The sequence below is a fragment of the Coregonus lavaretus genome (assembly GCF_964263955.1).
Source record: "Coregonus lavaretus genome assembly, chromosome: 18".
Taxonomy (NCBI): Eukaryota; Metazoa; Chordata; class Actinopteri; order Salmoniformes; family Salmonidae; genus Coregonus; species Coregonus lavaretus.
In genome coordinates this window covers 10679757-10751845 of record NC_140005.1, presented here as the reverse complement: position 1 = coordinate 10751845, position 72089 = coordinate 10679757, and the positions used below count along the sequence as shown (strand labels likewise).

At 43.6% G+C, this 72089-nt stretch overlaps 1 protein-coding gene across 1 annotated transcript; it reads right to left on the bottom strand.

Annotated features, from left to right (window-relative positions):
- Positions 1-18016: 18016 nt before the first annotated feature.
- On the bottom strand, positions 18017-71579 carry LOC311145246 (SH3 and cysteine-rich domain-containing protein-like; the record flags this gene model as incomplete). The annotated part of the gene is made up of 11 exons (XM_084181480.1): positions 18017-18115; positions 19587-19724; positions 22788-22839; positions 25405-25499; positions 33203-33279; positions 34699-34780; positions 39833-39939; positions 40265-40346; positions 51572-51705; positions 66920-67370; positions 71448-71579. The coding sequence occupies 11 exons, from the start codon at positions 71577-71579 to the stop codon at positions 18017-18019; spliced, it is 1449 nt and encodes a 482-aa protein (XP_084037606.1).
- Positions 71580-72089: the final 510 nt, after the last annotated feature.

The window sequence follows — 72089 nt, the reverse complement described above, 5'->3', positions numbered from 1 at the left end:
TCCCAGTTCAATAGCACACAGCGTCTGCTCTTTTCTACCCATTGCCTCTGGCTTGATTGGTTGCCGTTGCAGAGGGGAAGGGGCGTGGTTGGCATGGCATTTGGTTGATATCCTGAATCAGGCTAGTTACAACTGGGGTTGGAGCGAAAACCTACAGGAAGGTAGCTCTCCAAGAGCAGGGTTGGAGAGCCCTTTCCTAGGCAATAGATCTCAAAGCAGGGCATCCCCACTAAACTTTTTGGAAATGGCAAGTTCACTTTATCATCCATAAATGCATCTCATAGAGTACCATAGTATGAGTTATAATACCCATTAAACCTAGCGGACAAACAGGGAAATGGTTCCAATCGTTTTTCCACCATTCATTTTTCCCATAGGGGATTTTAGAAACACTTAAAATAAGGGCTGTGTTTCGTGTAGGCTTACCCTGGCGTGATGTTTTGTTTACCTTGTAAATCTCTCTAGGACAAGGTGACTTTTATCAACATTACTACAAGACAAAACAGCTCAATCAATCAAGCCTGATGGTCTTGTAAGCAAAGCTTGCTTTCATATGATTAAAAAAAGCTTGAAAAGGTAGTGGAATGGGATAATGTCTTAGTGTGGTGTGTGAAGAATCCAATACTTTATCTTGTATCCAGTACAAATTAAATTACTGTGGGAGCACCTCCTCTAAGATTATGAATTAAGCTGTTTGAGAAGGTTTTAATCATAAGCAACCTGCATACACATTGTTTGAAGTACAATAGATCAACATAGCTACTGTAGTAGGTCAAAGCTGTGTGCTGGAAAACCTTGGTAGAGCTTGGGTGAAGTAGGCATTGTGGTGCTCGTGTGAATTTCCTTTCTTTTTTTGCTTCAGACCAATGCCTACTTCTCACTTAAAACAGAGGTTTTTAAATTGTCTTAGCGATAACAGCTACAACCCATGTGACAGACGTACCCAGACACCCCTGGGTGTCATCCGTCTATCTGCTTCTACAGAACATCGCGTGCCCTGCCTCTTGTTGATCGTCGGATTGAGGCAACGACATACAACGTCGAGCACCTTTGCTCTTCCCAAGCACTTTACAGACCTTTCCCTTCCACCGCTCTGAGATCCGAAGCTTGTTAATGTCTATCAAGGTGACAGGTGGCGGCTTACCCGACCTGCGGCCTAAAAATACTTTTGCAGGTGGGTAGTGAAGATGGTGAGGTTTGGGAGAATAATTGGCTGGGAGTAGACAAACCTTGTCCTGGCCTGGGACTGGGACATGACTAACATGTGTCTACACTGGGTTGACAAGAACTGAGTAGTCTCGGCTAATAGTGTGACTTCCTCAAATGTGCCCAGCTGTTGAATGTACCAGCCAGGAGGTCAATGCCAGTCGTCACAACTGGCACTGTCACACAGCTCATTGCCATGACAACTGGGAGGGGAGTGAGTCATTAACATCAGCCTCCAATGTTATTTCAACCACTTAAACAGCTCTCTGGGGAACCTCAATTAGGCTACAACCTCTTAAATGTCCAATGCAGCCATTTTTATCTCAATATCAAATCATTTCAGGGAGAGAGATGGCCTCAGGATGACTGGGAGGGCATATTACGCACATCTGAAGGCTGAGATTCAGTCCCGCTATCAGCTGAACCCCAGAGACCGGGCCCAAAGGTTTCATGACTGGAAGTAACGCCGAAGAGGAGTCACCGAGGGGCCAGCTCTACCAACATATCCGAATGGTAAGGGGGTGGCTATGCCCCACAAAAACCACGTCCGAAGTGTTAGAAACCCTGGTCATAGACAAGTGTTAGAGGGAATTAACTGTCACCATGCAGAGGATTGTCGGTCACTAGTCGGTCATTACTTTAAGACATGAAGGTCAGTCAATCTGGAAAATTTCAAGAACTTTGAAAGTTTCTTCAAGTACAGTCGCAAAAACCTTCAAGACCTATGATGGAACTGGCTCTCATGAGGACCGCCACAGGAATGGAAGACCCAGAGTTACCTCTGCTGCAGAGGATAAGTTCAAGTTCAGAGTTACCAGCCTCAGAAATTGCAGCCCAAATAAATGCTTCACAGAGTTCAAGTCACAGACACATCTCAATATCAACTGTTCAGAGGGGACTGTGTGAATAAGGCCTTCATGGTCGAATTGCTGCAAAGTAACCACTACTAAAGGACACCAATAAGAAGAAAATACCTGCTTGGGTCAAGAAACACGAGCAATGGACATTGGTCTGGAGTCCAAATTTGAGATTTTTGGTTCCAACCGCTGTGTCTTTGTGAGACGCGGTCTGGGTGAACGGATGATTTCCATATGTGTAGTTCCCACCGTAACGCATGGAGGAGAAGGTATTATGGTGTGGGGGTGCTTTGCTGGTGACACTGTCTGTGATTTATCTCAAATTCAAGGGACACTTAACCAGCATGGCTACCACAGCATTCTGCAGCGATATACGCCATCCCATCTGGTTTGGGCTTAGTGGGACTATCATTTGTTTTTGAACAGGACAATGACCCAACATACCTCCAGGCTGTGTAAGGGCTATTTTATGAAGAAGGAGAGTGATGGAGTGCTGCATCAGATGACCTGGCCTCCACAATCCCCCGACCTCAACCCAATTGAGATGGTTTAGGATGAGTCGGACGGCAGAGTGAAGGAAAAGCAGCCAACAAGTGCTCAGCATATGTGGGAACTGATTCAAGACTGTTGGAAAAGCATTCCAGGTGAAGCTGGTTGAGAGAATGCCAAGAGTGTGCAAAGCTGTCATCAAGGCAAAGGGTGGCTATTTGAAGAATCTCAAATATAAAATATATTTTGATTTTTTGGTTACTACATGATTCCATATGTGTTATTTCATAGTTTTGATGTCTCCGCTATTATTCTACAATGTGGAAAATAGTAAAAATAAAGAAAAACCTTGAATGAGTAGGTGTGTCCAAACTTTTGACTGGTACTGTACTTGTCTACTAAAAGCCTTGCTGCAGTTAGCAGGGGCAAGAAGACCTAGCCCCATAGTCAAGACTTTTAGTAAGGCCACGCCTCAGGTCCCTATACAGTGTTTCAAGTGCAACACACATCGTCATATGGCTAGACACTGCCCCAGCGTAGACGTCCCTATGCCCACTGAATCTGTAGCCACCCCCCGTGTCCAGGGGGAATGTCCCGTGCCACAGGTATGTTGGCATGTGGAGCAGGCCCCGTCTCGAAGTGTGCCGGTGCGCTTAAGAGGAACGGACAGGAGGCCTTCCTAGACTCGGGAAGCATGGTGTCTCTGGTACAGGAGGAGGTCCTGGCCAACGCGCCCCATCTCGAGGCAGAAACCGCTGTAGCCTGCATCCAAGGGGACACCAAACGTTACCCCACAGCCCGAGTCAGCGTCCATAGCTCTGCCGGGAAGACCACCCTGATCGTCGGGGTTGTTCACCCTGTCGGATGAGATAATGGGCCACTTCGGAACCGCCCTACACCGGGACCCCGACCTTCGCCAGGTGATGTGGAAGATGAAGAGGATAGATGGGATTGGTATCGGCTCGGAAGGTGAGTTAACCACTCCTTATTAAGCCATCAAGCGGGGTGTCTTGTACTGGGTGGCCAAACGTGGAGGGGTAGAACAGGAACTGCTAATCGTGCCCCGTTCATACAGAGATGTGGTATTACACATGGCCCATACACATGTACTAAGCGGCCACCTCGCCAGGGAGAAGACCACCGAACGGTTGCTGGGGCGTTTCTATTGGCCGAGGATTACCCAAGATGTCGCTAAGTATTGCAAGTCTTGTGACTCCTGCCAACGCACTGCTCTCAAGCGAACATACCGTAACCCTATTATCCCTCTCCCAAATATAGAGACCCCGTTTGAGCGCATAGCCACGGACCTGGTGGGACCCCTGTCGCGTTCGGCGCGCGGACATGAATACATCTTGGTGGTGGTGACTATGCAATGAACTTCCCAGAGGCTATTCCCCTGAGGTCAATAGCAACGAATGCCATAGCCAAAGAACTGTATCTCATGTTCTTCTGAGTGGGCCTCCTGGCCACCATCCTGACCGATCAGGGCACGCCGTTCATGTCCAGACTAATGAAGGACCTGTGTCAGTTATACCGGGTCAAACAAATAAGGACTAGTGTGTGCCATCCCCAGACGGATGGGCTGTGTGAACGGCTGAATAAAACCATCAAAAGCATGCTACGCCGGGTGGTGGACCGGGAGGGAAAGAATTGGGATATGTTGTTGCCCCACCTCATGTTCGCACACCGGGAGGTCCCCCAGGCGTCCATTGGCTACTCGCAATTTGACTTGGCCAAGGAGGTCTGGGAGAACCAACCCTGCCTGTACCGTTCCCTCATCAAACATGGCACATTCATGAAGGACCCTATGGCAGCGATACACATGGCCAAAGCGCAGGAAACCCAAGCCCGGCGTACAATAGAACGGCCTAGCCGTGACAGTTCCGCCCAGGAGATAAGGTACACGTCCGTCAGAAAATGTGCTTTTTGGCACCACTTTCACGGCTCAGCAGACGCGAGACCTTGAAAAGGTTGTCCACCAGAACCAACAGGTCTTTTCACCCCTTCCAGGGCAGACCTCATTGCTCTGCCATCGCATAGCCACTGATCCAGGGAAGAAGGTCCATCTCCGGCCCTACAGGGTACCAGAGGCACACTGGGAGATGGTATGGAAAGAGGGGAGGGAGATGTTGAAGATGGGGGTCATTTAGCCGTCCACCAGCAAATGGTCCAGCCCTATCATGCTGGTGCCAAAACCCGATGGGTCTATAAGCTTCTGCAACGATTTCAGAACCCTCAACGCCATCTCCAGGTTCGACGGCTACCTCGACCTCACAAAGGGGTACTGGCAGGTACCTCTGGCCCCCCTAGACCACCACAAAACCGCCTTTGCCACCCTGGATGAGCTATTTCAGTACGTTCGCCTCGCCTTCGGCTTGCACGGAGCGGCCACCACCTTCCAGAGGCTTATGGACACGCCAGGCTTTCGCCGCTGCCTATATTGATGACGTGGTAATACAAAGTGAGGACTGGGAGGACCACCTCCGCCAGATGTGCTCCGTGCTGGCCAGCCTTGAGGCGGCCGGCCTGACAGCCAACCCAAAGAAGTGCCACCTGGGACTGAACGAGGCCGAATACCTCGGCTACACCATCGGCAGCGGTCTGATCAAACCCCAGGTGTAGAAGACCAAGGCCATCCAGGAGTGGCCGCGGCCCAGGGACAAGAATGGGGTCCGCTCGTTCTTGGGCCTAACGGGTTACAACAGGCGGTTCATCCCAAGCTACTCCACCATCGCCACCCCACTGACAAACATGACAAAGAAGAGGAACCCGGTGACGGTGGTATGGACATCTGAAGCCGAGGGGGCGTTCCTCCATCTCAAAGACACGCTGTGCTCGGAGCCGGTGTTGAGAGCCCCAGATTTCCAGCAGCCCTTCACAGTCCACACCAAAGCCTCCAGCACCGGCTTGGGGGCTGTTCTGTCCCAAGGGGACGGGGTGGAGGAACGTCCCGTCCTATACATAAGCCGCAAGCTGTCCGACAGGGAGAGGAAGTACGTGACGATAGAGAGGGAGGCACTGGCAATTAAGTGGGCCCTGAAATACCTGAGGTACTATCTCCTGGGGAGGCGATTCCGGCTGGTCACGGATCATGCGCCTCTCCAGTGGATGGCGGGTAAGTGAGACACGAACAGCCGAATAACAAGATGGTTCCTGTCGCTCCAACCCTTTGATTTCCAGGTGGTTCACCGATTGGGGAGGGCACGCGGCAATGCAGACGCGCTATCCTGTCGTGAACCGGAGGTCTCGTCTGGCGCAGGCCCCTCTGGGTCGCTCTTGGGAGGGAAGGTATGTGAGAGTTCAATGACCAGCCGGAGGAAGACGACACGACAGCACCCTCCTCAGGGGATAGGTACTCGGTGTAAAGACAATTAGCACACAGCTGGGCCCACTAATTGCTTGGCGTCTTCCTCCATATAGGTGTGCCAGGAGAGGAGCTGAGGGAGGATTGGGAGTAGAGACTGGGACCTGGGAGGACGTCGTATTGTCCTACCTCAGAGAGAGCTTCTTCGTCTGGGGCACCTTGTCTCTTTGTTAACCAAGGCAGACTATAGATATAAGCGTTCCTCCTGTAACTATTATATGTAGATGATAGTCTAAAGACAGGAGTATAATGTGTAGATGATAGTCTAAAGACAGGACTATAATGTGTAGATGATAGTCTAAAGACAGGACTATTATGTGTAGACTATAGTCTAAAGACAGGACTATTATGTGTAGACGATAGTCTAAAGACAGAACTATAATGTGTAGATGATAGTCTAAAGACAGGACTATAATGTGTAGATGATAGTCTAAAGACAGGACTATTATGTGTAGACGATAGTCTAAAGACAGGACTATAATGTGTAGATGATAGTCTAAAGACAGGACTATAATGTGTAGATGATAGTCTAAAGACAGGACTATAATGTGTAGATGATAGTCTAAAGACAGGACTATTATGTGTAGATGATAGTCTAAAGACAGGACTATAATGTGTAGATGATAGTCTAAAGACAGGACTATTATGTGTAGATGATAGTCTAAAGACAGGACTATTATGTGTAGACGATAGTCTAAAGACTATAATATGTAGATGATAGTCTAAAGACAGGACTATTATTTGTAGACGATAGTCTAAAGACAGGACTATAATGTGTAGACGATAGTCTAAAGACAGGACTATAATGTGTAGATGATAGTCTAAAGACAGGACTATAATGTGTAGATGATAGTCTAAAGACAGGACTATTATGTGTAGATGATAGTCTAAAGACAGGACTATATTGTGTAGATGATAGTCTAAAGACAGGACTATAATGTGTAGATGATAGTCTAAAGGCAGGACTATAATGTGTAGATGATAGTGTAAAGACAGGACTATAATGTGTAGATGATAGTCTAAAGACAGGACTATAATGTGTAGATGATAGTCTAAAGACATGACTATAATGTGTAGATGATAGTGTAAAGACAGGACTATAATGTGTAGATGATAGTCTAAAGACAGGACTATAATGTGTAGATGATAGTCTAAAGACAGGACTATAATGTGTAGATGATAGTCTAAAGACAGGACTATTATGTGTAGATGATAGTCTAAAGACAGGACTATAATGTGTAGATGATAGTCTAAAGACAGGACTATAATGTGTAGATGATAGTCTAAAGACAGGACTATTATGTGTAGATGATAGTCTAAAGACTGGACTATAATGTGTAGATGATAGTCTAAAGACTGGACTATAATGTGTAGATGATAGTCTAAAGACAGGACTATTATGTGTAGATGATAGTCTAAAGACAGGACTATAATGTGTAGATGATAGTCTAAAGAGGAGAAGCCATTAGTTTTTTTGCTTCCCTTTTTGGGCCACGGCCTTATGGTCAACAGCTTAGTTTATGTTCATTTTTTTGTTACGCTGTTGTTTCAGCGTTGGACGTTACCCTGTGTTGGAATTGTTTTGTCGGGCGAAAGAAAGAAAACCTGTTCAGTAACAATACAAAAGAAAAGGAACCACAACCACTGTCTCTGGTCTGTTCATGTCATGCCTCCCCTTGGGTTAGGGTGCTCCGGACAAGCTGATCCGTTCACACTTGCTGTGATTGTTCTCAATTAAAATGGTAAAAAAGAAACAGAAATAGCTTCTTAGCAAGGAGCAATTACTCAAGCAAGAATATTGCTAGGACTGTCTGGGAGTGGTCTGAGTGGGGAGGGGAAAACTGAAAACTAGCTGTTATTCGCAGAGAGCTTTGGAACTCTCTTTTCTTTGGTCTATTAACTAATTTACTGCCTGGTGATGTCACCAGGCAGGCCAAAACAGGCAGGAAATTCAGGTGATCTTTTCAAACAGCTCTTACATGAAATGGGCATTATCATAATTTTCACAATTTCACAGTATCATTCCAACCTCATAGTTTGGAAATATATATAAAAACACAGGAAAATCATGTTTTTGATTGCACTGGTCCTTTAATATAATCCTCAACACACTTTTGAGAAGACCTTGTCTACCCATTACATACGTCCGTGATGTATTCACAGTTGTGTATAAATCCTGGGAAAAATGAATACAATTATTGTTTTGACAAATTGTGGTACATGGCTATAAGCCTGCTAGGATTCTTTAGTTTATAAAGTCATTGAGAGAGTCTTGCTGTAATATCGATAGAAAAGCTCTGTTGAAGCAGCATACAATGTTGGGGTTATAGTACTGACAAAACAAACAGAATGGATCCTATACTCTATGGCACTGAAGCAGCCTCTTTTCTTGTTACTTTCTCAGGCAATCTAACTGACCATCTGGATATAGTCCAGGCTTTCCTTGCCGAGGCGAAGCAATGAAGCGGCCGAGCTGCAGTTTCTCTTTTGTTATTCTGTCAATGGCTTCCTTTATTATTTTCACTGTGACTCCAAAAAGTGACAAACTGCCACTATAACCCATTTATTATGGCTTAGAGCTAGACTATTTTGTTTGGCAACTCTTTCTTTCCCACCCAACACACACACACGCACGCACACACACCCACTCACACCATTGCACCACAAAGGGTGTATCTTGTGAGATGTGTGATATATGTCAAACGAACACCAGACCAAATGCATGCAGTGTGAAATGACAGAAGCTTACTCATCTAGCTAAAACTGTTATACAGCTATTTATATTACTGATATCAACCTGTTGCAATACACCAAGCTGGGTAGCACTTTTGTTCATCCTGCAACAATCTAAATGCTAAATGTGCCAATGCAATTAAGGCTAATGTCAGGCCAATACCAACGGAGGGTGCTAGTCTGGTGTTTGTGGCCTGTGTCAGCCCTGTAGCGGTGCACTGGCCTGTGTTATGACAAAGACAGAGAACAAGGGTACGTCTTTAGAACTGTCTCTGATCGCTGCCAGGAAAATCGTCCAGCAGCCACTACACTTCTGAACAGCTGCCAAATGGAGCTACTGGACATAGGAGCTGCAGTGAAACCATCTCCTAATAATGGACCTCAGGGTTTATCCTCTGCTGCAGTCAACATCAAGGGGACTGGACATGAACAGACGTGCTTCCTAAAATGCACCGGATAGGAACGTGTATTGAACACAACATACTGTAATAAGGTTCAGCCAGAAAATAGTTAATACTGCTTCATCCTGAAGTGCCAAGGTAGTGGGTTCGATCCCCGGGACCACCCATACACAAAAATGTATGCACGCATGACTGTAAGTTGCTTTGGATAAAAGCGTCTGCTAAATGGCATATTATTATTATATTCTAAGTGACATTCTTCAGATTACTGTCAGAGTCCTTGGAATGCTGTGACAGACGTTCTGTTGAAAAGCATATTGAAAATACTTTGCCCTACTACATTGAAGCATACTGACTGATGTAGTATTTACAGCCACATCCATATATTAATTGTTTTACCTTCCAACCTAAGTTGATGTCAATTGATACATTTATTATGTATAAGTATAGAATTTTACAGTGTTCAGCAGTTCTCAAACTGTTCTCAAACTGTATACAGTGTTCGTAAACTAGGCACTATACCATTTTGGTTTAGTATTTACGCGTTTTGAGCAGTTTGATTAAGTGATAGAAAAATGTACATTATTGTTAACAAATGTCAAGAAAATGTGTTGTGACATGAGCCACTTTGACGATCTGCTTAGATTTTTGTGCTTAGAGTTGTGAAAAAACACATACAGTTATAGAAAGTCTACACCCCTTTGGATTTCTTCATATTTTACTGTGTTACAAGGTGGGATTAAAATGGATTGAATTGTCATTTTTTGTCAACAATCTACACAAAATACTCTGTAATGTCAAAGTGGAAGAAAAATAATATATATTTTTTAAAGATTATTGAAATATAAAACACTAATATACCTTGAGTAGATAAGTATTCAACCCCCTAGAGACAATACATGTTTGAAACAATTTTGGCAGTGATTACAGCTGTGAGTTTTCTTGGGTAAGTCTCATAAGAGCTTTGCACACCTGTATTGTGCAATATTTGCCCATTCTTCTTTTCAAAATTCTTCAAGCTCTGTCAAGGTGTTGGGGATCATGGCTAGACAACAATTATCAAGTCTTGCTATAGATTTTCAAGCATATTTAAGCCAAAACTGTCACTAGGCCACCCAGGAACATTAACTGTCTTCTTGGTAAGCAACTCCAGAGTAGATTTGGCCTTGTGTTTTTGGCCTTGTGTTGTGGTTTTGACTGAGGGACCTTACAGATGTTTTATGTATGGGGAACAGAGGAAGGGGTGGTCATTAAAAAATCATGTCAACCTCTATTATTTCACACAGAGTGAGTCCATATAACTTATTATGTTATTTGTTAAGCCACGTTTTACTTCTGAACTAATTAAGGCTTGCCTAAACAAAGGGGGTGAATACTTATGCAACGACTATATTTTAGTTATTTAATTTTGTTTTTACTTTGACATTATGGAGTATTTTGTGTAGATCAATGATTTTAATGTTTTAAATAATGACATCTATTTCAATTCCACTTTGTAACGCAACACAATGTGAAAAAGGGGGTGTAAACTTTCTATAGACACTGTACTTTGCACCAAAGTGATTTAAAAAACGGTAACGTTGTCAACGCAATACAGGCTAATACCAACGGAGGGTGCTAGAGTCTGGTGTTTGAGGCCTGTATCAGCCCTGGTGGACTGGCCTGTGTCTTGACAAAGACAGGGGAACAAGACAAGGACGCATCTTTAGAACTGTCTCTGCCCCCTGCCAGGAGAACCGTCCAGCATTCACAGCCACTACACTTCTGAACAGCTGCCTGTCTAATGGGGCTACTGAACTTGCACTTGTCTTTTCCTACTAGTGATGCTGATAACTGGGTCGTTTCACAAAATGAGGGACTTTTGCTTCCCTTTGATATTTTAAGTAGAAATTGTGCACCAATATTGAATTTTAATATTACGTTACAGTAAATGAAGTGTGCTTTAATATAAACCACACGGAGAATTCAAATCCATCATATTCTCAATATTAATAAAGACTTGCTAAAGTGCCAAAATCCAGCATTTTGACATGTCCCTCTGTGCACCCTCTGTAACTTCTAGGAAGATTTTAACCCACTTAAGCCTTAAAAGTTTATTAACGCACCCGTGCGCTGTCTGTCAGACCCGAACCGTTTGGGCTACAAACCTCAAGGTTTATCCTCTTCTGCAGTCAGCGACAAGGGGACTGGTAATGAACAGAGGGGCTTCCAGAAATATGCACCGGTTTGGAAAAAGGACTGATCACAATAAGGATTAGTCAAGAAAGAGTTAACACCGCTTCACCCAGATGTAACTTTATTCAGATGAACTGCCACAATCCTTGCTATGCTGTAAAAGGCATTCTATTGCCAAACACAATGAAAATACTTTATTGACTCCTGCTGCATTATTCGTGCGTGAGAGTCACAATCCAGCTGTTTTCATAAGAATATAAATCATAATAACAGCTTGAAAATAATTAAAGTGGTACAGTTGAGCAAATGATGAGCCATTTAGCAACAGCTAATTAAGTAGTAGGCAGGAGAATCAGAGGCACGGCTGTCTGTGTCGGGCTTTATGAATCGTTTGTGACAGATGTGTAAAAAGACATGGAGAAACTGTATGACTCAGTGCCTTGGTGACTATATGGCTTATTGATGCTACAGTATGTTGCAGTATAATCATGAGAACACAATGCACTATGCTGTCAGTAGAGGATGTTCTTCTTCTGCATAAAATATGTGATCAGTCTAGATGGCCACATGGCATGTAGTTGTTAACAGTTCTACCGTGTGAGATAATCAACATTTAATTACCAGAGATTTCAAAAGGGATTTAAAAGGGAAATATATTTCAACGTTTTTTTTGTGAAGGTAGAGCATCAGTATTTCCAGAAAATATCAACGTGATTCCCATATTCTTTCTATTTCTTATGAGGGAATGTGCATCCCTTTCTTATTTCTCATGTGGGATATGTGCATGGAGCTGGAGAAGGTGAAGGAGGTGAGGATGAGGGAGGAAGCAGCCTCTTCATCATGGTGGATGGCAGCAGGCCCCAGGTTAACCAAGGCTTGTTTGAGCTAGTAGTATATTGGAGGTCATGCTGGTGGAATATAAGAGTCATACCGCTGAGTTATCATCTTCCCAAATGAGAGGAAAAGTCCAAGCTTATGTTATGGCCTCCCTTTAGGGACATTGTTGGGTTATATTGCGCCATAGCAGTTCTTAAAGGGATACTTCGGGATTTTGGCAATGAGGCCATTTATCTACTTCCCCGGAGTCAGATGAACTTGTGGATACCATTTTTATATCGCTATGTCCAGTATGAAGGAAGTTAGAGGTAGTTTCGCGAGCAAATGATAACTAGCATTAGCGCAATGACTGGAAGTCTATGGGTATCTGCTAGCATGACAGTAGATACCCTTAGACTTCCAGTCATTGCACTAACGCTAGTTAGCATAGGCTCACAAAACTACCTCTAACTTCCTTCATACTTCAATGTATAGTCAGCACAGGCATACATGACCGTGATGTTTTCTGTGTTCCGAGTATGAAGACAAAGCTATCTAGCTCGAGTTAAGGTCAGTGCTTTATATATTCTGTAAATAGTTTCACAAAACGTTGATAATACATTTATAAAATGTATTAAAAAATTGTAATAAATTGATTTTTAATTCTGTGCAAACAATCTATACAATACAGTGGTCTTTGACTAGGGTTGCAAAATTCCAGGAACTTTCCAATATATTTCCTGGTTTCCCAGAAGTCCTGTTTGGAAGATTCAGAATTTCCTCCTTATTGTCTTGTTATTCCTGAAATCCTCCAACTGGGATTTCGGGAAAACCAGGGAATTTATTGAAAGTTCACAGAATTTTCCAACCCTTTCTTTGACATCCAATACAGCCAAGTTTCAGTGCAGCTTAGATGAGCTTAGAGAGAGACACATTTACTACCATACCTTTTCTTTAACAGTTCATTTGTTATAACAATATTTTATAAGAAAACAAATATACATGAGGATGAACAAGAAATCCTCAAAGAATATTGCTATTCCACCAAAAGAAAGGAATAGTACAGGAGTGTGACATAAGATTGACATTAAAGGGATAGATAGAGTTACGTTACATCTCAACAAGCATGACTTGATCTGAAGTAAAATGAGTTTACATTGGAATAAGTGAATAGCCATATCTGAGTTACCATTTAGTGCAATTGGAGCAAGCATACATGAATGTAAATCAAAGCTGAATTTCATGTAGCTCATGCATTGAAGCTTCTCTGATCAAATACCTTGACAATAACAGGTGTAAAAGCCATTTGTATAGGAAACAAATGTATATACAGTGAGGGAAAAAAGTATTTGATCCCCTGCTGATTTTGTACGTTTGCCCACTGACAAAGACATGATCAGTCTATAATTTTAATGGTAGGTTTATTTGAACAGTGAGAGACAAAATAACAAATAAAAAATACAGAAAAACGCATGTAAAAAATAAATAAATTGATTTGCATTTTAATGAGGGAAATAAGTATTTGACCCCTCTGCAAAACATGACTTAGTACTTGGTGGCAAAACCCTTGTTGGCAATCACAGAGGTCAGACGTTTCTTGTAGGTGGCCACGAGCTTTGCACACATCTCAGGAGGGATTTTGTCCCACTCCACTTTGCAGATCTTCTCCAAGTCATTAAGGTTTAGAGGCTGACGTTTGGCAACTCGAACCTTCAGCTCCCTCCACAGATTTTCTATGGGATTAAGGTCTGGAGACTGGATAGGCCACTCCAGGACCTTAATGTGCTTCTTCTTGAGCCACTCCTTTGTTGCCTTGACCGTGTGTTTTGGGTCATTGTCATGCTGGAATACCCATCCACGACTCATTTTCAATGCCCTGGCTGAGGGAAGGAGGTTCTCACCCAAGATTTGACGGTACATGGCCCCGTCCATTGTCCCTTTGATGCGGTGAAGTTGTCCTGTCCCCTTAGCAGAAAAACACCCCCAAAGCATAATGTTTCCACCTCCATGTTTGACGGTGGGGATGGGGTTCTTGGGGTCATAGGCAGCATTCCTCCTCCTCCAAACACGGCGAGTTGAGTTGATGCCAAAGAGCTCCATTTTGGTCTCATCTGACCACAACACTTTCACCCAGTTCTCCTCTGAATCATTCAGATGTTCATTGGCAAACTTCAGACAGGCCTGTATATGTGCTTTCCTGAGCAGGGGGACCTTGCGGGCGCTGCAGGATTTCAGTCCTTCACGGCGTAGTGTGTTACCAATTGTTTTCTTGGTGACTATGATCCCAGCTGCCTTGAGATCATTGACAAGATCCTCCCGTGTAGTTCTGGGCTGATTCCTCACCGTTCTCATGATCATTGCAACTCCACGAGGTGAGATCTTGCGTGGAGCCCCAGGCCGAGGGAGATTGACAGTTATTTTGTGTTTCTTTCATTTGCGAATAATCGCACCAACTGTTGTCACCTTCTCACCAAGCTGCTTGGCGATGGTCTTGTAGCCCATTCCAGCCTTGTGTAGGTCTACAATCTTGTCCCTGACATCCTTGGAGAGCTCTTTGGTCTTGGCCATGGTGGAGAGTTTGGAATCTGATTGATTGATTGCTTCTGTGGACAGGTGTCTTTTATACAGGTAACAAGCTGAGATTAGGAGCACTCCCTTTAAGAGTGTGCTCCTAATCTCAGCTCGTTACCTGTATAAAAGACACCTGGGAGCCAGAAATCTTTCTGATTGAGAGGGGGTCAAATACTTATTTCCCTCATTAAAATGCAAATCAATTTGTAAAAAAATGTACATGCGTTTTTCTGGATTTTGTTGTTGTTATTCTGTCTCTCACTGTTCAAATAAACCTACCATTAAAATTATAGACTGATCATTTCTTTGTCAGTGGGCAAACGTACATAATCAGCAGGGGATCAAATACTTTTTTCCCTCACTGTAACTTGTTTTTGTTTATTTGTTATTGTGTATAGAATCTATTGTAATTGTGTCGAAATGTATTTTAGAAACCACACCTAGCCAATACAACAGCTATGCAGATATTATTACATACATTCAAAAACAATTGATCTAACCACTTATTAGAGGTTGCCCACTTCCTAAATTCACATAATGACTTATCAAATCCATTATCCTTTATAAAACACAACGATGTCATGATGAGTTACAGTGGGGGAAAAAAGTATTTAGTCAGCCACCAATTGTGCAAGTTCTCCCACTTAAAAAGATGAGAGATGCCTGTAATTTTCATCATAGGTACACGTCAACTATGACAGCCAAACTGAGAAAAAAAATTCCAGAAAATCACATTGTAGGATTATTTATGAATTTATTTGCAAATTATGGTGGAAAATAAGTATTTGGTCACCTACAAACAAGCAAGATTTCTGGCTCTCACAGACCTGTAACTTCTTCTTTAAGAGGCTCCTCTGTCCTCCACTCGTTACCTGTATTAATGGCACCTGTTTGAACTTGTTATCAGTATAAAAGACACCTGTCCACAACCTCAAACAGTCACACTCCAAACTCCACTATGGCCAAGACCAAAGAGCTGTCAAAGGACACCAGAAACAAGATTGTAGACCAGCACCAGGCTGGGAAGACTGAATCTGCAATAGGTAAGCAGCTTGGTTTGAAGAAATCAACTGTGGGAGCAATTATTAGGAAATGGAAGACATACAAGACCACTGATAATCTCCCTCGATCTGGGGCTCCACGCAAGATCTCACCCCGTGGGGTCAAAATGATCACAAGAACGGTGAGCAAAAATCCCAGAACCACACGGGGGGTACCTAGTGAATGACCTGCAGAGAGCTGGGACCAAAGTAACAAAGCCTACCATCAGTAACACACTACGCCACCAGGGACTCAAATCCTGCAGTGCAAGACGTGTCCCCCTGCTTAAGCCAGTACTTGTCCAGGCCCATCTGAAGTTTGCTAGAGTGCATTTGGATGATCCAGAAGAGGATTGGGAGAATGTCATATGGTCAGATGAAACCAAAATATAACTTTTTGGTAAAAACTCAACTCGTCGTGTTTGGAGGACAAAGAATGCTGAGTTTCATCCAAAGAACACCATACCTACTGTGAAGCATGGGGGTGGAAACATCATGCTTTGGGGCTGTTTTTCTGCAAAGGGACCAGGACGACTGATCCGTGTAAAGGAAAGAATGAATGGGGCCATGTATCGTGAGATTTTGAGTGAAAACCTCCTTCCATCAGCAAGGGCATTGAAGATGAAACGTGGCTCGGTCTTTCAGCATGACAATGATCCCAAACACACCGCCCGGGCAACGAAGGAGTGGCTTCGTAAGAAGCATTTCAAGGTCCTGGAGTGGCCTAGCCAGTCTCCAGATCTCAACCCCATAGAAAATCTTTGGAGGGAGTTGAAAGTCTGTGTTGCCCAGCGACAGCCCCAAAACATCACTGCTCTAGAGGAGATCTGCATGGAGGAATGGGCCAAAATACCAGCAACAGTGTGTGAAAACCTTGTGAAGACTTACAGAAAACGTTTGACCTGTGTCATTGCCAACAAAGGGTATATAACAAAGTATTGAGAAACTCTTGTTATTGACCAAATACTTATTTTCCACCATAATTTGCAAATAAATTCATTAAAAATCCTACAATGTGATTTTCAGGATTTTTTTTCCTCATTTTGTCTGTCATAGTTGACGTGTACCTATGATGAAAATTACAGGCCTCTCTCATCTTTTTAAGTGGGAGAACTTGCACAATTGGTGGCTGACTAAATACTTTTTTCCCCCACTGTACCTGAAGAGAACATTATCACCAGACTTTAAGTTGCAAATTAGGTATTCATTGTTTTGAAATATTCACCAAATCTATTTGACAGGTTTTTGTAAAAATGCAAATGTGGATGGGTAAGCAGCTAGACTAGGAACATCACTAGCTAGATTTGTGCAAAATAATTATTTGAAAGAAAGAAAAAAAAACTCCTCATCTTTGATTGCGTCTGACTCCTTTGAACAATACTCCCTCAGAAATCTTGATACATTTCTGCTTCGTCTAATTATTTTTGTTGTTCCTCTCCAGTGACAAAACCAACGCGTGGAATTTGTTGTATCACAGAGGGACGGATAAAAAGACTCTGTCTTGGGAGAATGGGTCTGTAATTGTCAGCTAGAGGCTATCAAGACTCAGTAGAACCATTATACGAGCATAGAAGAAAAGGGACTTATCTTCTATGCTTTTGATAAATATGCTGTTTGTAACCTCAACTGCTTGCATCAAAGTTAGCGTAAGTTAATAAAATATAATTTTATTATTTCAGAACAGAATCTAGGCCTATAGGCAGCTATTTGACATAGAGAACAAGTGCTTGATCATTTGGGCTTTAGGCTAAACAGGCGGTTCAAACATACTGCAGCTGATGCTAAATAAGCAAGAATGTATGCATAAAGAAAGTTGCCGAAAGTTGCTTTCCTTGCTCTCTCTGTCTCAGCAGTAGACACAGGAGTACATTCAGTATATTCATGCATGATGCGTCACCTGTATTCTCCACTGGGAAATCCCACAAAGAACAAACAATGCACAAGTTGTATTTGAAATCAAACAAAATCAGAATAAAAATCAAACCAAATCCAGAGATACAATCACCCCACTCTCCCTCCCTGTGAGCACAAAGTCAGGTTATCTGATCCGTCGCAACATTTTCCCCTTCAGGCTAAAAGGGAATGAGGAAGCTTGGCTCTGACTCTGACAAAGCCATTCCCTTAATGGCAACAGCAATATTTCGGAGTTTGGATCCACAGCTAAACAGAGCATTTCCTCCATGGTCTCAGGCGGCCATTTCGTGGGAACAATCGTCCTCCCCCTCGCGCCTGAGGTTGGCATCTGATCAGAGCTACTGTCAGAGCCATCCCTGTGCATCATGGGAGTGTGACACTGTGCCTCTCCTTCCCTCCTTCCCTCCCTCTCGTTATCTCTCTCCAGCGCTCTCTATTTCTCTCTCTCTCTCAGATGTTCTCCAGGACATCGCAGGGCACGTAGCCTCTCTTCTTTCCACTGGCCACTCGGATGAAGCCACTGTGTTCATCCTCACCGCTTACACAAATCTGATGAAACAGTGAAGAATGCTCTCGTGATTTGGTTGCTTGTTGTACAAACAAAACACATTTTAACACATTAAATTAACAATGCACGGTGGCCCTAAGGGGCTGTAAGAAATATATAATTATCCCACCAAACAACAATGACACCTGTCTGTATTGGCCTGATAGTCTTTGATATAGCTACAGAGGGGTAGTTTGAATAGTCTTTGATACAGCTGCATAGGGGTAGTTTGAATCATCTTTGATAGAGCTGCAGAGGGGTAGTTTGAATAGTCTTTGATACAGCTGCAGAGGGGTAGTTTGAATAGTCTTTGATACAGCTGCATAGGGGTAGTTTGAATAATCTTTGATAGAGCTGCAGAGGGGTAGTTTGAATAGTCTTTGATACAGCTGCATAGGGGTAGTTTGAATAATCTTTGATAGAGCTGCAGAGGAGTAGTTTGAATAGTCTTTGATACAGCTGCAGAGGGGTAGTTTGAATAGTCTTTGATACAGCTGCTGAGGGGTAGTGTGAATGGCTGTGTGACTGGAAACAGCGGATGTTGCTACTCATTGGGGATGGAGGCAGAGCTATGAGGTCACTGACTCATCTTCAAAGTGTTAGGAATGGATGCATCTCCATTGGGGGTTACTAGCATGAACTCTCCTCTGAATCCTAAAATGCCCATGCAAAGCATTGTGGGAAAAGGATTTGAGGCGGCAAAGCCATTTGCCATGCCAAAATGGTAATGCCATGGAAACTGCTGAGAGCGGGGGACTACCAATTGGCCAGCTCAGGTCCATCCTTTGAAGTGAATGTTCCGGGAGAGAGTCTTTGGACTGAGTGCCCAGGACTCCCATTGCCTATGGGAATTGGTGAGAGGATGAACTGTGTCTGATGTCCACTTGTATCTGGGGCTTAAACATGAACTGCAGCAAGTAAAGTAATACATGGAAACATTTAAGGGACTAACTATACAATTCTTTAACAATAGATAACAATCATGTTTGCTTGTATATTAGTTCAATTGGGGATAATTGGGTACTTTTTAGTCACAAATAGTTTGACATAATTATCGTATGGTTTAAAAAGCTTTTAAGGTATTTTCTGATTTTATTGGAGAGATGCAGATAGAGGATGACAGGAAAGATAGAGAGATAGAGAGGGAAAATAGAGATAGAAAGATAGAGATAGCAAGATAGAGAGATAGAAAGATAGAGATAGCAAGATAGAGAGATAGAAAGATAGAGATAGCAAGATAGAGATAGCAAGATAGAGAGTTAGGAAGATAGAGATAGCAAGATAGAGAGATAGGAAGATAGACATAGCAAGATAGAAAGATAGCAAGATAGAGAGAGGTTGTCTCAAAGGGCAGTAGGCCAGATTCAAACCTATGCCGACACTGTAAACATGCGTGCCGGATGCCTCGGCATTACCACTCAACCAGCCAGGCCACAATAATCACGTATTGTGCGTAACAGTGAGATCACATACCTGACCCTCCTTCAGAGTGATCTGGCCTTGCCCCTTACAGCCGATGAACGTCCGGTGACACCTGAACACTCTGTCCCCGGTCTTCACCTGGTGAGCAAAGGCTGCTGGGAAGAAACCGATCCTGTCCTCGATCATGCCCTAGATCCATCATCCAGAGGAAACATTATACACTATCACATCTACAGGTCACACTAACATGGCAGCAGACAGGTGCAGACCCGGCGCCAGAACGAATCAGTTGGAGAGGCATTTGATTTCCATAGGTGGGCACATTTTTCCACGGGACCTCCTATGTGTGCACCCGCTTGAGCGTTCACAAATGTTTTAATGGGTGTAATAGTAAAGACCATAGGCAGCTCGTGAGTTTCAAGTTTGGGGAAGCTGACAATTTATCCTACCATTTCTACCGATCTGCGTGCCAGTTATGATTATTTTTTGTGGAACAGTTTCATTTCAATAATAAAGTTTTTGTTTTTCAAAATCATTGTCATGTGGTTAATCATAAAGTTCTGAAGTAAAATTAAACTATGGCGAGAGCACAAGCCTCTGCCATATGGACACACTGATCCACTGGCGGCTAAGAAATGACAGCATAGAGATAGAGTAGTAGTAGGCCTATAACTTCCATCGTCAACTAAGTAAAATACATACAGTGAGGGAAAAAAGTATTTGATCCCCTGCTGATTTTGTACGTTTGCCCACTGACAAAGAAATGATCAGTCTATAATTTTTATGGAAGGTTTATTTGAACAGTGAGAGACAGAATAACAACAAAAAAATCAAGAAAAACGCATGTCAAAAATTTTATGAATTGATTTGCATTTTAATGAGGGAAATAAGTATTTGACCCCCTCTCAATCAGAAAGATTTCTGGCTCCCAGGTGTCTTTTATACAGGTAACGAGCTGAGATTAGGAGCACACTCTTAAAGGGAGTGCTCCTAATCTCAGTTTGTTACCTGTATAAAAGACACCTGTCCACAGAAGCAATCAATCAATCAGATTCCAAACTCTCCACTATGGCCAAGACCAAAGAGCTCTCCAAGGATGTCAGGGACAAGATTGTAGACCTACACAAGGCTGGAATGGGCTACAAGACCATCGCCAAGCAGCTTGGTGAGAAGGTTACAACAGTTGGTGCGATTATTCGCAAATGGAAGAAACACAAAATAACTGTCAATCTCCCTCGGCCTGGGGCTCCATGCAAGATCTCACCTCGTGGAGTTGCAATGATCATGAGAACGGTGAGGAATCAGCCCAGAACTACATGGGAGGATCTTGTCAATGATCTCAAGGCAGCTAGGACCATAGTCACCAAGAAAACAATTGGTAACACACTACGCCGTGAAGGACTGAAATCCTGCAGCGCCCGCAAGGTCCCCCTGCTCAAGAACGCACATATACATGTCCGTCTGAAGTTTGCCAATGAACATCTGAATGATTCAGAGGAGAACTGGGTGAAAGTGTTGTGGTCAGATGAGACCAAAATGGAGCTCTTTGGCATCAACTCAACTCGCCGTGTTTGGAGGAGGAGGAATGCTGCCTATGACCCCAAGAACACCATCCCCACCGTCAAACATGGAGGTGGAAACATTATGCTTTGGGGGTGTTTTTCTGCTAAGGGGACAGGACAACTTCACTGCATCAAAGGAACGATGGACGGGGCCATATACCGTCAAATCTTGGGTGAGAACCTTCCCTCAGCCAGGGCATTGAAAATGGGTCGTGGATGGGTATCCCAGCATGACAATGACCCAAAACACACGGCCAAGGCAACAAAGGAGTGCCTCAAGAAGAAGCACATTAAGGTCCTGGAGTGGCCTAGCCAGTCTCCAGACCTTAATCCCATAGAAAATCGGTGGAGGGAGCTGAAGGTTCGAGTTGCCAAACGTCAGCCTCGAAACCTTAATGACTTGGAGAAGATCTGCAAAGAGGAGTGGGACAAAATCCCTCCTGAGATGTGTGCAAACCTGGTGGCCAACTACAAGAAACGTCTGACCTCTGTGATTGCCACCAAGTACTAAGTCATGTTTTGCAGAGGGGTCAAATACTTATTTCCCTCATTAAAATGCAAATCAATTCATAACATTTTTGACATACGTTTTTCTGGATTTTTTTGTTGTTATTCTGTCTCTCACTGTTCAAATAAACCTACCATTAAAATTATAGACTGATCATTTCTTTGTCAGTGGGCAAACGTACAAAATCAGCAGGGGATCAAATACTTTTTTCCCTCACTGTAGGCCTAAAGCAAACAAATACAAACAGTAGAAAATATCCTGATGAAAATTCTGGTTCTTTCAATCTCTCTATTCCGCATGTCTGCCTCCCTTTCTATCTGTCTTGACTTGAGCTATTACTAGTGAAGTGCAACATTATATAAAATTATCACTTGGTCTGGCTAGAAGCTGTAGCTAGCGAACTTGCAACATTGTATCAACTATCCCATTCTGGGCCCTCAGAGTTTCCTGCGCCAGTGAGCTCAGGACAGAAATATGTTTTTTTTTTAATGACGTTTCCACTGGATATATGGGATCATCAGATCATGATATTTTGCTCTTTCACACCGAGGCTTGGTGATTATCGAGGCAGGGAGTGTTGGAAAGATTTTTCAAATACTGAGGAACTATCATTCGCAATGGATGTAAAAAAAAAACAGACTTTGTTGACTTGTGTGAGGCGAAGAAAAGTGGTGTACATAGTGAATTAAGACAATCAGACAAATCAGTCATTGCCAAATGGGCTCTTTCCTAATAATAATAATATGCCATTTAGCAGACGCTTTTATCCAAAGTGACTTACAGTCATGCGTGCATACATTTTTGTGTATGGGTGGTCCCGGGGATCGAACCCACTACCTTGGCGTTACAAGCGCCGTGCTCTACCAGCTGAGCTGGTCCTACATACTGTATGCATGTATTCCGGAGAGAGACGCACCATAACATGGTCTACACATGGTCTACACATACTGAGACAGAGGGGTGCTGTTTCGCTCGCTCTGATGTTTTAAATGAGATTGATGAGTCTGTCTGTTGGCGCGCATCTCGGTCAAATAACTGATCAATATTTCAACATTTTATTTGGATGGGTAAGGATGTACGGTAGGCCGGGCCCCCAAAGGTCCGCCCATAACGCCGGCCCTGGACTGGTGTAGTGTAGTGGTTTAAATGTCAGTACTAGCTGTCTTCCACTTAAATACATACCTTCCACCAGTCATCATTGGAGTCGTCCGCCAGTACGATTCTGTCTCCGGGTCTAAATTAGAAATAAATTGCATATTAAAAATCAATGTCTCTGGTGCTGTAAATTAGATTTAATCTGTTAATAAGAAAGACAAACCTGAAATAATGTTGTTTCCATTATGACTCGCCTCCTACAGTCATAATGCCTCTTTAAAATATCCTGTCTATTGAATCAGGTCTGTGAGAGGAAAAGCGCTGTCCTTTTAGTTTGAACATGTTAAAAATGGTTGTCTATTGAGATCTTTCTATTATTAAAAAATATGGAAAATGTTGGTTTATTAAATATATTGCCAATCGAAATATGTTTGGAATCGTGCTTTTATAGTATCATCACCATCATCGTCATGTAGCAGTAGACTAATAACAAATTACGCAGAAGAAAGTTATCACAAGCCAGGTGTCACAACATGTAATGTAAAAAGAGATTGACATTTCCCCGCCTTTTGATGAGGGTGCCTTTAAAGTCTACAGTACAATGTGATTTGGTGTGTCTGTCTGAAGTGTTGATTATGGTCTGTAATGGGATCCTGAGACCTTGAGCCCGTCTAGCTTGGCTTTCATAGGAGATGATTTAAAACAACACTTGCAGCATCACCCAACTGCACAGCAGCTATTTGTGGGCTGGGAGTCATGCTGTGATGTGGGTGTGAATGAATTTCAAATTAAGTGTGGGATGATTGAAGTCTTTCTGGGGAGCAAGGAGGAGAATCTCAGACGATTGGAGCGTCTGAGAGACTGGATTACTAAGGGAACGATGGAGTAAAATGGATACTTAGGGCCAAGGGCTGTTGAGAGAGAAACTCTTATTTCTTAAGGGCCAATTGCAAAGTGACAATAAAAAAAAGGGTGCCCTATATGTTAACATTTACGTAGTCCAGACGATTCCCACACGGACGTCAATTAAACGTCTATTCCACGTTGGTTCAACGTAATTTAATTGAAATGACATGGAAACAACATTGATTCAACGTGCCCAGTGTGTTGGCAGCTTTCCACAGGTTCCAGAAAATATCACAGAGACATTGATATTTGTCTCATTAAGCAATAAGGCCCGAGTGGGTGTGGAATATGGCCATTATACCACGGCTAAGGGCTGGTCTTATGCACGACGCAACGCTGAGTGCCTGGATATAGCCCTTAGCCGTGGTACAGTATATTGGCGATATACCACAAACCCCCGAGGTGCCTTATTGTATTATAAACTGGTTACCAACGTAATTAGAGCAGTAAAAATACTTTTTTTGTCATACCCGTCGTATATGGTCTGATATACCACGGCTGTCAACCCAAATCAGCATTCAGGGCTCGAACCACAGTTTATAATAAGCAATAAACCATCAGGTATTGTCTTTTTATCACATCATATTGTAATTCGGTGAAATCATAACCATATTTTTGTAACAATATCTTTATAATCTAATGAATCGGGTCAAATCGCAGGTCAAATCGCAACCATATTTATGTAACAATATCTTTAGAATCCAATGAATTGGGTCAAATCGCAACCATATTTATGTAACAATATCTTTAGAATCCAATGAATTGGGTCAAATCGCAACCATATTTATGTAACAATATCTTAATAATCTAATGAATCGGGTCAAATCATAACCATATTTATGTAACGATATCTTTATAATCTAATGAATCGGGTCAAATCATAACCATATTCATGTACCGATAATCTAATGAATTCATGTGGGTTTATGCCTGGTTTATGATTAAGAGATAGTCTTATAAATAAATTGGTAATTTAGCAGACGCTCTTATCCAGAGCGACTTACAGGAGCAGTTAGGGTTAAGTGCCTTGCTCAAGGGCACATCGACAGATTTTTCACCTAGTCGGCTCGGGGATTAGAATCAGCAACCTTTCGGTTACTGGCACAGCGCTCTTAACCACTAAGCTACCTGCCTTATGGTCGTTAAACTGAGCAAAGTACAAGCAGGAGACCACACACAAAACACAGACAATTTAATTGTCATGCATAACAAAACAGACAATGTTTGTTCATGTTGTATTAGAGAATAACACTGGCAAAGACCTGATATCTATTGAGCAGTGATTACAGCGTGCATTCAGTGATGTCTGCCTGCTTATCGGGGTAAACACAGCGTGTGTGTTCTATATTCAAGAGAAGGTAATTGTTAACGCCATGGTTTTATAAAGAAAATGCAGGAAACGTCCAGGCAAGGCCAAGGCCCTTCAGAAACCAATCAAACAACCCATTCTGACAGTGAGCTAGTAGGAGCTTTTGGCCCTTGCAGATAAGAGAGTTTAAACTAAGCAGTCCCATAAATCAGTCAGACTATTTATGACACTGTTTTTGCAAGTATTACAAAAGCGAGACAGCGGCAATGTGTGACTGACTGGCCATTGATGCCTGCTACCAGGTTAACGGACAGCTTAAGTGTGTGTAGATGTGTGGGTCTACTGAAGCTTATGTCCATCACAATTTGCCACCAAAATTAGGGGCCAGTCACAAAAATAATATCACCTTGGCGAGAGAAAGAGGGAGTGAGTGTGTTTGTGTCTGTGTGTGTGTGTGTGTGTGTTTGTCTGTGTGTATATACCACTGACCTCATCTCCAGGTCTTCACTCTCCTGGGGAGTGAATGTAAACAAAGCAACGTAGGTGTTGAGCTGCAGTGTGTCCTTCTGCAGCCATCTCCTCTCCTGCAAGGCAACACACACACACACACACACACACACACACACACACACACACACACACACACACACAGCTGCTGTCAGCTGATCCAACAAACAGTGTAGACTACAGCTTTTTGTTATTCCCTAATCAAATCAAAGAGGAAATTCTTTACTTCTTTAATTCCTTTTGATTATTCTTAGATTAGAATGAGCTCTTGTTCTGATAGAAAGAGGGAGAATTGCTCAAGTCGTTCTGCCACCTGCTACTGTAAAGTTTACACAACATTATATATATGAGTGGGAGGAAGCATCCTCTTGTTTAGTTGATCTGTTTTCATACGCTCCCAGGAAATTAAAAGACAATAAAAGCGGGGGTGGAGAGGATGTTGTTAGAGAAGTGCTAACACAATTATCGCAGGCACATTCAGTAACCGTATTTGCACACACTCACACCTTAAGGCACTTTCTACTTTTGTCACAAATAGTCGCACTCTAGCAATAATAATATAATAATAATATGCCATTTAGCAGACGCTTTTATCCAAAGCAACTTACAGTCATGCGTGCATACATTTTTGTGTATGGGTGGTCCCGGGGATCGAACCCACTACCCTGGCGTTACAAGCGCCGTGCTCTACCAGCTGAGCTACAGAGGACCACAATGACCTAGAATGACCTAGAATGCCAGTGTCTGAGAAAGGCCCATAAAATTGCCAAAGACTCCAGCCACCTGAGACATGGACTGTTCTCCAGGCTCAGACCAAGACTACTAAACAGCTTCTATCCCCTGACCATAAGACTGTTAAATGGCTAATAATGCTCCCCCTCACACCTAAGCTGCTGCTAAAATGATTATTGATTCGATGTATTACTACCACAACGCTGCTGTTCATTGATTATTGATTGCCATTACCATTAGTACCTATCTATTTTATCCTGCTACTTGTCACTGTTACTCTTGTGTACATGTACACTGAGTTTACAAAACATTAGGAACACCTGCTCTTTCCATGACATAGACTGACCAGGTGAACCCAGGTGAAAGCTATGATCCTTTATTGATGTCACCGTAAATCCACTTCAGTCAGTGTAGATGAAGGGGAGGAGACGGGTTAAATAGGTTTTTAAGCCTTGAGACAATTGAGACATGGATTGTGTTTGTGTGCCATTCAGAGGGTGAATGGGCAAGACAGAATATTTAACTAACTTTGAACGGGGTATGGCAGTAAGTGCCAGACAAACCGGTTTGAGTGTATCAAGAACTGCAACGCTGCTGGGTTTTTCCACGCTTAACAGTGTCCTGTGTGTATCAAGAATGGCCCACCACCCAAAGGACATCCAGCCAACTTGACACAACTGTGGGAAGCATTGGAGTCAAGCATTGGCCAGCATCCCCGTGGAACGCTTTCGACACCATTTAGAGTCCATGACCTGATGAATTGAGGCTGTTTTGATGGCAAAAGGGGGTGCAACTGAATATTAGGAAGGTGATCCTAATGTTTTGTACACAGTGTATATATTACCACTAGTATATTACCATCAGTATTTATATATTCCAGCTACCAGTCACTTGTCAGCCCTGTTTACATGTATATTGTTGTAGAAAATTGTCCTGATCCTCAGTAAAACACAAAGTACTTCCAGAGTTTTTGTAGAATTAAGATAGACTTTATTTCACAAGCAATAGAGCCGAGATGGTCTGCAGAGCAACTAACTCTCCACCTCTAAGCTCTCAGTTTATAATTTATACAGTTTCATCCTCGCTCATATTACACACCTTTTTACCTTAATCCCTCCCTGTTTAGATCCTCCACCATTGTTTCCAAGTTTTCACATCTTGACCGCTCCGCCGACTTCCTTATTTTATAATAGTGGCGCAATCTGACTTATTTTCCTTCTATTCAACCTGTTTTATGAAACAATGGGGGCGGGACCAAGCCCTGTTATGTGAAAAATAACAGAGCCATTTCCTGTCTCTGTTCTAACCCTTGAATTGATTCTTAAACATAGCAGGTCCATTTTCTGAGCCTCAATTAATCCTAAAAAATTGTAGGTCCATTTCCTGAGCCATTTCCTGGCTCTGTTTCAGACCTCTATCTTTTGCACCGTGCTTAGCTATGTCATGTTGTGATTAACTATGCATTGTTAGCTTGTCATGTTGTGAATAACTGTGCTTAACTGAAAAATCTCCAACACACACACACACACCACTTATGCTCCTGCCATACTGTCTCCTGAGTGTCTCCTGAGTGGCGCAGTGGTCTAAGGCACTGCATCGCAGTGCTAGCTGTGCCACTAGAGATCCTGGTTCGAATCCAGGCTGTGTCGCAGCCGGCCGCGACTGGGAGACTCATGGGCAGCGCACAGTTGTCCAGGGTAGGGGAGGGAATGGCCGGCAGGGATGTAGTTCAGTTGATAGAGCATTGCGCCAGGGTTGTGGGTTCGATTCCCACGGGGGACCAGTATGAAAAAATAATGTATTCACTAACTGTAAGTCGCTCTGGATAAGAGCGTCTGCTAAATGACTAAAATGTAATACTGTTTACTATTATTAATTGTATTATTATTATTATTATTTATCCTGCTACCAGTCACTTTATCCTAATTCCTGCCTAAATGTACATATATACCTCAATACTCCAGTATCACTTCACATTGTACATTTGGTACTGGCACTGACCCTGTATGTAGCTTCCTCTCTTATTTCTTATTTATCGTGTTTTCTTTATAATATACAGTGAGGGAAAAAAGTATTTGATCCCCTGCTGATTTTGTACGTTTTCCCACTGACAAAGACATGATCAGTCTATAATTTTAATGGTAGGTTTATTTGAACAGTGAGAGACAGAATAACAACAAAAACATCCAGAAAACGCATGTCAAAAATGTAATAAATTGATTTGCATTTTAATTAGGGAAATAAGTATTTGACCCCCTCTCAATCAGAAAGATTTCTGGCTCCCAGGTGTCTTTTATACAGGTAACGAGCTGAGATTAGGAGCACACTCTTAAAGTGCTCCTAATCTCAGCTTGTTACCTGTATAAAAGACACCTGTCCACAGAAGCAATCAATCAATCAGATTCCAAACTCTCCACCATGGCCAAGATCAAAGAGCTCTCCAAGGATGTCTGGGACAAGATTGTAGACCTACACAAGGCTGGAATGGGCTACAAGACCATCGCCAAGCAGCTTGGTGAGAAGGTGACAACAGTTGGTGTGATTCTTCGCAAATGGAAGAAACACAAAAGAACTGTCAATCTCCCTCGGCCTGGGGCTCCATGCAAGATCTCACCTCGTGGAGTTGCAATGATCATGAGAACGGTGAGGAATCAGCCCAGAACTACACGGGAGGATCTTGTCAATGATCTCAAGGCAGCTGGGACCATAGTCACCAAGAAAACAATTGGTAACACAATACGTCGTGAAGGACTGAAATCCTGCAGCGCCCGCAAGCTCAAGAAAGCACATATACAGGGCCGTCTGAACTTTGCCAATGAACATCTGAATTATTCAGAGGAGAACTGGGTGAAAGTGTTGTGGTCAGATGAGACCAAAATGGAGCTCTTTGGCATCAACTCAACTCGCCGTGTTTGGAGGAGGAGGAATGCTGCCTATGACCCCAAGAACACCATCCCCACCGTCAAACATGGAGGTGGAAACATTATGCTTTGGGGGTGTTTTTCTGCTAAGGGGACAGGACAACTTCACCGCATCAAAGGGACGATGGACGGGGCCCGAAATGGGGAACAGGTGTTGTTGGTTCAAGACATGGGGACATAAGATGTCCAAGGAACAGGTGTTGGTTCAAGACATGGGGACATAAGATGTCCAAGGAACAGGTGTTGGTTCAAGACATGGGGACATAAGATGTCCAGGGAACAGGTATTGGTTCAAGACATGGGGACATAAGATGTCCAGGGAACAGGTGTTGGTTCAAGACATGGGGACATAAGATGTCCAGGGAACAGGTATTGGTTCAAGACATGGGGACATAAGATGTCCAGGGAACAGGTGTTGGTTGGTTTGGAATATGGGATAAGAAATGGGCTGTATATTTGAATAGACCAATCAGTAATTAGTGTCTCTCATTTCAGATAGGACAAGAAGCAACATGGGACAATCTGCTCCTGCAGCGTGTGGTCCATGCCTCTGCTCATTCCCCTGTAGAGCCTGTGTCTGTGTGTCATTCTGTTTGGGTGCCAGGCTGCGTTTATAGACCTGCCTTCAGATGAACAAACGGCATCCTCCCAGCTGTGCTAAGCTCAGCCAGATAAGAGTGGAAAATACCACTTTACATGTTTCAGCGAGCTGGCCAGGGGAGATTGCATAGTGTGTGTGTGTGTGCACGTGTGTGCATGTGTATGTATGTGTGTTTGCACATTCACATGCATGTTTGCTTGTATTTCTCTGTACTTTGTGTGTTTTTGGTCATTTCCAAAGTTGACATTAAGGATAAACATGTAAAATGAATGATAAATAGAGGCTGGCTTGAAATATTACAAATATGAAACATGTTCTGGGAACCTGAACACTGCAGTTCTTTTTTTTCATTCTACCACCGTAGAAGCCAGAGAGAGGGCAAAATAAATCTGGCTGAGATTTGCTCATCAATATTACACTACAGGGAACAGTATGGAGTTTGCACTAGTTTTGTAATGTGTCAGGCTGCACGCAGAAAATAAATATTGCACAGACCAGAGCTGGAGATATAAACATTAGGGTCAGAGCCTATTTATATCTGTGTGTGCCAGTGGCCGAGGCAAGGGTATCATTTGTCTGTAAGGGAGATACATTCTTTCTCCTAACTCCTGGGAAAGTCAGTAGTGATGGGAGTCTGGCCAATAGTAAGTAGCCTGCTAATGGACACGCACACAGCAAGAACTGGCTCATGATCAGGTCTCAGGCTAAAGGCACAGAGTAGAGTACAGCCCAACAGCAAGAACTGGCTCAGGATCAGGTCTCAGGCTAAAGGCACTGAGTAGAGTACAGCCCAACAGCAAGCACAGCACAGACACAGTTCTCAGAGGCTTTCAATAGAATAGTGTACAGTATCTCAAGATATTCTTAGTCCAGAGCTATGATTTGCTCAGGGCCAACAGACAACAAAAGTTAATGCACCATGTCAATGATTGATTATTTGTGACACTTATTGCCATGCTAATTGCATAAAACAACAGTGAATGGGGTTGTCCATTGCAGATCTTGTTGCTTTGAAGATTTCTAGCAAATGCCCAACCTTTTTTATTTGCCCCATGTTCCACACTAGCTCTTCCTCGCCATAGACTAATTGTGACATGATGAAATCTAAGTTTAGAAGGTAGTTATTGATAGCTCCGCGTCTAGGGTTTTCACACTGCACCTATTTTGGGTAGGTCTAAGCCCTGGGCTACATTATAGACAATGCATGTTTCAAATTGGGTTGACACCAACCTTACTAAGCCCAGGGCTCATTTGGCTCCAGAGCAGTTTGTGCTATCCTTAGACTTTATGTCAATGTGTTAGTCCGTAGGACAAATGGGCAATGGACTAAGGATAGCCGTGGGCTAAGATACATTCTAGAGGGAAAGTCCTGCAGCACACACAAACATTAAGGACTGAGAAAATAATCAGTCACTGGGCTCCACTGAAGAACATTAACTTTGCATTTTCCATTTCCAGATCAGAGGTTATTATGATTTGTCATGAGCAGCTCTTGCAGTGTTTACTTCTACCTGCATTCTATGTGCCAGCAGTCTTTCTCAATGTATTTGTGCTTGGTCATAAAAGAGCGCAGCACCCAAGACAAAGGGACTGTAGATGACGCAGGCTCCTCGCAAGAGACATTATTTATGACCTCATAAAACAGTATTAAAATTATGTTTGTGTGTTCTACTCTGTTCCACTGGTGTAAGACAAGACAGACACACCTTCAGGTGCTATACTGTACCATTTTCTCTCTCTAGTGTCAAATCAATGTTTTATCTCTACTAACCATGTGTCTCAAAGCATCTGGGTGTTCAGGGGCCTCCTGGATGACTTCAACACAAAATCAAACAATTTCTAATTGAAAAAAGATCTGTAACTCTCTTAGCATTCCACTGATATGCTTGGGCGGGAATTAAATGAGTAACACTAATGTAATTTACAGTAGGAAAAAGTCTGTGTGGAAGTTGAACTTTTCTCACTGCTGCCCTCCTCAGAGTTACAGGGAGTCTGGTTACTATACTTCTGCCCTCCTCAGAGTTACAGGGAGTCTGGTTACTATACTGCTGCCCTCCTCAGAGTTACAGGGAGTCTGGTTACTATACTGCTGCCCTCCTCAGAGTTACAGGGAGTCTGGTTACTATACTGCTGCCCTCCTCAGAGTTACAGGGAGTCTGGTTACTATACTGCTGCCCTCCTCAGAGTTACAGGGAGTCTGGTTACTATACTGCTGCCCTCCTCAGAGTTACAGGGAGTCTGGTTACTATACTGCTGCCCTCCTCAGAGTTACAGGGAGTCTGGTTACTATACTGCTGCCCTCCTCAGAGTTACAGGGAGTCTGGTTACTATACTGCTGCCCTCCTCAGAGTTACAGGGAGTCTGGTTACTATACTGCTGCCCTCCTCAGAGTTACAGGGAGTCTGGTTACTATACTGCTGCCCTCCTCAGAGTTACAGGGAGTCTGGTTACTATACTGCTGCCCTCCTCAGAGTTACAGGGAGTCTGGTTACTATACTGCTGCCCTCCTCAGAGTTACAGGGAGTCTGGTTACTATACTGCTGCCCTCCTCAGAGTTACAGGGGGTCTGGTTACTATACTGCTGCCCTCCTCAGAGTTACAGGGGGTCTGGTTACTATACTGCTGCCCTCCTCAGAGTTACAGGGAGTCTGGTTACTATACTGCTGCCCTCCTCAGAGTTACAGGGAGTCTGGTTACTATACTGCTGCCCTCCTCAGAGTTACAGGGAGTCTGGTTACTATACTGCTGCCCTCCTCAGAGTTACAGGGAGTCTGGTTACTATACTGCTGCCCTCCTCAGAGTTACAGGGAGTCTGGTTACTATACTGCTGCCCTCCTCAGAGTTACAGGGAGTCTGGTTACTATACTGCTGCCCTCCTCAGAGTTACAGGGAGTCTGGTTACTATACTGCTGCCCTCCTCAGAGTTACAGGGAGTCTGGTTACTATACTGCTGCCCTCCTCAGAGTTACAGGGAGTCTGGTTACTATACTGCTGCCCTCCTCAGAGTTACAGGGAGTCTGGTTACTATACTGCTGCCCTCCTCTGAGTTACAGGGATGTCACGACTTCCGTCGAGGCTGCCCCCCCTCCTGGTTCAGGCAGGCTTCGGCGTTCGTCGTCACCAGAGTACTAGCTACTGCCGATCCCATTCTCATCACTCCACTTGTCATGTCTTGTCAATCACACACACCTGGTGCTCATTCCCCTAATTAGTATGTGTATAAATGTTCCCTCTGTTCCCCTTGTCTTTGTGAGTGATTGTTTTGTTGTGAGAGCGTGTAGCTCGGTTGAGCTACATTTCACTGTGTTATTTGCCAAGGTGGATGTTTTCCCTTGTACAGTTTCGTTTGACGTTTGGGGTGTTTGATTTATGCAAACGTATTAAACTCTGGACTTCAATATTTTACCTCCTGTGCCTGACTCCTTCTTTCACACCTCGTCACAAGCGAGTGTTGTTACTATACTGCTGCCCTCCTCAGAGTTACAGGGGGTCTGGTTACTATACTGTAAGTGTTTGGGTTCCTTACCAGTGAATCATCAGGTTTCCTCTCAGCCACGTGGCAATAGGGAATGGGCTCCGTCCCATTCTCAAGTGATGTGAACACTGGAAAATGTCAAAACATTCAGTAAATCACCCCCAAATCAATGACAAATACTTCAATTATCAAAGACAACATTAAAGCTATCAACACTCTGACAATCAAAAAAAGACAGTGAAGCTTGGATGAACCTCGACAGCAGTGGGATTTAATCCACTGAATGTCCTGGAATAAACCTAAGTATTCATTTTACAAGCTGTGATAGAAAAGCTATTTCATAAATAAATACATATTTCAGAAAGCAACAGAGTATTCGGATGGCATTACTAATGGGACAGATTGTCATACTGTAAGTATGGATCTTTTTATTTTCTTACGGAGACCTGTCCAGATATTCAAGTAGGGTTGAGGAGAAATTCCAGTCTCTACACGTGGCAAGCAGAGAGGAACACAGAATAAGGTTTCTCTTCCTCTCTCCTTAGGGGTCAGATGATATTCTTTGTGTGGAGCTTCTAACGGCATTTTGAATAATGTGAGGTCTACTCCAACCAGTGTGCTTTCTACAACTTCATTGTTCTGGGTGAATGCTACTGCATGCAAAAGGTCAGGGCAATAGCCTTATTACCCTTCTTCTTTGAGATCTTACACTGGGTACTGTAAATACAACTGAGAATCCAATACATTCAGTGAGCATCCATTACATTCAGTCGGCATCCATTACATTCAGTGAGCATCCATTACATTCAGTCGGTATCCATTACATTCAGTGAGCATCCATTACATTCAGTCGGCATCCATTACATTCAGTGAGCATCCGTTACATTCAGTGAGCATCCATTACATTCAGTCGGTATCCATTACATTCAGTGAGCATCCATTACATTCAGTCGGCATCCATTACATTCAGTGAGCATCCATTACATTCAGTCGGCATCCATTACATTCAGTGAGCATCCATTACATTCAGTCGGCATCCATTACATTCAGTGAGCATCCGTTACATTCAGTGAGCATCCATTACATTCAGTCGGCATCCATTACATTCAGTAAGCATCCATTACATTCAGTCGGCATCCATTACATTCAGTGAGCATCCATTACATTCAGTCGGCATCCATTACATTCAGTGAGCATCCATTACATTCAGTGAGGATCCATTACATTCAGTCGGCATCCATTACATTCAGTGAGCATCCATTACATTCAGTCGGCATCCATTACATTCAGTGAGAATCCATTACATTCAGTGAGCATCCATTACATTCAGTGAATCAACTGAAATTTAGTTCAGTTCAAGGCTGGATCAAGGATCTGGCATATAAGGTTATAGACATACCATTAAGCAGTCAGTAAAGTTTCATTCATAAAGTCTATGCATAACAGAAGTGCATTTCCCAGTGTCACTAATGGCTGCCTCTTAGTCACTAATGGCTGCATCTTAGTCACTAATGGCTGCCTCTTGGTACACCGTGTACAGTACTCACCATTATCACTGTGCTTCCTGGTGAGTTCATGTCGACTGCTGTGAGCGACGGCCTCTTCTGGAACCTGGGGTAAGTCACTAGTCTGTGGGAGCAGATAGAGGTCATTACATCTAACTGACAGATTGTAGCCAGTCATTCAGATCCTACAGTAGCTAGGTACCTAGACCACACACTAATTTCTGATCTTAAAGTGATGCAGCAGAGTTTTTTGTTGTAGCTAGTAGTTTTGAAGTAGCGCTCACGAGTCAAAACGGGTCCCCGAAAATTGTGCACAACGTCATCCATATCGTATGATATGTTACGTTCTTTTTTAATTTTATTTTCTTCCTGTTATTCGTACGATATGTTACATTTTAAGCAGACGCTCTTATCCAGAGCAACTTACAGTTAGTGAATACATATTTATTTATTTTTTTATACTGGCCCCCTGTGGGAATCGAACCCACAACCCTGGCATTGCATCCCACAACCCCACAGCTCTATCAACTGAGCTACATCCCTGCCAGCCATTCCCTCCCCTACCCTGGACCAATTGTGCGCCGCCCATGAGTCTCCCGGTCGCGGCCGGCTGCGACAGAGCCTGGATTCGAACCAGGATCTCTAGTGGCACAGTTAGCACTGCGATGCAGTGCCTTAGACCACTGCGCCACTCAGGAGTGTTACAAATTTGTAAGTGCTTAAGATCCCGTTAAATCTCTTTAATGTTTTTGACACTTTTCCTAGAATTGTAGAGGGTGGTCTAGATTTAGGACCACCAAAAAAGCTTTGATGTTATCTTGAATTTACAAACACTGCTCAACGGAGCTCGAAAACATAGACTAATATTATGACAGGGCAACAGTTGAAGGAATCATAACAACACATGTTCCCACCAAAGCAGTACTGTATAGGATCTAAATATGTAGTTGCCAATTATCATCGTAACCTATGTGAAAGTGTACAATGTGTATGACAGGGGTAACGTGCAATGTATGTATTATGTTGAGTGTGTAATGTGCAGTGTCTATTTTGTATGCAGCAGTACTGTGTGTCTAAGACTATTTTCCCCTCGGGGACATTAACGTTAATCCTATCCTAACCAGGGATGTACTGGTAAACAAATTAGGTGGGTGAACTGAGTTTACCCTCTGCTATCACTGATGCTAATCATTGTCCTAGTTTTTAAGCCCCAGGTACTTCACCTTATAAATAGCAGCTGCAGTTGACAGGACTTCCCTGGTGGCTTTAAGACATCATTTCCAGAACTGATTCAAGCCGCAGATACAGTTTAAGTGAGATGTACACAGAGAAGCTGCAGAGTTGAGAAAAGAGGAGAGGTCCTCCCCTTTTATTTTGCAATTCATGTTTACACTTTGAGTCTTCGAGTCCTCCTCTCTGTCTTAATCTGAGCATTTTCATCAGCAGATATCTCTCCTGGAATAACTATTCCAATCCCCTCATCATCATCTATTCCTGGAGTAGATTACCTTTATTGGTCAAATTTCCTCAGCAGTAGCTGTATCCGAGTACACCTTTATTGGTAATATTTACTCCACAATGGCTGTATCAGAGTACACCTTTATTGGTTCTATTTACTCCACAGTGGCTGTCTCTCAGTACATCTTTATTGGTCATATTTACTCCACAGTGGCTGTATCTTAGTACACTGTTATTGGTTCTATTTACTCCACAGTGGCTGTCTCAGTACACCTTTATTGGTCATATTTAGTCCACAGTGGCTGTCTCTCAGTACATCTTTATTGGTCATATTTACTCCACAGTGGCTGTATCTTAGTACACTGTTATTGGTTCTATTTACTCCACAGTGGCTGTGTCTCAGTACACCTTTATTGGTCATATTTAGTCCACAGTGGCTGTCTCTCAGTACATCTTTATTGGTCATATTTACTCCACAGTGGCTGTATCTGAGTACACCTTTATTTGTCATATTTACTCCACAGTGGCTGTCTCTCAGTACACCTTTGTTGGTCATATTTACTCCACAGTGGCTGTATCTGAGTCTACCGTTATTGGTCATATTTACTCCACAGTGGCTGTATCTCAGTACACTATCATCACTCAAGGCAGAGCTGGAGTGTGCATTCAACAACAACACCTGTACTGTATCTTTTCAATCTATACTTTGCCTCTATGTACGTTCATTGCTATAAGTGAGTTTTGGCCCGCACTTTGACGTGTGTCCATTTGTCCAGCTGAATATGACATAATGTATAAAGTACATAATGTATTCACTTGACCTGTCAACCATGCTCCCAGGCCCCAGGTTAAAATGAGTGATCGAACTCTAATCAATTAAGCTGGGATAACAGCAGCCAAGCAACTGCGCCGGAGCAGAGATGCACCCCTACACTCCGACACTCATTCACTCACAGATGAAAGAGATGCAGCACCAAAACACAGAACAACATGATATAAACATTTTGAAATCACCTGCTTAATGACCGTTATGTTAGTAGGCTAACCTCTGGCCTGACATCTCTATACGTTGCTGATGGGGTAGTTTCTTAAATGACAGTCAGGTGGTGAATTGCTGATGAGGTCATTTCATTACAGTTTTTCTCAATCACGTACAAGTAATTTTTGGATCTGTGTTGAAATGTATCTATAGTATAAGAGCAATGATCAAATACTCAAATACATTTACTGACTTGCATATTTTAGACCACCTTTTGCAAAACATTTAATACAAATGTCATCAGTGAATACAACTGTTTTGTTCACAGAATATTAACACACTGTTTTCATCAGAAGATAAATGTGTGTTCACTGTTTCAGGTAATCATCAAATACTACTGCACAAAATTCTAAATCACCTCATCAATGACATACCATGCACAATACATGGAAAGATCTAGGCAATGGGGGACTGTCTAATTGTTATGCTTTTTTACAATATTGCTGACATGCGAGATGCAGAGAATGAAGTTGGGTTACTCCCAAGTCATCATCTCCAACACTGTGACCTTCTATTACAGAGCTTTGTTTTGGTGTGGATTGAGATCTATACATTAATATCAGTTGGGTTCCTCTATTGTACTGTCATGCCCTGACCTTTAATGCCTGTTGTTTCTTGTTGGTTTGGTCAGGGTGTGAATTTCTATGTGTATGATCTAGATATTGTAGATCTATGTTGGCCGGGTGTGGTTCCCAATCAGAGGCAGCTGTCGATCGTTGTCTCTGATTAGGGATCATACTTAGGCAGCCATGTTGCCTACCTATGTTGTGGGATCTTGTTTCTGTGTGTTAGGCTTGTTTGAGGTTAGCCTGTAGAATGTCACGTCACATTGCTTTTGTTGTTTTGTTCAGTGTTTATTTAATAAATGAACATGTACGCATACCACGCTGCACCTTGGTCCAATCCTGTACTCAACCAACGTGACATGTACTCACCTTTCCTTATTTCTATTGTGGATTGTGTTTCTGTGCACCAATGGAAAGTCTACAAAACTATGAGCAAACCAGCCTTTTTATTGAATACATGGAATTGGATTGTGATGATACCGATTAATGAATCCTGCACACTATGTGCTTATTTTTTTATTGAATTCTTTATCAGGAAGAATATTTGATTTGATGTGTATGAAATGTTTTGGTGAAATATGCATAAAACAAAGGAGATTAATTACCCATAATTCTGCACCTTTGGATAGTTGTATGTCCAATTTTGATCTACATGATTTAGTGACTGCAAAGAAAATGTATTGATCTACTGGGAGTTTTAAAAGACAGACTAACTTTCTGTTCTGTCTGCTTGGACTCAAGAGATAAGTATGGTTGCGGTAATCTTTTTTCAGGCAGTCGTGTTCTTTTGATGAATGTATTTGAAATTTTGACAGTATAATCTAGTTTTGATGAATGTATTTATGTTTCGAGAAGACACATTTACAGAGCTCTGTGTCTTGTGGAAGTTATTTTGAAATGTAGTTTCCTAATGTTCTATCAGGAAGGCTGGTCTGAATGCTCGTCACTTTTTATTTATCTATACTGAACAAATATATAAACGCAACATGCAACAATTTCAACATTTCTACTGAGTTACAGTTCATATAAGGAAATAAGTCCATTGAAATAAATTAATTAGGCCCTTATCTATGGATTTCACATGACTGGGCAGGGGTGCAGCCATTGGTGGGCCTTGGAGGGCATAGGCCCACCCACTTGGCAGCCAGGCCCACCCACTGAGGGGCCAGGTCCAGCCAATCAGACTGATTTTTTCCCCACAAAAGGGCTTTATTACAGACAGAAATACTCCTCCCCCACGTGGTCTGCGGTTGTGAGGCCGGTTGGATGTACTGCCAAATTCTCTAAAAACTACATTGCTTATGTTTATGGTAGAGAAATTAACATTACATTATCTGGCGAGAGCTCTGGTGGACATTCCTGCAGTCAGCATGCCAATTGCACGCTCCCTCAAAACTTGAGACATCTGTGGCATTGTGTTGTGTGACAAAACTGCACATTTAAAGGATACCTTTATTGTCCCCAGCACAAGGTGCAACTGTGTAATGATCATGCTTTTTAATCATCTTCTTGATATGCCACACATATCAGGTGGATGGATTATCTTGGCAAAGGAGAAATGCTCGCTAACTGGGATGTAAACAAATTTGTGCCCAAAATTTTAGAAAAATAAGCTTTTTGTGCAAATGGAAAATGTCTGGTATTTTTTTATTTCAGCTCATGAGACATGAGACCAACACTTTACATGTTGCGTTTCTATTTTTGTTCAGTGTAGATAACACGTATAATTGACATCACTTCCTATCATACTCATCAGCATAGTGTCACGCCTCTCCTCCTCCTTTAGTATTAGGAAGCATGCAGAATGTCATTCACCTAACTTCAGCCTATGAGCATAACACACTAAGGCAATTCCTCCACGCTTGCTGATTAACCTATGGGCTCACTCGTGCAATAATCACTTCCCTTTCTTTCAACCAATGGGCATAAATGGTGGAGTATTTATATGTCACCTCAAACCTTGTGTCTCCCACCTGTTGTTTTGCAGCAACAGTCTTCCAATGAAATTCCACCTCCCCACCACCACCAACAATACAATTCCATATTGTATTCTGTCTCTGTTGTCATTCAGTTAAGCCTGAACTGTAATATATTGTGTTGTTGTTGTTCTTACAGAGTTCCTGTGGGGGGACTCGGAGGCACTGGACCTCTTGTTCCTCTGTGCCAGAGACGTCCCGAACCGGAGAGCTTCATACACAGGGTCCACTTTACTGCCACAAGCTGGGGGGAGACAGCAGAGAAGAGAAGCTCATGTCAGTCAAAACAGCCAGACAAGGACACCTCCCTGGCAACCTAGTTGTGCATCAATTTACTGTAAGTGTATTGACATTTTGAAAGGCAGGCCTATATAAATCCCTTTAGCTTGTCTCACATTGGTTTCAACAATAAAAATATATATTTTTGAAGCAAACTTCCATTGTCTTAGAAAGAATCGCTGAGTATCTTCTCATCTTCAGTTTTCTCCACTGTTCATGCACCTTGGTTTGTAATGACATTTCTTTATCTCTAGAGTATTGTAAGGCAAAGGGCCAGAGAGCGTGCTTACCAATGGGCATGACTTCTTTGATGCAGCCAAATTGCTCCGTTATCAGCAGTGGGGAGCTATAGTACCGTCGAAAGCCCTTCGGCTGTGGAGGGGGAAAGAGAAGGGAGGGAGGGAGGGAGGGAGGGAGGGAGGGAGGGAGGGCATGAACATCTTAGTGAGTGAGGGATCAATACATCAACAGGCAGTGCAGCACACCACTAACAAAATACATTCGAGCCACTGCATAACCTAATTTCTCTGTTAGTTTCCACATGCACTATACTGTCCTCTAGACTGGGTTTGTTTCTGTATTCAACATCATTGTTCGGTGAGACAACAACAAGCTGGCTAAAGCAGACGAGCCATTTTAAATATATATCCCAAGCCAGAACAACTGGTTGAAAGCCATTCACCATTATAGACCTCTCTGTGATCACCGCCTGCTGATCACACTCCCTACCTCAGCCATGCTAAACAATGTTACGTAATGTGTAGGTTAAAAATAGCTTGATGAGGGTTGAGTGAAGAAGTGCATCTGGAACAACATCAGATTAGTCCAGTAGGGTAACCAGAAATTCGTTGGTGGGTGGGCCTGAGAATTTTGGGTGGAACCAAAATAATATATATGTTTTACAGCTAATTTCCTGCTATTCTACACATTTTGCCATGAGGCTGAGATAAAATGCTAACTAAAACTCAAATATAGGTGTGTTGACTGTGATAAAGGCACTGGCTCATTAGCTGCTATGTGTGCTAAATGAACAAACGAAATAGGCAGTGGCATGGTGCATATAGCCATAGAAACACAGTGACATATGCCTCAATGCAGTCATTTTGTGGCTTATTGGGGGGTGTGGCTTTCAGTTAGTTATTTTTGGCCACCCATCGCATGAAAGTGAATGTCATTCCAGTGCACTTCTTGCTATAAATTCTATCTGATGGTGTTTAGGTAAAAATACAAATAATGTCCCGTTTGGAACACTGTAGAGAGCATTAAACATTTCATTTATTTTGCTCAATCTGCCGGGCCCACCCGGTCCCACCCGTACCTACGCGGCTGGATTAGTCCAGCATCAATTCTATTACTTTCACTAGTTTGTGTACAGTTAGTACAGCACAGTTGGCAGAGTGCCAGACTGCAGATTTCAGGGCCCATATTCACATAGTCTCAGAGTGCTGGTCTCGGATCTGTTTTTTGCCTTTTAGATTATAAGGAATTAGATGGGGGACCTGATCCTAGATCTACTACTCTACTCTGAGACACTTTTTGAATACAGGCCCAGAGTCATTAACAGGATGTGTACCAGTCCCTTTGCTGTTATGACCCGTCCCATTCCTCACGTACCAAGTACAAACAAGGACACTCCTCTAGATGTCTATTATCTATCTAACCATGACGTTTCCATGACGTTTCCATGACGTTTCCATGACGTTTCTGTGTTTACCGTCTCCCATACAATCAATATTTCCCATCAATATTTCCCATCCAGAAAAATTACAGTGGATGGCCTCCATTTTCAGAATTTCAGTTTCAATCTCGCCCAAGAAAAAGCAATAATCTTAGGCAAGGATGGTAATGTCAGTGCAATACATGACAAGACAAGTACGGTAGGTGGAATAATTAAAATACAGATGTAGGATCTTAATTTGATCACCCTGTTCCAGGAGAACTGTCCTGCAATGCAAGACATTTTAAACTTGTAGTGTATTTGAGGTTTAAAAAGGCTTCTGAAGTTTGTCATTTCCACTTTGAAATTTTAGACTACATTTTTCCTATCAAAAAATTTATAAATCCATACAAAAATGTCCATGAATTATAATCCACATTATAATTCACATGTCCTGTTGCTGCAGGATTATTTTCCTGCTGTAGCAAACTGGCTCAAATTAAGACCCTACATCTTTAGGTGTTTATCACATACTAAGCTTATCAAAACAAGGACAGATTCACCTTGGTATCATATACAGTGAAAGGTCATTTCCAAATCAGGTATTATCTGACAATGAAATCAACTTATTGTGTTTCGGTGCTTGGCAGCCACACAGACAATGCATTATTCCTGCAATAAGCACAATCACTCTGCCTCCACTGTACAAAGAAGGAGCCTTTCGGTTTGTTTACATTTTGTATAATCAACCGTGGGTTCAGGCAATCTGCATGTGTAATCTGCCTTGATTAATTCTCAATGTGCTGTGGCTGGTAATGAGAAGGTAAAAGAAGCAACTCTTGAACTTTATAAGCACCTCTCAAGTCCAGCCCAATGTCAGGCCCTGTCAGAGGCAAGCTCCTTAATGAAAAGGTTGTCTGGTTGATTCATGAGACCACTGAAACTCATCTACTGAAATAACATGGAGGTTTGAATCCAGTTTGAATGGTCCCTGGTCAAAAGCGTGGAATTATTGTTGTGATAGTCATGTTCACTATTTGGGAAATATAAAAGGATGTATGTTTTCACTGACTGTGTCATACAGTATACATATTGTTGGATAGCCTATACGAATTGGTCAGAATTGGGCTGCCTGTGTAAACGCAGCCTTAATGACTGAAATACTAAGAACGATGATTTCAGCTGTAGTATGTGAGTGGCCATTTCATATGACTATGTCTAATCTAATCTAGTCACTGTTTCACTGCTATGACATATATCATGGTGTAATATTTGGATCTTCAACTCAAACAACACATCATGGTATATATTTGGTTTCATGTACTCTCTTTTTTCTCGGACCAAATTCTCTTGCCAAGAGAAATAAGCAGGGTTGAAGAAATACAACCTGCCAAGTTTAGAGAAACCTTCATTTAGAGCCGAGCCCCACTGGGAGTATATTCTCTTTTTATGCTTGACCCCTCAACCTCATTTTCCACTCCTGAAAGCTGATCCCTATCTCCATGAGCCTCATGCTGAAGGCATTAGGCAGCTCATGGAAAAAGGAATATGGAGGGCAAAGGGAACACTTGTCTTCCTGTATCCTGTGCAGTCTCATGGTCACGGTACACAAGGTTCACTGAACCCCAACTCAATCCTGATCATCCTTGTTCAATCTCACCCATTCCTGGTCAGTTCTTTATTTCAGCTCAGTAATGTCCAGTTATTCCCAGTGATTCCCTGTCAATCCCAGTTAACTCCCTCCCATGCAGGCCAGGGACACCTGGACTCTGGAGGAGTTAGTCACTGGAGAGCCAAGCCAATGGGAATCACACATGACAGAACCGCACACGCTATATATTTTCCACGTGGGATGTGTGATTCGATGTGAATGACTAAAAAGCCCAAGTGCAGTCGTGACTGCCAGTTCCCCAGAGTACAGTGGACAATGGCGAAATGACAGATTGGTCTTGGCATTCTCTGCAACCCCTCATTAAAATGCAAGCTCACAGACTGAGATAAATGAGGGAGAGTAATGAATCACACTGTATATAATGGAATTGCCTGATAATGGGAAGAGAGGACACAATACGGGCTAAGCAAGTGTAAGTTCGACCCAGTCAGAGATATGGATACAGTGCCTTGCAAAAGTATTCATCCCCCTTGGCGTTTTTCCTATTTTGTTGCATTACAACCTGTAATTTAAATGGATTTTTATTTGGATTTCATGTAATGGACATACACAAAATAGTCCAAATTGGTGAAGTGAAATTAAAAAAATAACTTATTTCATAAAATTATCAAATATTAATAACGGAAAAGTGGTGCGTGCATATGTATTCACCCTGTCACGGTTTCGGCCGAGGCTGCTCCTCCTCCTGGTTCGGGCAGGCTTCGGCGGTCGTCGTCCCCGGAGTACTAGCTGCCACCGATCTATGTTTCATGTTCGTTTGGTTTGGTCTTAATGTTGTACACCTGTGTCTAGTTAGTCCTCGTTAGTGTTCTATTTAGTTCTCGTTGTGTGTGTCTGTGTTTGTGTGTGATTGCGCCTCTGTTACGTGTTGGAGCTACATTTTTCCCTCCAGTGTTTGGAGTGGTTTCTTTGCACATGTTTTGTGCGCAGTTTATTTTGTCGCCTGTGTGCGCCTGGTATTCGCCTTCAGGCTTATTGTGCTTTTGTTTGTGGATATTTTGCACTAAAGCCTTTGAACTGAGCCTCTGCGTCCTGCGCCTGATTCCTACACCACACCCACCTTCAGCACCTTATGACAGAATCACACACCACAATGGAATCAGCAGGATCGGCAGAGACGCCTGTGTCGCTCGAGGAGCATATCCGTGGACAAGATGGCCAGATTCGACAACTGGAGACCGCTCTACAGGAGGTAATCTACACCTTGCACCGATGGGAGGCCAGCCGGGTACCCACACCTCCACCTATCCTGCCCACCCCATCGGTCGGTCCACCAGTCCTAGGTTCGGAACCCAGGGGGATTCGGCTCTCGCTCCCGAGGGCGTATGACGGAACAGCTGCCGGGTGTCAGGGGTTCCTCCTGCAGGTGGAGCTCTACCTGGCCACTGTACACCCGGTGCCCTCGGGATACGAGAGCGTTTCCGCCCTCATCTCCTGTCTCACGGGCAAGGCGTTGGAGTGGGCTAACGCCGAGTGGAGGAGAGTGGACGCCAACACCGTGACCTACGCAGAGTTCTCCCGCCGCTTCAAGGCCGTGTTCGACCATCCACCTGAGGGCAAAGCGGCGGGGGAGCGTCTAGTCCAGTTGAGACAGGGGAGGAGGAGCGCGCAGGCGTTCGCTCTAGAGTACCGGACTCTAGCGGCTGATGCAGGGTGGAATGAGCGGGCTCTCATCGACCATTTTCGATGTAACCTACGAGAGGACGTTCAACGTGAGTTGGCCTGCAGGGATACCCATCTTACATTCGACCAGTTGGTCGATATGTCCATCCGTCTGGACACCCTGCTGGCCACCCGTGGACGTCCCGAGGGGAGTCCGTCCATTCCGCTCTCCGGCGCCTCCGAGCCGAGCCCTATGGAGCTCGGGGGTGCCGGCGCTAGAGAACGGAGTAGGAGGAGCCCGAGGGGGCCTGTCTCCTGCACCAAGTGCGGTCGTGGAGGGCACACTGCGGCCAGGTGCTGGGGAGGGTTCTCCGGGGGAGAAGACAACAGGCCACGCACTGGGGGGGCCTCCCAGGTGAGTAGACGTCCCACTTACCCAGAGCTTTCTGTTGCGCACTTTTGTATACCTGTGTGTTTTCCACAGGTTGCACCTCATTCCCAGCATAAGGCGCTCGTAGATTCAGGCGCAGCTGGGAATTTTGTTGATCGGAAGTTTTGTTTTGAGTTAGGGATCCCTCTCCTACCTGTTCACAAACCTTTTCCCGTTCATGCCTTAGATAGCCGTCCGTTGGGGTCGGGGTTGATCAGGGAGATCACAGCGCCACTTCGGATGTGTGCGCAGGGGGGTCATGAGGAGACTATACAGCTGTATCTGATCGACTCTCTTGCGTATCCAGTGGTGCTGGGGATTCCCTGGTTAAGCACCCACAACCCTGCTATTTCGTGGCAACAGAGGGCTCTCGATGGGTGGTCTGCTCAGTGCGAGGGGCGATGTCTGGGTGTTTCCGTGGGGGCGACTTCGGTGGAGAGTCCAAACCAAGTGCCCGCACTGCACATTCCGCCTGAATATGGGGATTTAGCTCTCGTGTTTAGCAAAACTAGGGCGACGCAGTTGCCTCCTCATAGACAGGGGGATTGTGCGATTGATCTCCAGGCAGGAGCAGCGCTCCCACGGAGCCATGTGTATCCTTTGTCTCAAGAGGAGAGAAAAGCTATGGAGACTTACATAGCCGAATCTTTGAGACAGGGATACATTCGGCCCTCCACTTCTCCCGCCTCCTCGAGTTTCTTTTTTGTGAAAAAGAAGGATGGAGGGTTGCGCCCGTGCATTGATTACCGTGGTCTCAATCAGATTACTGTGAAATACAGTTATCCACTCCCTCTGATTGCGACCATGACGGAGTCATTGCATGGAGCGCGGTTTTCACAAAACTGGATCTCAGGAGCGCGTATAACTTGGTGCGCATTAGGGAGGGTGACGAATGGAAGACAGCGTTTAGTACCACGTCAGGTCATTTCGAATATCTCGTCATGCCATATGGGTTGATGAATGCTCCATCAGTCTTCCAATCCTTCGTAGATGAGATTTTCCGGGATATGCAGGGACAAGGGGTGGTCGTGTACATTGATGACATTCTGGTGTACTCGTCTACCCGAGCCGAGCATATAACCCTGGTGCGTCGTGTATTGAGGAGGCTGTTGGAGCACGACCTATATGTCAAGGCAGAGAAATGTCTGTTTTTCCAGGAGTCGGTCTCCTTTTTGGGTTATCGGTTGTCCGCGTCAGGGGTGAGAATGGAGGTGGATCGTGTGTCCGCTGTGCGTAATTGGCAAACCCCAACTACTGTAAAAGAGGTGCAGCAGTTTTTGGGCTTTGCGAATTACTACCGGAGGTTTATCCGGGGTTTTGGACAGGTGGCAGCTCCCATCACGTCCCTTCTGAAGGGGGGTCCGGTGCGACTGCAGTGGTCAGCCGATGCGGACAGGGCCTTTAGGAGACTGAAGGACCTGTTTACGTCGGCTCCGGTGCTGGCGCATCCGGATCCCGCATTACCCTTTCAGGTTGAGGTAGACGCGTCTGAGGCTGGTATAGGGGCCGTTCTCTCTCAACGGTCCGGCACGCCACCTAAACTCCGCCCCTGTGCTTTTTACTCTAAGAAGCTCAGCCCGGCGGAGCGTAACTATGACGTTGGGGACAGGGAGCTGTTAGCTGTAGTTCAAGCCCTTAAGGTGTGGAGGCATTGGCTTGAGGGGGCTCAACACCCTTTCCTCATTTTGACTGACCATCGGAACCTGGAGTACATCCGGGCAGCGAGGAGACTGAACCCTCGCCAGGCTCGATGGAGTATGTTTCTCACCAGGTTCGTATTTAAAATCACGTACATCCCTGGGTCCCAGAATGGTAAGGCAGATGCGCTGTCCCGGCGGTATGACACGGAGGAGAGGTCCGTTGAGCCCACTCCCATACTACCGGAGTCGTTCCTTGTGGCACCGGTGGTGTGGGAGGTCGATTCCGAAATCGAGCGAGCGTTGCGTACCGACCCCAGCCCTCCACAGTGTCCTGAGGGTCGGAAGTACGTTCCGCTCGAGATTCGGGATCGACTCATTTACTGGGCTCACACGTCACCCTCCTCTGGACATCCGGGTATCGGCCGGACGGTGCATTGCCTTAGCACTAAATACTGGTGGCCCACTTTGGCTAGGGATGTGAGGGTTTATGTCTCCTCCTGCTCGGTGTGCGCCCAGTGTAAGGCGCCCCGACATCTGCCCAGGGGTAAGTTACAGCCCCTACCCGTTCCACAACGACCATGGTCCCACCTCTCGGTGGATTTTGTAACAGACCTTCCCCTCTCTCAGGGGAATACCACCATCCTGGTCGTTGTGGACCGTTTCTCTAAGGCCTGTCGTCTTCTCCCTATGTCGGGTCTTCCTACTGCCCTACAGACTGCTGAGGCCCTATTTACCCACGTCTTCCGGCATTACGGGGTCCCCGAGGATATAGTGTCTGATCGGGGCCCCCAGTTTACCTCCCGGGTGTGGAGAGCGTTTATGGAGCGTTTGGGGGTCTCGGTTAGCCTTACCTCGGGGTACCACCCGGAGAGTAACGGGCAGGTAGAACGTGTCAACCAGGATGTGGGTAGGTTTCTGAGGTCTTATTGCCAGGACCAGCCTGAGGAGTGGGCGCGTTACATTCCCTGGGCCGAGATGGCCCAGAATTCTCTCCGCCACTCCTCTACCAACCTAACCCCTTTCCAATGTGTATTAGGTTACCAGCCGGTTCTGGCACCGTGGCAGCAGAGCCAGATCGAGGCCCCTGCGGTGGATGATTGGATGAGGCGCTCGGAAGAGACGTGGAACGCTGCCCACGTCCACCTGCAGCGGGCCGTCCGTCGTCACAAGGCGAGCGCCGATCTCCACCGCAGTGAGGGGCCGGTGTACGCACCCGGAGATCGAGTCTGGCTCTCTACCAGAAACCTACCCCTCCGCCTGCCCTGCCGGAAGCTGGGTCGGCGGTTTGTGGGGCCCTTTAAAGTCCTGAGAAGATTGAACGAGGTGTGTTATAAGTTACACCTACCTGTTGAATATAAGAATATTAACCCCTCGTTCCATGTGTCTCTTCTCAGGCCGGTGGTAGCTGGTCCACTCCAGGACAATGAGATAGGAGAGACTCCTCCGCCCCCATTGGACATCGAGGGGGCTCCGGCGTACACCGTTCGGTCCATCTTGGACTCCAGACGCCGGATGGGGGGTCTCCAGTATCTCGTGGAGTGGGAGGGGTACGGCCCGGAGGAGCGGTGCTGGGTGCCGCGGAGGGACATCCTAGACCCATCTCTCCTGTCGGAGTTCCACCGGGACCATCCCGCGCGCCCTGCTCCGCGTCCTCCTGGTCGTCCCCGAGGCCGGGGTCGGCGCACGGCTGGAGCCGCGCGTCAAGGGGGGGGTACTGTCACGGTTTCGGCCGAGGCTGCTCCTCCTCCTGGTTCGGGCAGGCTTCGGCGGTCGTCGTCCCCGGAGTACTAGCTGCCACCGATCTATGTTTCATGTTCGTTTGGTTTGGTCTTAATGTTGTACACCTGTGTCTAGTTAGTCCTCGTTAGTGTTCTATTTAGTTCTCGTTGTGTGTGTCTGTGTTTGTGTGTGATTGCGCCTCTGTTACGTGTTGGAGCTACATTTTTCCCTCCAGTGTTTGGAGTGGTTTCTTTGCACATGTTTTGTGCGCAGTTTATTTTGTCGCCTGTGTGCGCCTGGTATTCGCCTTCAGGCTTATTGTGCTTTTGTTTGTGGATATTTTGCACTAAAGCCTTTGAACTGAGCCTCTGCGTCCTGCGCCTGATTCCTACACCACACCCACCTTCAGCACCTTATGACACACCCCCTTTGCTATGAAGCCCCTAAATAAGATCTGGTGCAACCAATTACCTTCAAAAGTCACATAATTAGTTAAATAAAGTCCACCTGTGTGCAATCTAAGTGTCACATGATCTGTCACATAATCTCAGTATATAAACACCTGTTCTGAAAGGCCCCAGAGTCTGCAACACCACTAAACAAGGGGCACCACCAAGCAAGCGGCACCATGAAGACCAACGAGCTCTCCAAACAGGTCAGGGACAAAGTTGTGGAGAAGTACAGATCAGGGTTGGGTTATAAAAAAATATCAGAAACTATGAACATCCTACGGAGTACCATTAAATCCATTATTAAAAAATTTTAAGAATATGGCACCACAACAAACCTGCCAAGAGAGGGCAGCCCACCAAAACTCACGGACCAGGCAAGGAGGGCATTAATCAGAGAGGCAACAAAGAGACCAAAGACAAACCTGAAGGAGCTGCAAAGCTCCACAGCGGAGATTGGAGTATCTGTCCTTAGGACCACATTAAACCGTACACTCCACAGAGCTGGGCTTTATGGAAGAGTGGCCAGAAAAAAGCCATTGCTTAAAGAAAAAAATAATTAAACAAGTTTGGTGTTCGCCAAAAGGCATGTGGGAGACTCCCCAAACATATGGAAGAAGGTACTCTGGTCAGATGAGACAAATATTGAGCTTTTTGGCCATCAAGGAAAATGCTATGTCTGGCGCAAACCCAACACCTCGCAGCACCCCGAGAACACCATCCCCACAGTGAAGCATGGTGGTGGCAGCATCATGCTGTGGGGATGTTTTTCATCGGCAGGGACTGGGAAACTGGTCAGAATTGAAGGAATGATGGATGGTGCTAAATAAGGGAAATTCTTGAGGGAAACCTGTTTCAGTCTTCCAGAGATTTGAGACTGGGACGGAGGTTCACCTTCCAGCAGGACAATGACCCTAAGCATACTGCTAAAGCAACACTCGAGTGGTTTAAGGGGAAACATTTAAATGTCTTGGAATGGCCTAGTCAAAGCCCAGACCTCAATCCAATTGAGAATCTCTGGTATGACTTAAAGATTGCTGTACACCAGCGGAACCCATCCAACTTGAAGGAGCTGGAGCAGTTTTGCCTTGAAGAATGGGCAAGAATCCCAGTGGCTAGATGTGCCAAGCGTATAGAGACATACCCCAAGAGACTTGCAGCTGTAATTGCTGCAAAAGGTGGCTCTACAAAGTATTGACTTTGGGGGGGGTGAATAGTTATGCACAATCAAGTTTTCTGTTTTCTTGTTTGTTTCACAAAAAAATTTATTTTGCATCTTCAAAGTGGTAGGCATGTTGTGTAAATCAAATGATACAAACCCCCAAAGAATCCATTTTAATTCCAGGTTGTAAGGCAACAAAATAGGAAAAATGCCAAGGGGGGGTGAATACTTTCGCAAGCCACTGTCAGATAATGGACAATAAAGTATTCTTCTTTTTCTAGTATTATATCACAGACATATTTTTACGTCTCAGTTGGTAGATTACTTTCTCACAAACTGTATCCTTGATGATCCTGTTGCTGAATTTTTTATGAGCTGCTTATTGACTCCTATGGCATTGCAGTACCGCATTACTAATCTACCTTTCATGTCTTTGTGATGAGTACATTAACCTCTGTGGAGTCCTGCCTCGCTGCACAATATGTTCCACACCACAGCTTTAATCTGGTATGACTGTTTAAAAAATAATCATTTTAGCAGATGCTCTTATCCAGAGCGACTTACAGTTAGTGAATGCATACATTATTTTTCATACTGGCCCCCCGTGGGAATTGAACCCACAACCCTGGCGTTGCAAACGCTATGCTCTACCAACTGAGCTACATCCCTGCCAGCCATTCCCTCCCCTACCCTGGACGACGCAGGGCCAATTATGCGCCGCCCCATGGGTCTCCCGGTCGTGGCCGGCTACAACAGAGCCTGGATTCGAACCAGGATCTCTAGTGGCACAGCTAGCACTGCGATGCAGTGCCTTAGACCACTGCGGGAGGCCTATATGAACATGTGAATCATACTAAGCAACAGGCTGTAATCCCCATGGTGTACTTCTAACAGAATGGCATATAGCACTTCAATATATTCCAACGTAATAAAAAGATTCCTCGAGGCCAGACCTATTGACCTTGGATTAATGCTTAATGCGAGGAGAAATACTGTAGGCACGAAGGGAGCTTGATGGCACCGACGATGTTAATACTACATTTTCAATACGTTCTCTGGTTAGCTGGGGAGAACACTGACGACACTGATGACAATGACAGTGATAGAATATAGACGTAACTCTATGGATGATGACAGTGATGATGTCATTGATGATGACATTGTTGACGGCAGTAATGATGACACTGGTGATGATGTCCATAGAGATACAGTATATATAATACTTTTGTTCTATATTTAATTCTGTGATGATGTTGAGGTTCTTACCAGCTTGCCTTGGCAGCGTTGCGATCCCACTCCTTTCTCGCACTTGTGGTGAATGCTCATCTTGCAGGCTTTGCAGCGGAGGCCATGTTTGGCCGTGTTGCCTGCCAGCATCACCACATGCTTCGAGGTGGTGCCTGTCAAAAAAGCACAGCATGAAGTCCATTTCATCTTTTAAAGAGCCATCAAAGTTTTGTGATGTATTCATAAATTATTTGGCTGAATTGTCTACATTTTCCATGACAGAATATGATTCCAAAACACAATTAATTCCGCATTTTCCATGACAGAACCAAGGGGATACAATCACAGCTACCATGTCATGTCATAATTGCTTTTACCAGCCTACAGGTGGAGGAATAGATAGAGGACAGGTGAGTTATCTCAGTTCTGTTGTAATCACAGTCATTGCAGCTAAAAGTACTACTTAGACATTGCCCATTTGCAGTGTTGACAATCTCTGACACAGCAGTGTTCACCTTGAGAGTGCAGTGGACCATACTTTTGTCTAGACTTGACCGTCTGGCTAAGGTAATCGAATCCAGTCTTAAATTAAAAACGGAACAAATATGACCTCCCTCAACCCCAAACCATTTACCCCAAACTTCCTTTCTTAAAGTTAGATTAAATTGGACCCAATTGAATCCAATACCCTTCTCCTCAGTGTCTAGATGTGCTTCTGTTCACCTTCAATATCTTTCCCGTTTCTGGATACAAAGGAAGTTTGATGTGAAAAATCCCCATGCGGAATGTTGCCTCCTGTCTATGTGTCTACGCAGCCGCGTTTCATTGATGTAGGAGTCACAGACATTGGAATAAATGAAGATTAATTAGGATTAATTGCGTTCAGAAGTTATGAAACAGACAATGTGACTGTCTGGAAGCAAGAGAGACAGCAGTAGAGCGAGAGAGTGCAGAAGAGAGAGAGAGGAAGAGAGAGAGCAGTAGAGATAGAGAGAGAGAGCAGTAGAGATAGAGAGAGAGCAGTAGAGATAGAGAGAGAGCAGTAGAGATAGAGAGAGAGCAGAAGAGAGAGAGAGGAAGAGAGAGAGCAGTAGAGAGATAGAGAGAGAGAGAGCAGTAGAGATAGAGAGAGAGCAGAAGAGAGAGAGCAGAAGAGAGAGAGCAGTAGAGAGATAGAGAGAGAGCAGAAGAGAGATAGAGAGAGAGCAGTAGCAAGAGAGAGGAAGAGAGAGAGCAGTAGAGATAGAGAGAGAGCAGAAGAGAGAGAGCAGAAGAGAGAGAGCAGTAGAGAGATAGAGAGAGAGCAGTAGCAAGAGAGAGGAAGAGAGAGAGCAGTAGAGATAGAGAGAGAGAGCAGTAGAGATAGAGAGAGAGAGCAGTAGAGATAGAGAGAGAGCAGTAGAGATAGAGAGAGAGAGCAGTAGAGATAGAGAGAGAGCAGTAGAGATAGAGAGAGAGCAGTAGAGATAGAGAGAGAGCAGTAGAGATAGAGAGAGAGCAGTAGAGATAGAGAGAGAGAGCAGTAGAGATAGAGAGAGAGAGCAGTAGAGATAGAGAGAGAGCAGAAGAGAGCAGAAGAGAGAGAGCAGTAGAGAGATAGAGAGAGAGCAGTAGCAAGAGAGAGGAAGAGAGAGAGCAGTAGAGATAGAGAGAGAGAGCAGTAGAGATAGAGAGAGAGAGCAGTAGAGATAGAGAGAGAGCAGTAGAGATAGAGAGAGAGCAGTAGAGATAGAGAGAGAGAGCAGTAGAGATAGAGAGAGAGAGCAGTAGAGATAGAGAGAGAGCAGTAGAGAGAGATAAAGGAAGACTGTTAATATTTCTTGTTTATTTCACTTTTGTTTACTATCTACTTCACTTGCTTTGGCAATGTTAACATACGTTTCCCATGCCAATAAAGCCCTTAAATTGAATTGATAAAGGAAGAGAGAGAGAGGAAGAGATAGAGAGAGAGCAGTAGAGATAGAGAGAAAGAGAGAGAGCAGTAGAGAGATAGAGAGAGAGCAGTAGCGAGAGAGAGGAAGAGAGAGAGCAGTAGAGATAGAGAGAGAGCAGAAGAGAGAGATAAAGGAAGAACGAGAAAGAGCAGAAGAGAGAGGGAGAGAGCAGAAGAGAGAGAGCAAAATAGAGAGATCGGGGAAGAGGGAGAGAGCAGAAGAGAAAGAGAGTAAAGGGGAGAGATGGGGGAAAAGAGAGAGAAAAACATAGAGAGAAAAAGAGAGAGAGTGTGAGCTGAAGAGAGAGAGAGAGAGAGAGAGAGAGAGAGAGAGAGAGAGAGAGAGAGAGAGAGAGAGAGAGAGAGAGAGAGAGAGAGAGAGAGAGAGAGAGAGAAAGAGAAAGAGCAGTGGAGATGCTATAGATGGAAGGAAAGTATTGCAGAAACCTACCAGAAAACAATTAGCCAACAAATTCAAACCGTTTTAGACAACTTCCTGGACAAAACGTTTCACTGCATTAGTGAAGGTGTAAACTTGGCAGTAGAAAGCCTAAATAGTATATTTGACCTCTCAGCTTCAACCCAAAAAGGCCTGTGGTGTTGATGGTATCCTAAATGAAATTATAGAATATACAGACCACAATTTCCAATTGCGCTATACTTACACTCTTTAACATCATCCTCAGCTCTGGCATCTTCCCCAATACTGATCACCCCAATTCACAAATGTGGAGACAAATTTGACCCAAATAACTACCATGGGATATGCAACCTTGGGAAAATCCTCTGCATTACCATTAACAGGAGACTCCTACATTTCCTCAGTAAAAATAATGTCCTGAGCAAATGTCAAATTGTCTTTTTACCAAATTACCGTACGACAGACCACGTACTCGCCCTGTACACCCTTATTGACAAAGAAACAAAACAAAAAAAAGCAAAGTCTTCTCATGCTTTGTTTATTTCAAAAAAGGTTTTGACTCAATTTGGCATGAAAGTCTGCTATATAAATTGATGGTAGGGGAAAGCGGTGTTGGGAGGAAACCATACGACATTATAAAATCCATGTCCACAAACAACAAGTGTGCGGTTAAAATGGGCAAAAAGCCCAGATTTCTTTCCTCAGGGCCGGGGGATGAGACAGGGATGCAGTTTGAGCCCCACCCTCTTCAACATATATATCAATGAATTTGTGAGGGCACTAAAACATTCTGCAGCACCCGGCCTCACCGTACTAGGCTCTGAAGTCAAATGTTTACTTTTTGCAGACGATCTGGTGCTTCTGTCCCCAACCATGGAGGGCCTACAGCAGCACCTAGATCTTCTGCACTGATTCTGTCAGAGTTGGGCCCTGGCAGTTAATCTCAGTAAGACAAAAATAATGGTGTTCCAAAAAGATCCAGTTACCAGGACCATAAATGCAAAAGCATCCTCTGTGTACAACGTAAAACACCAAATAATGCATGCAGAACAGAATTAGGACGATTCACGCAAATTACCAAAATCCAGAAAATAGCAATTAAATTCTCAAACCTTCCATAACAAAGCCCTCACCTACAGAGAGATTAACCTGGAGAAGAGTCCCCTCTGCCAGCTGGTACGGGGACTCTGCTCACAAACACAAACAGACCCCACAGAGCCCCAGGACAGCAACACAATTAGACCCAACCAGATCATGAAAAACTACAAGGTAATTACTTGACACATTGGAAAGAATCAACAAAAAAACTGAGCAAATGTATTTGGCCCTAAACTGAGAGTACACAGTAGCAGAATACCTGAGCATTGTGACAGACCCAAAATTAAGAAAAGCTTTGACTATGTACAGACTCAGTGAGCATGGCCTTGCATCGGCAGACCTGGCTCTCAAGAGAAGACAGGCTATGTGCCCACTGCCCACAAAATGAGGTGGAAACCGAGCTTCACTTCCTAACCTCCTGCCAACTGTATGACCACATCAGAGACACATATTTACCTCAGATTACACAGACCCACAAAGAATTTGAAATCCAATCTTGATAAACTACCATATCTATTAGGTGAAATACTATAGTGTGCCATCACAGCAGCAAGATTTGTGACCTGTTTGTGACCTATTTATCTGTTTATTTAATTTCATACTTCAACTATTTGCACATTGTTATGGAGAGCAGAAGGGAGAGAGAGAGCAAAAGAGAGAGATAGAGAAAGAGAGAGTGTGAGCAGAAGAGAGAGAGAGAAAGAGAAAGAGAGAGGGAGAGAGAGAGAGAGAGAGAGCATTGTTTGGGTGAAGGAGACCTGGTGATGATAGCAGATGCTCGGCACCATCTTTCTGACTGGCTGCCAAATTTTTATGAATGGTATTTTGGGGGGGGGGGGTCTGGGAATCAGCAGCACGCTTTGGCTGTCTGTAAATAAAGTATGTTTTTTTCTGAAGACATTTGCCATGAGGACCGTATCACTGGGCTCTCAATCTGTGACCCTTGGTTTCAGCCTCACTAAGGTCAATTAACCTTTTACTGCAGTGGGCTGAATCAGGGTCACACAGAGTGTTCCTTGGTAGTCTTAAACAAATCTACTATGAAACAAAAGTATACACCTCACACACATGGTTATGGGCTTCTGTACCATGTCAGATATAGAGTTGAAATGTATTCAATGTTGAGTTTGTATCCCAATATTACACTTCATATATCACAGAAGACTGAAATATAACAAAACCGTTAGACATAGAAACACCAGATTTTCGGCATTAAAAAACAAAAATACATCTATTAATTATGAAATTATAAGAAAAATATGAATAACATTCCACCCATGAGGTCGCTAGAGGGCGATTTGGTCATTTGACTGCAGGAAAGGGGTACACATACACACTTTATCTTCAGATTTAATATAAAAGCTTAGTACCTTTTTCATCATAAATAGATTAAATCCTGGCCACATATACCGTGCTAATGGCATGTAGAGTGTGGCTGGCCTAAAAAACTGTAGTAAACTAAATGTCCCTAATACTTGATTTTAATATTTACATTTTAGTCATTTTGCAGACACTCTTATCCAGAGCATACATTATTTAATTTTTTCATACCCCCTGTGGGAATCAAACCCACAACCCTGGCGTTGCAAACACCATGCTCTATCAACTGAGCTACATCCCTGCCGGCCATTCCCTCCCCTACCCTGGACCAATTGCACGCCGCCCCATGGGTCTCCCGGTCGCGGCCGGCTACGACAGAGCCTGGATTCAAACCAGGATCTCTAGTGGCACAGCTAGCACTGTGATGCAGTGCCTTAGACCACTGCACCACTCGGGAGTCAATATCACACGTACATCTGTGTCTAGTCCATTTCTGTCTCAACCCCTTTCCCTCTTTTCTGCCCATGTTATTGATTGGCTTTGTACAGTAGACTTTACAGTAGCATGTTCCTATGAAACCTCACTGATATTTCATTTCATAGACAATGGTGCTTACATTATAATGTTAAAATGAAACATATGAGTGCCTATTCGACTGTAAGCAATATGCCATGGTGAAGTCACACTGCCATTTGTCATTCGTCTAGCAAAACAATTTGCTTCCAGCACTTAATTGATTAATCAATGAGCACGTGCCCATGCAGCCTAGACTCTATACGCGTGCGGATATGTGAAAACACAATCGATCGATTCCTTCACATCGCACAGAGGCAGAGTAAGGCCTGTTTTGTTTGACTTCTATCAGTAACTATGTTGACTTACTGCACAGCCATCATTCATAATTAACAGTGGAATCTGGATTAGCAGTGAGATGTGATACAGGCCCAAATTACAGCAGTAAAACCTGATCCATAGGATGAGAGCTGAGATATACAAACCTTGTTTGGAGAGACACAGACACTGTCTGTGTCTCTGCCCCCCGTCAAACTGAAACTGATCCTTAGTTAAAGACTTGTTGTCATGTGACACTCAACGCATCAGTGCTTGCATTGGGCCGGTGCACACCAGTATGGACTAACTCGGAGTACCAGCACCTCAAATGTAGCAGACTGAACACACTGAGCACACTGAACACACTGAGCACACTGAACACACTGAGCACACTGAGCACACTGAACACACTGAACACACCATTCTTCCCCTCATCCCCACATAAAGAATACTACAGTTGTCTATAGAATACTACAGTACTTACTATAGAAGTATGTAGTAAACTGTAGTATACTGTAGAATACTATACTACACACTGTAGTATCCTTCGATCATGTGTGGAACTTGGTATATAATTTTGTAATATACTGTAGAATACTATAGTAAATACTACAGTATTATCCACACAAAAAACACTGTTGTAAATAGTACAGAAATGTCTGCAAACACTACAGTCTGCAAAAACACTACATATTTCAACTATAGTAAATACTACAGTATTTAATTTGCATATACCCTGCCCATTCCGCTCCCCCATATCACAATTTGTGCCACCCGTAAGTGGGAAACCTACATGCCAAGTATAGACCATATATTGTGTTCCCTATGGTTATAGAAAAGAGCAGAAGCTCTGATCCCTCCGTTCAGAACCTAGTCCTACCTACCTACCTACCTACCTACCTACCTACCTACCTACCTACAGTACCTACCTATACAGGTTATGGAAAATGAGCTCCTTTACTATTTCTCCAGTAGGCTTCCTCAAGGAAAAAGCACCCCACTTCTATGTCAAAGATAATAAAACAAAAACACTTTAGTAAATACTATAGTAATGTCCCCAAAAACACTACAGTAAATACTACAGTATACTACAGTCCGCAAAAACACTGCTGTAATTACTATAGTATATACTACAATTTTATACTATAGTAAACTGTAAATACTACAGTACACTACCGTAAATACTACAGTGAATACTACAGTAAAGTCTGCAAAAACACTATTCATATGGGATCCCTCCAAAGAAACTTAAACCAGAGGGAAAAGCTAGGTCCTTCAGTCTGCTCCTGTGTTGCTTGACTAAGCCTCATTAATACTCAACAACAGCAGTCATTAGTGATACTGATCTGTTTTTGCTCTCTTGCCAACTCCTTATGGCTTGACAATGACACTGGAGCAGGCAAAATCACAAACAGATCTGGGCCCAGGCTACAGACAGATCTGGGACCAGGCTACAGACAGATCTGGGCCCAGGCTACAGACAGATCTGGGACCAGGCTACAGACAGATCTGGGCCCAGGCTACAGACAGATCTGGGCCCAGGCTACAGACAGATCTGGGACCAGGCTACAGACAGATCTGGGCCCAGGCTACAGACAGATCTGGGCCCAGGCTACAGACAGATCTGGGCCCAGGCTACAGACAGATCTGGGACCAGGCTACAGACAGATCTGGGCCCAGGCTACAGACAGATCTGGGACCAGGCTAATACTGAGATGGAAACCAGAGGAATAGGATCCTTGTCTGGGACAGAGAGGGACGGAGATGTCAATAACAGAGCACAACAACAACAAGGCCACAAACAAGCCAACAGCAACCATAAACCAGAGAGGAGCCCGAGCCCTGCATCGCTAAACCTACGCCTGCAGAGATTTGGGCCAGGTTACTGCTAGTCTCGTGCACCACACTTCACATGCATGGGGACGAGATTAGATTACTGCTAATGTCAAAATATGCCAAGGTTACAAAACAAATGATCTCATACTAGTATGGTTTGGAAGGCATTGATTATTGATTTTACTGCGCTTACTGTGTAGCCTACAGTATATGACCGTTTTTAATGGGAACTATGGTTGGCCTTGATCACAATATACTGTGATCACTGCAATGTCTAACCGGATAGGCTAGGGTACCTGACAGTGACCGCATAGCAAAGGCCAAATTAAACCCTTGTCACACAGTTGTTAAATGGGGTGTTTTCACTGACTCATTGTAATAACATGGAGGTATGTAGCTCTGTAAGAGGCATGTGGTCCTCTGTAGCTCAGCTGGTAGAGCATGGCGCTTATAACGCCAGGGTAGTGGGTTCCATCCCCAGGACCACCCATACCTTAAAAAAATAAAAATGTATGCACATCGCTTTGGATAAAAGCGTCTGCTAAATGGCATATTATATTATATATGATGAGAACCCCTCACGCTGAATGAGATGAGTGCAGCTATAGGATGAGCCATGGTGCCCAAGTGCCTAGACACTTCCATTTGACAAAAGCCCTTTCAGCTGGCACTATATGTGGTGGTGAATGGTGTCTGGTGGGGTGAGCTGGCCAAACGGATTATAACAGGAGAAGTGATGGCACCCTGGCATCCATTCACTCTGTGGTGGCATGTGCTCTCATGGCTGAGGTTACTTTAACAGACACCGCAGTAATAGTTTGGACAACTGCCAGACCTGAACCTCCTCTTCCTTCTCCCTCACTCTCTCTCTCTCCCCACTCTTTATATCCCTCTCTCCACACACACACACACACACACACACACACACACACACATACATGCCCAAACTCTGATACAGTGAGTCGGCACATTGATCCGTTAAGCCCTCTTTCCTGTCTGGATCCTCTCATTCCCTGTGTAAATGACCTTCACCGTGCCTGAGACTTGCCTGCCACCCTCCGCCTCTCTCTTCCGTTCCCTTACTCCACTTCAAATGAGGACCTGTACAACTAATTTAGATTTATTTAGAAACTTGAATTAGTTTTTGTAAACTGGGTTTCGGCGTATGACTTATTCAGCGGTACTGAAATGATCACACATTTCCCTTGACCCCTTCATTAAATGAAACACTGCAGTAAATAGATTAAGGATGATAAAGCTGGATATTGTTGTTTGAATTGGAAGGAAGGTGATAGATTGATCATTCTTTCATGAAGGAGCTTACTCATTCCTGATCATCCCTGATATTGTCTGCTGTAACAATAACAGAGTAGAGGCTTGGCTGTGCAGGCCTATGTTGCACATTTCTATGTAGGCCTACAGTTGTACATTTTTCTAAGTGCCATACTCATTACTCATAATATATACTGTTCATAGATTAAAGCAGGTTCTATTCTTTGAGCTCTTGGCTTAGAATGGTTGTGTATTTCCCTATTGCTTTCCTGGAGCAATATGGCCTCATAGGCTTTATAAAGCAATGTTTGTTTGTTCAATACTCATACACACACTCATACAAAATAACGGCTAGAATATTACTCATATCGAGGTAAAACCTGGACGAGGATTTATAACCTCTGTCACCCCACCGATAGATCTCCTATTCACTCCCCAGTAACAAAATAGTGTATTTAATAAGTAATTTGCAGCAAGGCCCTGTAATCAATAATCGGCTCAATCAGAGGCATTTTTATGTACTTCAACTAATCTGCTGTGGAGTTCATAGCGCTTTCAATAAGAGAGACTTTCGCTTTTATGGCCAAGGCTTACATCCATGGAACGCAAGGAGCCTTCTAGTCAATTAAATTCATTTTTGGAAAAGCCTTCGTTGCAGGAAGCTTATAACCATCACAATATGCAGGTGTAACGTGCATGACATCTTTCAAGTGCATGGGGCCAGTTACAAAAATAATATCACCTTGGAGAGAGAGAGAGAGAGAGAGAGAGAGAGAGAGAGAGAGAGAGAGAGAGAGAGAGAGAGAAAGACAGAGAGAGAGAGAGAGAGAGAGAGAGAGAGAGAGAGAGAGAGAGAGAGAGAGAGAGAGAGAGAGAGAGAGAGTTTTAAAATAAAGTAGAGAATTTAAATGTGTAGATAGGAGTTAGGCCAGGAAATCCAGACGGAGATGGATAACAAATACCTCATCATAATATTCCCCTAAATTCAGTGATTAGTATTTCACCTGTTCAACTTTTAAGCTAATGAACTTTGACCCCTATTTTGGGATGTTTCCTTCTGTTTACATGTGTATCTTAGGGATTGAATTTGCACAAATGCATCAACGCGAATAGATTACTTTCCCATGTCTTACGACAATTATGTGGTTTCAATTTGCAAAATCAAATGATATACAATAGAAGAACCCATTTCATACATCTAGCAGCACAATTACATTTTCACATAGGAGCACGCGCAAGAAGGGGAACATGCTCGGGGGCTCAATTGATTTCTAACAAATGATGTGTTAGCATTCCATAATATACCCCATCAATCAAATGAGCCAAAGAACAAGGTAATAAAATCAGCTTTTTCATTATGGATTATATTAATTCTGCATGGACTTTTATTAAATAAAAGCACCCTATGTGCAAACAGGGTGATGTTGACTACTTGCAGAGGATTCTCAACAGGTCTTCTAATGTGGCTTCCTTTCCAGTTCTCTAGAGTCTAGACAGGCATGAGAGATTCATTGATTGCTGAGGAAAGTTCATCAGTCCCCTTAATTGATGCATAGCGCCGACAGTGGTACAACTTCCAAGACAAAATCTTATATCGGAGAGCAGCATTGAAATTCATATAATCTGTCTGTGCAGATATTTAGGATATTTCTGCATATGTTCAAAAGCTTTCCTGAATAAAAAGGTATGGGCCTCCTGAGTGGCGCAGCGGTCTAAGGCACTGCATCGCCGTGCTAGAGGCGTCACTACAGACCCGGGTTCGATCCCAGGCTGTGTTGCAGCTCTGTGATTCAGTATGCTGACAGCCTGGCATCTACTCTACAGTAAGCCTCTAGTTCTATGTGATGGATCTTTCTGCCCTTCTCTAACTCTCTCCCTCTCTGTGACCATCACATATGCTCTCATTAGATCTGCTAAGCTAGACAAATGGAGAGCAGTTCACCTACAACTGTGAGGCCACACACGACTACAACAAGTTTGCTGACGGTCTGATCACTGATGGCGATGAGACAGCCTATAGCAGGCATTGCCCCCAAAACCTTTTTTTGGTTAAAAAATACAATAAAAATACCAAACTTTTAGGATTTTTGAATTCAGCTAAAAATGTGTTTAATTTAGGAAATCTGTTCCCAAGTATTGGCACAAATTTGTCAAATGCGCCGAATACAGCAGGTGTAGACCTTACAGTGAAATGCTTACTTACAAGACCTTAACCAACAATGCAGTTTTAAGAAAAATAAGTGCAAAGTAAAAAAATGGATAAGTAAAAATGATTAAAGAGCAGCAGTAAAATAACAGTAGCGAGGTTATATACAGGGGGTACCGGTACAGAGTCAATGTGCGGGGGCACAGGTTAGTCAAGGTAATTGAGGTAATATGTACATGTAGTTAGAGTTAAAGTGACTATGCATAGATAATAAACAGAGAGTAGCATTAGCGTAAAAGAGGGGGTGGGGGGGGGAACAATACAAATAGTCCGGGTAGCCATTTGATTAGCTGTTCAGGAGTCTTATGGCTTGGGGGTAGAAGCTGTTAAGAAGCCTTTTGGATCTAGACTTGGTGCTCAGGTAACACTTGCTGTGCGGTAGCAGAGAGAACAGTCTATGACTAGGGTGGCTGGAGTCTTTGACAATGTGTAGGGCCTTCCTCTGACACCGCCTGGTGTAGAGGTCCTGGATGGCAGGAAGCTTGGCCCCAGTGATGTACTGGGCCGTACGCACTACCCTCTGTAGTGCCTTGCGGTTGGAGGCCGAGCAGTTGCCATACCAGGCAGTGATGCAACCAGTCAGGATGCTCTCGATGATGCAGCTGTAGAACTTTTTGAGGATCTGAGGACTCATGGCAAATCCTGAGGGGGAATAGGCTTTGTCGTGCCCTCTTCACGACTGTCTTGGTGTGTTTGGACCATGATAGTTTGTTGGTGATGTGGACACCAAGGAACTTGAAGCTCTCAACCTGCTCCACTACAGCCCCGTCGATGAGAATGGGGGCGTGCTCGGTCCTCTTCTTTTTCCTGTAGTCCACAATCATCTCCTTTGTCTTGATCACGTTGAGGGAGAGGTTGTTATCCTGGCACCACAGTTTACAGGTCTCTGACCTCCTCCCTATAGGATGACTCATCGTTGTCGTGATCAGGCCTACCACTGTTGTGTCGTTGGCAAACTTAATGATGGTGTTGGAGTCGTGCCTGGCCATGCAGTCATGGGTGAACAGGGAGTACAGGAGGGGACTGATCACGCACCCCTGAGGGCCCCCGTGTTGAGGATCAGCGTGGCAGATGTGTTGTTACCTACCCTTACTACCTGGGGGCGGCCTGTCAGGAAGTCCATTATCCAGTTGCATAGGGAGGTGTTTAGTCCCATAAGACTGCTAAATAGTTAATTAAATGATTACCCAGACTATCTGCATTGACCCTATCTTGCACTGACTCTATGCACACTCACAAGACTATATATACTGTACACTATTTACATACACTACACTGACACCCACACACATTCACATACACTACATACACACACACACACACAACACACACACACAACACACACACGCATACCGACACAATACACATTCACACGAACACACACTTTCACACTCATCATAAGCTGCTGCTACTCTGTTTTTATTCTTACTCTTATTATTATCTATCCTAATGCCTAGTCACTTTACCCTGCCTTTATGTACATATCTACCTCAAATAACTTATACCCCTGCACATTGATCTGGTCTCTGATACTCCCAATATATAGCTTCATTCTTGTGTATTTTATTCCTCTTGTGTTACTTTTTTAAATTACATTTTTAACTCTGCATTGTTGGGAAGGGCTCGTAAGCAAGCATTTCACAGTAAAGTCTACACCCGTTGTATTCAGCGCATGTGACAAATAACATTTGATTTGGATTTGTTTCGCTGCTGTGTGACTGGCTAGGGGCACTTCAGCCATGAAAGGTCAGAGAGCTCAACGTGCTCAGAGTAGGCGTGCTGATTTAGGATCAGTTTTGCCTTCTATATCAGAATGAATGAGGTTATATGGACAGGGGGGGGGGGGGGCCTGATTATAGGTCAACAATGCTACAGATGTAGGATCTTAATTTGAGCCTGTTTGCTACAGCAGGAAAATAATCATTCAGCAACAGAAATTGTTAATTATTATGTGGTTAAAATCAATGGGGAAGCCAAGACATGAAAAAAAGCCATATTACAATCAATGTGTTATGGTAATTGCGTTGTTTGCTGCTCTATAACCCGTTAGTTCATACACAACCATGATAAGGCTGAGACAACAAGAAGACAACAGTCACAGTGGGCAGAATAAATTCAACCACACGTTTGTTTCATCACAAAATCAGAGGGCAACATCCGTCTGGTGAAGTCCACAAAGCATATTGCATGTAACAAACATGACCTACAGCATGGTCAAGCAAGTGAATGTTTCTGACATTTTCGGGGTACTAACCTACTTTTGATTTAGAACCACGGAGTGTTACCGCAAGTCGCAAAAAAACAGGAGATGCCTCCGCTAACGTCATTCAAGCACCATTTCAACTTCAACATTTCATCATCATCAAATCACTTAAGCTTGGTCTAATACAGGGACAACTTAAAGATTCCCAATACTATTTAGTCCAATCAACATACGCCACTGTATATATCATGTGGCTGTCCGTGGGACTGATTTATGTGTGTGTGTGTGTGTGTGTGTGCGTGTGTGCGCACGCAAGTAGAAAAAACATGTTGACCCACCCTACTTGTAGAGGAACGCTAATACCATCCTCCTGTCTTTCATGTCGCCAAAACGGTGTTAGTAGCCTACATGCTTTTAGTTTATTTTGTCCTAGACTAGGCTACCTGACTGAAAGGCTTGTGATGAGCCAGCTAGCTAGTTAACGTTAGCCTACTACATCGAGCTCCATATTGAACTTCCATCCTCTCATGCCAGAGGCACAGTGTAAGATTTTATGGTTGGATTAGAATTTCAGTTATAATCATTGGCAGGGATACCAAGTCCAAATCCCCATCTTTATCCATGGCTTATTTAGGATGTGGATTATAATTAATGGACATGTTTTGTAGCGGTTTATACATTTTTCGTTAGGGCAAATCAAGTCTGATATTTTAAAGTGGAAATTACAAACTTTAGAAGCCTTTTTAAACTTTGAATACACTACAAGTTTGCATTTCCTGCTATGCAGGAAGATTTACAGCAACAAAAGAGTGATCAAATTAAGATCCTACATCTGTACTCTGAGATGCTTGACACATACAGCTCCAGAACTCCTATGGGTGTTGAAAGAAAAAATATTGACTTCAGTTCTACTCAATCTATGTACAGACAGATTTTATGCAATAACAAAGCACTTTTTACATAACAACAAAGCATTATTGTTTTCTAAAACGCAAACATACTATCCATTCCCCTGGTACTCCCATCTTCCAGACACATCAGACGACACCAAAAGAACGTGGTCCCTACCTACCGTCTGTTTTTGTTTTATTGGCTGGCAGAGGGGCTGTCAAATGCTGGCTGAGCAGATGGTCTGAAGCGACCCTGGTTACTACCTTGTTACATATCGTCCCTGCCTGCATGGTGCCTAACAAGGGGGCAGGGAAAGTGAAGCATCTGTTTGGGGACCGCCAATGGGATCCATGCTGCCTGACAGACACCGAAAGAGACCGACTAACCTCTTTCACTGAGGACCCTGTTCATACTGCAGCTCCTGGACAGCTCGGACACATGTTTGCTGTTGGACTGTCCCTATGGGGATGAAGCTAGTGGATACATTATGACTGTATGACACATTTTGATGGATAGACGTCCAGCCGGCTGTGAAGGGGTGCTTTCATAACAATGCTTTATCTGAATCATTGGAATATCATATGCAGTAATTATTTAGATAAAGCTTGGAACAGAAGAAAAAGGGCTACCTATAATAAAATTGTACAAATATCTAGCTTCTGTGTGGTAAATGTGGCGGCAGGTAGCTTAGTGGTTAAGAGCGTTGTGCCAGAAACCGAAAGGTCGCTGGTTCTAATCCCCGAGCCGACTAGGTGAATAATCTGTCGATGTGCCCTTGAGCAAGCCACTTAACCCTAATTGCTCTGGATAAGAGCGTCTACTAAAATGTAAATGGCACGTGTCTATATACATTGTGTATAGGCTTGTCTCCCACATGAATCTTCTCTTTGTGCCAGACAGGGTTCAAATGCCTTCTGTTTCTTTTGTTTTCTGTATTTATTCATCTGTATACGTTATGTATGTATGTGTATATATACAGTGTGTATGTATGTATATTATTTTACGGCTCCAGGGATATAATTATTGTTTGGATAACCTTATGTACTATTATGTATTGATTTTTACCTTACATTTTTTCACTCGTTATGCGATGCGCAATGCAGAGAACACCGGAAGAAGAATTATCATTGAATTACCACAGTGAATTATTGTAATGTTTGTTTATGTGTCAATTAATCCCATAAGGGATGGGTTGCCAATTGGCGATTTGACACAAAAAAAAACGTCATTCATTCATTTCATTCATACAGAGGAGAATTTAAAAACATCAATGAGAGTCACTGGATAAGTGGCACCTTCCAGAGCATCTACATTGAGGTTTCCCTGCAATACAATACAGTCTGAATGTTTGTTTGAGTTTGGAGGGTGGCTATTACCTACGATCATGTGGTTGCAGACGTCGCAGAAGGTGGGCTTCTTGAAGATGTGCTCCATGAAGCCGTGTCCAGTGGGGTCGATGGCAAGGGGGTGGCGTCCCGGGGAGTAGACCAAAGAAGGGGGGGCGCACGGGATGGCCGGGGGCGCATTAGAGATCACCAGGTTGGAGGTTGAGAGAGGGGGGGCATGGTGGATGGGGTGGACTGGGTGGACGGGGTGGACGGGGTGGACGGGGTGGACGGGGTGGACGGGGTGGACTGGGTGGACGGGGTGGACGGGATGGGCCACCGCCACCCCGATTACGCTCAGTTGGCACGTGCTGCTGCTGTTGTCAGAGAGCAGCTCCGTCGACAGCTTGGCGTCATTGTTGTTGCGCTGGAAGAAGTTATCAGCGCTCTTGCTGCGTATGCTCTTGGTCTTGAAGGAGAGGGAGCGCTTCAGCTTCTGCATCTGCAGAGCGAGAGAGAAAGGGAGAGAGAGCGATCAAGAAATTGATTGAGAAGAAATTGACTTTAAAACTTGTTTATTATCGTATAATATTGTACAGTATGTATCAAATTCATTCAAATTGGCTTCATTACTGTAGCATGGGTATCTTTGCTCCATAAAGGTGCCATAAAATAATTACTCCTTATGACTTCTCATTGGGCTGTTCCAAGATAACTCACATTGAGTCTTGCCTCAACTGAAAGAGAAAACCATTCATGAATTTTCACTCATATAAGTCACTCGTATATTTCTGATGTTCATAAGTGGCCACTGGAATTGCAAAGGCAACCTGCATTTCTTTTGAGAAAAACGCTGTATAGGTTCGGTCCCCAACCGGGTTATGCTTTGCATCATGGAGGAATCATTTCTACCATGCTGGGCCATAACCTGAATCAATTTCCTTACGGCTTCTCTTTTTTTGTTGGTATAATTTATAGAGCAACCCGGGAGACAGGAAATGGCTCCTCTACCACCTCTACAAATGTATTTCCTCATCTTGAAGGACTTATCATTTACCACTTGGGTCGTGACAAACTCTCAACAAAACGACTCTCCACCAAACTATAATTTCATTGCCTCCGTATATCTGCCCAGTCAGTGCCTGCAGCATCACATTAAAGAGCACTTCTTTATAAATGATGGTGAATGGTGGTCAGAGAATGGACTCATTAAAACCATTATGTTCAGGGCTGGGTCTGTAATGGGACCCAACACCATGGTGGACTGAGTGCCTATTTTCATCTTGTCATTTAGGTGCATTTTGTCCCTGCTGTTGATCTGGTTTCATTACATTGGCCTCAATGATTTCCAGGTTCCATGACTGGAAAGTGTTGAGGATAATAAAATGTTTTGTTGGATGAACAAATCTCCTGTGGTGACCAATGATTGCATTTTTTCTAATGCAATGTGCAACGTGTTCCCCTGTTGTATTTTCCATTCAAATGAATCCAGCAGTGAAACTGAGTGGAGTTTTGGCAGCATGTGTGTATGTGATCATGACATGTTGATCAATCTGGTCAATCTGGAAACAATTAATTCAGCCCCCTACTAACCCCCTACCACCCACACACCATGGTACTCTGGGAGTTCAGTAAAGCTGTCTTTTCACAATTAAGCTTTGATGTAGTCTAGCCTTGACTCTAGGAGATGGTGATTGGAAAATAAAATACCTATCGATCATGTCTAGATCCAGCCTACTTCCTCATTGAGAAAGGCTGCCTTTTTTGTCTGTTTACCTTCTCAGTAATGAGATTGAAATAAAAAATTAATCCTAAATTGTGGCATCTTGAAAGTCAAATTGCAATGTTATAATTGAATTAAACAGATAAGATGGGGTAAGACATGAGCTGATAACGTATCTAAGGAATACCTGTTCTCCATTTCAACATGACCTGGCTGAGAAGTATAATTATAAAAAAGAAAGTTCTAGCTTGGGGATGGACAAAATACAGATGTGTTATCATTCCATTTTGCACTTTTTTCTCTACTAAGACCAGAGAGAGAGACATAATACACCAGAAGTCAGTATTTTATGAGCATCTGTGTTACCCACTCTATCATGAGCTTAGTGGCTGGAATCCTTAAAGGCCCTACTTGTGTGCATTAAAGCAGTCGGAGAATTGGAGAGGTGGGATCTATCAAAAATATATTGTGCTCTCTCCCTCTCTCAATAAGGGCATGATGTGTCTGCGCTGTGATTTAATAGAACAGCGGAGTCACTCACCACCTTCCGGAGACATTTGAAACCCCACCTCTTTAAGGAATACCTGGGATAGGATAAAGTAATCCTTCTACCCCCCCCCCCCCCCCCCCCCCCCAAAAAAATTAAAAAATAAATAAACATTGTAAAGTGGTTATCCCACTGGCTATAAGGTGAATGCACCTATTTGTAAGTCGCTCTGGATAAGAGCGTCTGCTAAATGATGTAATGTAAATGTAATGTAATGGAAGGAAACAGAAAACATACTGTACCTCAACGCCCATCTAAAATTATCTGCCATGTTTTCTATTCTATAGAAAATATGTTTACTGGTATGTTGCTCCCCTTCCATGAATAATAAAACAAACTATGAAGAACTTTCAGCTATATTTCTATAAAGGCAGCTGCCACTCAATGCGCTTCGTCATAAACAGTAAAGGCTCAAGGCTGCAGTGTTCTCTTTCTCAAGACTAGAACTCTACATGAAGGTCTTCCTCAGCATAATAAGACAATAAATGAATCAACAGACCAGACTGTAGGGACCCCATTAGGAAATGTCCTGGCTGTTGATACAGGATCCATCACAAGAGCAATAGCCACATGAACAAGATTAAAAAGAGCCACTCTATCATACTTCACAGGGGGCTAATGAGAATGGGGGATTTCAATCTAAAAGCTAATTTACCAAACACACCTCAGGGAATATCATGAATTATGAATTTCCCTAGGCAGCTTAAATAGTGTTTCTCATCGAGAGTATATAAAATGGAGGTTTTAGCAAAGAGGCTGATTAACGTTTTGATAGGGCACTTCACTTTTCTTACTTTATGAACCCCAACTTTCCCTTAAAAGGAAAAACAATGAAAGTCACATTGAAACAAATGAAAGAGTCCCTATATGGTATCTTTAAAGAAGAAGCCTTGTTTATTTCTCTGCAACTTGTATTACAAATGGTTTACTATGCATTCCGAGTTAAATCAACAGTCTGTGCCATGTGCATTGAATCACACATGTGAGGTTTGGTTTCATGCAGTATTCTAACATTCTAGAATGACCTAGTATAAGTGGCATTCTGGGAACAGGTATAATTTCTCATTAATAAAAAAGTATCATGACACCTGACTAAATAACTAATTATCCATTCAGAAAGCAATCAGCATACTCACAGTCACACACCTCTCTCAAAGGAACTCAACCATAACATCCCAACTGAGACACCTGGAAGAAATTAGTACAGTTGCTTGCCCACAGCTGCTAACTACGCCAGGATACCTGCTACAAATCCCTTCAAATAGCAGTCTAGCGACCACATTTACTGATGTGTAGAGATGGGGAGTGCTACAAACTAATGTAACAATGAAAGGGAAAAATGTTTCATTTTGCCATCGCTGGAGCAACTGGCTGCCAAGGAAAGAGAATGGAAAAACTGAAATGGTTTCTCTCAACTTGAGATTGTCATTTACGAGAACTGAGAAGCATGTCTAAAGTGTCCCACATAAGCCAGAGAGCTTTGGGACAGGAAGGGAGTGTAACTGGCTAAAAATCTACAACCATAGTGATAGTGACTGGTCCAGTATTTTAGAGCTAATTATAGCTAGGACTTACTCAGGGCTATGGGTAACCCAGATAAATAGGTGTGGACCACAAAATTAGACAAAATGCCAATGGCAGAGCTGGAACCTTCCTATAGTTCCCACGTGCAGCAACCCCCACCAACTTTTAGGGTCCGTCTGTCTGTCCTATTCATAAATATTCAGCTGTTTATGATACTGTACTTTCATTGGCAAGCTTGGATATGATACTGTACTTTCATTGGCAAGGTTGATATATTATTATCGGCTGAAAACAAGCAGTGGAAACACTTCACTGGAATCAGTGGGAAAACTCAATTCAGACTAAATCGAACTCAGGAACAATTAATGTTGTTATTATAGGATTTTGAGCTATAGTACAACATAGTAGCCTAGAATAGTATTTCAGAGTATATATAGGTTAAATGTGTCAATCATATAAGTTTACTTGAAGAATGCCTATTGTGGGACAGATACTTAGATACATAATTGAATACATGAAACATGTATGAATGGGTGGAATATACAGTATGAAATTATTTTTGTTTACAACATGATGCACAAGTATGACCATGTGCAATATATGAGCCATTTAAAATATATACAAAATATAATTAATTGACCATTTGGCTAAATGATTGAAAGTTGAATGTCTAAGCTTTGGCTGTTCCAGACAGATTGAGAGCCAGTCATGCAGGTTCTTTATCTATTTTAAACCATTTCACGATCTATTGATTCATGGAATGGGCGCATCACCTAAAAACCGACCTTCTTGGGTACCACTACCTTTGTCTCCTGTTGACTCGCGCTGGGCGCTGGTGACTGAGGGGTCTCGTGCTGCTCGCGCTCGTTCTCCTTGCCCAAACTCTCGTCTTGCATGATGTTAGCTGGTGGAATCATTTTCTCTCCTCTTGGACCAAAAAAACTTAAAGAGCGGCTTCGGTTTGCGCTGAGGACTTTGTACACTCATGTGCAGCTTTGAATATCTCAGATGGCTACATTTTTCAGTGTTTCTTCATTCTTCGTCGTGACTTCGTTTTCAACTGTCCTGAGATGAGAAGACGTCTGACGGCGGTTCTGCAAGATAGACTACAGAATCGACTGCGGGGAAAATAAAACAATTTGGTGCGTAGAATACATACTTGCAAGCCAATTTACTTATAATTTCACCCACTATCGACTTTGTTCGCTACTTTTCCTCACTCTCCTGCTGCGTAATGTTGCCAACAACCCATCCGTGTCCATGCGCGCGCTGCGTGCGTCTGGTCTTCAGCTGTTCGCGCCCTTGCTGTCAGTGATCAGCCGGATTCTGCTGTCAGCTTGTTTATGGGCGGATAGCTGAGCGCTTGCCTCATTGCTGTAAAGGGAGGGGTCTTTCTTGTCAACGTAGTTTGGTAAGGCAGGTCCAGA